The sequence below is a fragment of the Pezoporus wallicus genome, unplaced genomic scaffold (genome assembly GCF_028554395.1).
Source record: "Pezoporus wallicus isolate ANWC-B61680 ecotype Strahan unplaced genomic scaffold, APGP_CSIRO_Pwel_v1 contig_3710, whole genome shotgun sequence".
Lineage (NCBI taxonomy): Eukaryota > Metazoa > Chordata > Aves > Psittaciformes > Psittacidae > Pezoporus > Pezoporus wallicus.
In genome coordinates, this window is record NW_026640315.1 from 1,925,643 (window position 1) to 1,985,622 (window position 59,980).

At 44.1% G+C, this 59,980-nt stretch overlaps 2 protein-coding genes across 3 annotated transcripts; both read right to left on the reverse strand.

The window, feature by feature from the left end:
• Window positions 1-6,901: 6,901 nt before the first annotated feature.
• Window positions 6,902-22,063, reverse strand: MMD (monocyte to macrophage differentiation associated). Its single transcript, XM_057418391.1, has 7 exons — window positions 21,853-22,063; window positions 15,775-15,856; window positions 9,743-9,903; window positions 8,859-8,933; window positions 8,380-8,481; window positions 7,839-7,908; window positions 6,902-7,120 (listed from the first exon to the last, which is right to left on the reverse strand). Exons 1-7 carry the CDS (start codon window positions 21,879-21,881, stop codon window positions 6,920-6,922), a joined length of 720 nt encoding a protein of 239 aa, XP_057274374.1. The 5' UTR covers window positions 21,882-22,063; the 3' UTR covers window positions 6,902-6,919.
• A 22,208-nt stretch (window positions 22,064-44,271) lies between these two features.
• SMIM36 (small integral membrane protein 36) lies at window positions 44,272-46,878 on the reverse strand. Of its 2 annotated transcripts, none has more exons than XM_057418602.1 (2): window positions 45,979-46,878; window positions 44,272-45,015 (listed from the first exon to the last, which is right to left on the reverse strand). In XM_057418602.1, the coding sequence occupies exon 1, from the start codon at window positions 46,400-46,402 to the stop codon at window positions 46,073-46,075; it is 330 nt and encodes a 109-aa protein (XP_057274585.1). In that variant the 5' UTR covers window positions 46,403-46,878; the 3' UTR covers window positions 44,272-45,015; window positions 45,979-46,072. The 2 variants fall into 2 exon arrangements, with proteins under 2 accessions (XP_057274585.1, XP_057274584.1); XM_057418601.1 differs by having other exon boundaries at window positions 44,272-44,952; window positions 45,979-46,877.
• Window positions 46,879-59,980: the final 13,102 nt, after the last annotated feature.

Consider the following 59,980-nt stretch of genomic DNA (forward strand, 5'->3'; position numbering starts at 1 on the left):
AAACAAACCTGCAGGTCCCCTCAGCCACCCCCTAACCCAGACCAGGCTCAATCAAAGCAACTTTTGATTGTGTTTTTAATCAGCTGGTGCCTGCTGCCCTCTGGAGCTGCCCACAGGGAGACACAGCCCCAGACCCCCACTTTGAGCCCCTTTAGGTCTCTGTTAAACTCTCCCCTCTCCTTAAAGCAATTATTCAGGAGCAAAATAACCATGCAGCTGTACCCACAGCACGTCAGGCAGCAGCGCTGTCCTCACTAAGTCTGACCAGGGCAAAAAGAAGCCTGAAGGTGGTTTTTAGAGGTAACGAATAGGATTTGTCGCCATGCCTAAGACCGCTGCGTTTCTGCTACACCTTTTTACATGTAATCATCCCTTAACTGTAACTGTGCGCGATGGAAACGGGAGATACCCATGGGTGTGAATGCGGGGCCGTGTTTCATTTCAGCATTACCAGCTCCCTGCGGCAGCACCGACACAAGGGGTCACACAAGAGCCGTGCGCTGGGCTCTGCTCAAAACCATCGGTTTTTCCTCCTTATGTCTGGTAAATTCTCCTCCTCCTCCTCCCTTGTGCCTTTCTTCCTCCATGGCGCTGCAGCAGGTAAGAGACCCCGCAAAGCTGCAGCCCGTGGTGAGGGGCTGCGGGGCCAAAGACCAGGGATTAGGGGGCAAGTGCAGCATCACTCCATCAGCAGTCCCAGTTTTAGCTGGGAGACACGGAACCAGCCCCACCTCTAGGCAGCAATAACAGCGAAGTTTCACCTGGGATTGATGAAACCAGCCAGAGGTAATTTCTAATAAAGGCTTTGACCCAGGCACCTTGCTCCTCTCACCTGTGTTTCAGTCTCTGATCAACCTCTCCATCTCTGCAGCCTTCACTCAGAAGACACCTTCACCTGCTCAGCCCCGAGGCTTTGTCTCAGCCCTGGAACCTGCATCCATAGCGCAGATGAGCTGGTCCCCATTATCAAGGCCTTGCTCCCATTTCCTTTCCTGCCCAGTCCTTCAGGAACTCCCCTCCTTCGAGGATGATGCTGTGCCCACGAGGGGCTGATTTCTCCTCCATGAAGATTTCCCTCTTGGCTCTCCGCTGGTTTCAGGGGTATTGCCTGCGCCAGGTTCTCTGTCCCCCTCTCCTGGACCCAGGAATACAGCTCCTGCTCCCCGCTCTCCTCCCTTTTGCACTGTCACTAAATTTCCCAGGTCCCTGTGTCACATTATCAGCAGGGAAACAGTGCCTGAAGCCACTCTGGAACACCGTCTGGTTCTGTTAAATGAGGAGGCTGCAAGGAAAGATTGAAGGGACTGAGTCTGAATCCAGGGGAGAAAAAAAGCAAGGCAAGAAGTGAGTCTCCAGCTACATAAAAGCTGCCTATAAAGGGCTCTTCTCTGTGCCCACTGCAGACAGGACAAGGAGTAACGGGCTTGAATTACAGTGAAGAAAATACTGCTTGGACAGCAGAAAACCATCTCAGAGGGCAGAGGGTGGAACACTGAAATAAACTGCCTGGGAGGATTGTGAAATCCCCATTGTTAGAGGCTTTATACACTGCGTTGGACAAGCACATCAGGAATGACAGGCAGAGCTGGGCCTGCCTGCAGGCAGAGGATGGGCTAAAAATACCTCAGAGCCCCTCGAGCTTTATTTTCAGTGGTTTAGCAGAAGGTTGATTAAACCCCCCAGTGCCATCGTCTGCTTCAAGAAAAAAGGCATTTCCATTCAAGCATGCTCACATATGAAGAGGTATTTAAAAACATAAACCCCGTATTCCCTTCCTAAACTAATCCTCAGCTTCCCAAGTGCATGGGTTTTAATTTGAGAAGATGGCAGAGACTCCACAACAGTGATGTTCAAACCTTTATGATGCTCCTACACCATTGCTGTTTGAATCCAGATGTACTGTGGGTTCCCCAAGGTCAGGAGTGCTGTGGGTCGGGTTCCAGTGTTCTGACCTCCTGAGTAACAACAGCTCTGCATCCAAACATCCTGTGGTCCCTCTGAACGTCCTGTTGGAGACAAGGCTCGGTCAGCAGACAGAACTACACTCTGTGGCTGGTCACTGCTCACCACACCTCTGTGTCACTCCTGGAAGCAAACACACCAGAAAGCGAGGAGACAGCTGCTGGAGCGGACACCACTGACTCAATTGGTCTCTACCAATGGCTTTCCACCTACATGAAAATTTAAGGGAGACTTTCAAAGGCCCCTGAAGGATCTGGACACCCAAATCCACTGCCAGCAGGGCTCATGCTGCTAAGCAACAAAGACATCTGACTCTATCCTCCTGAGAGCACGCTAGCCTCATTAGAGTCAGTGATGTAACTTCTGTTACAAAACTGGTGCTGCCTTTCCTGCTAGACCTCTGCAAGAGGATTTTGGTTCCCCAGCTTATCCTTAGCAGCAAGCGCCCTGGTTCCTTGAAGGAAACAGGCATTGCCACCCTTACTGCTTGTGGTCAGGCTCACCACAGACAGGAGGAGGGTGCCTGGTGTGAAAGCAGACACCCAGCTTGGTAACAGAACATCGGCCCACTTCAAAATACCACCCAAAGAGGAATCTGAAAGCTCGTTTTTACAGAAGCCAGCACATTCCCGAGAGGTTGGACCTGTAAGAAGGAACTGCTCCATTGGCTCAGACTGTGTGTGTATGGATACTCTGAAAGTGCTCCACGTCAAACAGCTTTGTGCTGAATCCTCAAGACAGGCTGCAAAGAAGGTCCAACACCTGACACTGAGCAGCCTGGGAGCATTCAGCCCAAGGCACAGGGTTACCTCTACACTACTGGTGTGCCATGATTGACCAGCACCGCTTCCCCCAGCACCACTCTAACACCAAAGCATCCAAACACTTCTAAATAGCCACCAGTGAACACTTCAGGTGTCTCCTTTGCATTCCCTTTCCAGCCTGTGATAGTGAATTTATTCAGGCAAATGATGAATGAAACCTTTTCAAACAGCAGAATGACAGCAAGCGGCCTCTGGCTGTTGACTATCAACAGTCCAAGCCACAGGCCACCAACCTGCTCAGCTCTACAGGGAAGGCAAAAGGCTGGAAGCGCCCACAGTGGAGCCTTGCCATCCCCATCGTTCCTTTGTTAACTATTTTTAGCTGTAATCTTGTGACACCTATTGATGGTGAAAGCAATTAGCAGAGACTGACTAAAAATAGCAAAGCACAGAGAAAAGACTTAGTCAAGCACATGATGTGAACATGACAGCCTTATCCTCCAGAGGAATCACGGGGCTGAATACACCACACACCTAAATAAAGAATTGTGTAGGGGTCCTGAGCATGAGGGGCATTTAAGCAAGAGGTTTAATAGGAAAAAGTCTATGAAAAAGTTTAACTTGCTCATTCCAGCCCCTGATACACACACTGCACCAAGCAGCAGCTCGACAAATGCTACACCACCTGTATGATTTAAACAAGGCACATATCAGCGTGGAAGAGTTGTTACCAGCTGTGAAAGTCATGTAAAGTCCCATACTGCAATTCATGATCTGCCACAGCGATCACCCTGAGCCTCAGGAGCACATTACTCCATCCAGCCAACACTGTACAACTGCTGGTCTATAGAACAACCAGAACCCTGCATGCCTGACCCAGGCTTGGTGCTTCAGTTCAGGCAGAAAACCAATTAGAACAAACCTGTGTAACATGCACATTAAAAGGAAGTGCCTTGTCTGCCTGATCTGGAATTTAGCTTTTTTAAGTTTTGGTAAACCAACTGATGCAAAGAGTCCCTGAAGGACCCCATTTTCACACCACAGCTCACTGTGGTTTGGACACAGTAACCATGTTTGGACACTCAAGCCTCCTTTGAAAGGACTTCATTACTTCCCTTGAACTGGGAGACAGTAGTACAGTTTCTTACCATAATCACAAGCAATTCAGAGGGCTCTGGGGAAAGACAGCACTGGAAAAGCAGCCTGCTTATATGACTGCTTTTGCTAGCAGACAGAAAAGAGGCAATTATTTTCTTTGTGTATACCTGTATATTGATGCTGTTGAATAAGAAAATGAAAACAACTCGAAGTGCACTCTATAATAAACACTTAAATAAATCCCTTCAGATAATGGAATTATTTTTTTAGATGAACATAATAGATCATGTTAGAAAAATGCAGCCTAAAAGTGATGGGACTGAGAGCATGTGGTATTCAAAGTACCTGTTGTCTCCTAGACATCCTCCAGAAAAGTCCATCTGCAAAACACACGTTATCACTGCTTCAGACTCGGTGTTGTACTTCCAAATGTAGAGGCATAGAAAATACAGGAGCAAGCGCTTTAAAAACACTTGCTTCAGAAGGCAAAGAAATCCCATCTCTGCTATTGCAGCAAACATTGCTGGGAAAAGCACTGCTGCTACTCCTGGGAGCAATCTGACTGGAGAGCTGGAATTAGATGGAGGGGGGGGAATAAGTAAGTAAGTCTCTCTGACATACTTGTTTTCCACACAGAAATGCATTTTTAATTCAGCTTGCATGTATTTTATGCAATGATGCTGCTATAGGGATAGAAGCATAATTATGTATTTTAGTGCTATATCATTGAAAAAAACCAGAAGTATACAAAGTATAAGAAAAGTAATCCATATCAGCAAAAGAGAAAGCAGCAAGCTCCCAATATTGACCCAATTTAGACATATTTTTCCATACCACAAATTGAATAACTTGGGCTGTAACCTTTCCTACTGCTTTTATTCTGAAGAGCTGGCTGAGGGTCATTGGTTCACCTCTGGATCTCTCATGTCAGGAGTACCAAGCCAGTCCCTTACTTTCCTGCGTAAGTGTTGGAGGGGGATGGGGGGGGAAGAACAACCACCGAGGATACAAGAGTGTCCAAATTGCACAAAATGTTTATTGTTAGTCTGGTACATTCAGTATCGTATTGACTAGAACACAGTAATTCAAAATACTTTTGGCGAATTGAAATCTTTAAAAACCATTTCAAATACTCCAAAAAAGCAATGCCATGAAAAATTAACTTAAAACAAACATATTCAAGCAATAATTTCACTTCTGACTACAGAAACCCCTTACGTGTATTTTAGTGGTTTTAACAGTATTGCATTTAAACAAAATAGATGAACTCACAAAAAGTGGAAAGTATTAAAATAGACACAATGTTAAAAAACTGAGGCATCCAGATGTGCGAGTGTTGTACTAGGAATCACCTGCCCAGATGTTCCATCAGTTCTCTTTTGGGGCAGTCAATTAGTCTGCTGTGGTGGTGCAATTTCTCCTATCACCTGCCAGCACCATCCAGCAACTCTTCAATGCCTTGATTTTAAAGTTTGTCCCTCTTGTAAATTCTGTATACAAATGTGTGTGCTCTAAAATATGGAACCCACTGGCAAACCCAGGTGCAGTATTAAATGGTACCTTGAAAAACATCCCTATCTTGCTGTTCATTGTTTGCAGACAGGCAATATCCAGAACAAAATCTGAAAAAGGCAACACATTTTGGTTTTGCTTTTAAATACCGTCATGAAAAACTGAGTAAATTAGAAAAAGGATAAAGTCAATCTTAATATAAGACATTCATTATATAGTGGGACAGGATACAATTATTGGACAACCAGTATTACAGTGACTCTTCTACAGCTGGTCATTTAATGCATATGTTCTACAATCATGATTTGCTACCACATTTGCTTTTCCTGTACAGAAAGACATCAACACAATTAACGACCAGTTTTGCTCTGTGTAACATCTCAGAGTGACAAGTGACACCGCATCAGGTTCTTCAAGCTCTCCCCCTTGAAAGGCTGTGCTTGTGATGAACCAGTAACCATGACTCAAAGTGGTCAGCAATTGCTCTATAGCTGCTGCTCTGATCAGGATCTCCCAACAGAATAACCCCAGCAGAAGCTGGTGGGAATGGGTTCTGTTGGACAATATAAATCCCTTTGAAAATCCAAGCCTTACTATTACAGCACCAATACATGTATATCTATCCTGGAGAAATGACTGACTCTGGTTTGGCTGTTAGCCTTCCTTAATTCTGCCAACCCTTCCTAAGTCAGCTTTCATCCAAGCTGCTGCCTGGCTGGGCAGCATGGTGTGGAACTGGGAATCTGGAGAAGAAAAATCACATTAACTATTCCTTTGAAGCACTTCATTTCCATCACTAATAAAACCAAATTAAAGTGCTGTTCAAGTGGTACTATAGATGAGCAGGATGCTATCATGTTAAAAATCAGCAGAATCACATTTAGATTTTAGTTTGTAAAAGTGGTTATTACAATTACACCTGTAATACAACCTTTGGAAGAGGTACGTTTGCTTGTCAGTACAGTGTGCGGAATGTAACCATTTCTTGCAAGATTTTGCAACATGAGGAACTGCATAGATGACACTTGTGTGGTTTCAGTTCAAGAAGTGTAATTTCAAAGTTTACCAAAAACACAGAAAGTTTCTATAAAAGTCACATCATACCAAGAGAATGGGTGGTAAAAGTAGATTATCTGTCCGTGATTCGTGTTTAATACATGATTAGTGGAAAGGTGATAGAAACCAATTGCAAATCCAGAGAGTTACATTTTCACTCTTGCACTGACTTCACCTTTTGAATCACTAATTTAGAAAAATCCAAGTAGTTAAAAATTGTAAAATTAAACTAGAATACAAAATTTATTTGTAAACATCAGGTAGCCAGTTCTGCTAATGTGGAATGGACTCTTGGTACTGCAGTACAGTATCTTGGTTATTGACAGCACTTGCCATTTGATGGGCAATTGCAGGACACACACGACATCAGTTCACAGTAATTGTGTTCAGAGAACTACCAAAGTCAGTGCAGTTTTTCTGTGCAATTTTCCAATCTCCCCCCGAATTCCTTAAGTCAAATAATACTGTTACAGAGGCCAAATGCAGACTATTATATATATATATATATATATATATATATATATATCTCATAAGTGACGAATTATGTCTGCAGGACTTCTGTAAAGGTACTTCCAAATGGCATAGTAATGAACAGCAGCTGCTGTGGCCACAAATATGTGCCAGATGGCATGGGCAAATGGGATGACTCCATCGCTCTTGAAGAACACCACACCCAGACAATAGATCAAGCCTCCCCAGGCAACCTCCTGAAGTCCATCGGTGTTGCTCTGTCAATTGACAAGGAAAGATTAGGGATAGGGTATAGAGAAGGAAAAGGGTATTTTATATACAAAATACAAAGTGATTTCCTCCCCCAAGAGAAGAAAGCTGGCTGTTATAGCTCAGAACATCTTGGATATGACAGATGGACAAGTGAGAAAACAAGTATATTTAATTATATTTTGTGAAATATGTAATATATCAGTGCACTATAGAAGTAACAGTGGGGCAGCTTGAGAATTATGACAAGCTTGATGTTTTGCTTCATGCTCACTACCAGAGCAGTCACACACAGAGAAAGAAAACCACATTACTGTGTGTAAGGGTGCCTTTAATGCAATTCCTACTAGCTGGGGGAAGCATCCAGCAAGGTTTTGGCATACCAAAAGGTACTTCACATCCGCATTGTTTTTACTCAAATGGAAATAACTGAATTGTATGTCCAGTATCCTTTCAGAAGTGTCTCAAAAGTGAAGTCTGAAACCTAAACTCTTTATCTAGAACCCGCAGCCCAGATTGAAGCAAACAAGGTAGCATTTCAACTGAAATGTAAACTATAAACCCAAAATACAACGACTATATTTGGCTCTTCTGCAGAGAGAACATTCACAATTATGGGAGACTAAAATTAACATCTTTTCAGATAAAAGAGACCTGCAATGGAACTTAAGCTAGTTATAAAAGGAAAGTCTGTGTGTTTGTAATGTTAATAGTCACATTCCTTACCATGGATGTTACTACCAGAGCAGGAGAAAATCCCATCGCTAGATAGAAAAAGAGTTCAACGATCTTATACCTAAAAAGGAAGGATTGGAGTCATTTAAGGAGGTGTACAAGAGGAGGAACATAAACTTTATATTAGCATGGGTCCCTTTAACTATTCAAAAAGCTTTCTACGCAGATAGATAACCAAAAATAAAGCTAGTATTTATCTGTGCATTGTACAATTACAGCCAATACCTTCTTCTCTAAATACTGCCCAGATGCATTCAATTGCATTAAGTACTAGTGAGAATAAAGCATTGAAACAACTTGTATTTTTTTATTTGACAAGAACATGAATAGCTCATCTCCAAAACAAAAAAGCTGGGTCTTGCTCCCTGACGACAAGTACTGAAAGCAGCTCAAGAATTCGGATCTGAATTCAAGGACTCACCTCAAAACAAAATCAAGAAGGCTGGATAAGAACATTCATAAAGCAAGAAAGCCCACATCCTTCAATTTTTAAGCTTTCAGTTTAAGCTTAAATGCAAATAATAATTCTTACTTTTCATGGTAGAGAAATACATAAATGGTTCCTCCAGCAGCCATCAGCCAGATAAACCAACGCATGTGAGATGCTAGAGGTCCAAGTTCACGTAGATTTAACCTGGAGGTACAAAGATTTCAAGAGACAAAAGTGATGAACAAAGGGACCATATTGACAAAAGAAGGGTAGGGCTTGATAAAAATAAATAAATATTCACAGCTATAACATAGGCACAATGGGGGAGAAGACACTTGGACATTCTATACAGAGAGGATGAAGGTGCATCTGTATTAATGTGAGGGAAGCATGAATGTGGGATATAGATAAATTACTTTTTGTTCAGCAAAACCCAGGAAATTACATTATGTAGCATTTTGCAATGCAAAATGTAGTCAACTGTACCTGAGAAGATACCTCTAGATTTTGGAAAGCCACAACAATAAACTGTTTATATTGGAAAAAGCTTTAATTCTGAAGCTGCGCTTCAGGTTACTTACCATGGTGCATATGATGCTGCAATGAAGACATAGATCATCATTCTGTCACACATGTGAAAGCAATGCTCCATCGTCCTGGTAAGAGAGAACAAGTCATGAAGTTAGATTTTTGAAAGGTTTCTGTATTATATCACACACATGTACAATTTTGTATTATATCCCTGACACACTTTGGAATTTAGGGAAAATACCATCAGCTCCATAAGCTCCTAAAACCATTTGTTGGACTGTTCAGCTGACAGGAGGTTCTAAGTGGAAGATGCAAGGAGATGAGCACTCCTCCATTTCTCTTCCCTTCTCCACCCCAACATATATCCTGCTCTCTGGCAAGGAGGCAAAAAGCTGGCACATCAACTCTGCCTAATGCAGAAGCTGTTACTATTCAGTGATCACCGGTGAAATCCAATTTATGGCCCAGAATTATACAGGAATTTTAATGGGACCAAAAATATAAACATAAGTAATAATGAAAAAAAAACCCATCTTAGTTCTGCTGCCCTGCTCCCCAGGAGGCTTCCTGCCAGTTAGCTGCGTATGGTATTATAATTCTCTTGGCAAACTCTCTGTTCCTCAAAGTATTTGAGCATGCCATAGTCCCAGACAGTGTTCTCATTTCTGCAGTGGGATCATATTCACTGTGCACTTAGATAATGTTTTTCCCATCCAAATACTGGATTAAGAGCCACTAGGGCCTAGAAAAACAGCAGACATTGAAGCTCATTTGTGCAAGAGCTTGGCTCACTATTTCTTCCAACAGAATCAAGGGTGGTTTTTGCATGATTCAGTACACGGTACCACTCCAGCCTTCTTTAAAGCCATCAACACAGTGGAAAACCCCTCACAGGACATGAAAATAAAGCACCTCCTACATCTTACAGTGATACCTTAAGTGACTCTTTTTCCAGGAAACTATATGAAATACTGTGGAGACAATGAAGAGCGCACAGAGCCCCACGCCGTACATCCATGCTGTTATCTTTTCCCATCGATCATCAGAGAGCCGGTGGAGAAGGGCACTGCCCACAATTGCAGGAACAATGAGGAACTAAGGAAACAAAAGGCTACTGTTCAGTCTTTTCTGGCAGCCAGCGCAGTACCACCCACAGTACAGCACCAGCAGGGCAGTGACAACTGCAGCGTACCTGGTAAGACTGTACACATCCGACAATTGGTGACGTGCTCTGAACCAGAGCAAATTTCTCCTTCAGTTGGGTATTGACACATAAGCATCAAGACTTCACCAATGTCTCAGACATCCATGTTATACCCGTTTGTGACAAATTTCTCCTCACGTGGTATTAAGCTAGGTTGCTAGCTCCTCTAGCCATGAAAAACGAGACAAAAGAATCTGCCACATCTTAATAGTGGGTTTATTTTCACATTCTGCTTTGTGTTTTGACCTTACTCTAGGCTTGACCCTAAACCACCTCTTGTGCATAAAGGCAGAGCATGGGACAGACCAAAATAAACTTAAATCCCAAATGATGAAACAAATCATCTGCAAGTATGAGGTTAAGAGAATTAAGCAAAAGCTTTGCAGAACTTGGGGTTCAGATATCATAAATAAACTAACTGCTAACTTCTTTTATTAATAGAGTCTACAAAGATGTTCTTTTAATGCAGTGTATCCAAGTCTGCTCTCCTTACCAGCTCCCTCTCAAGCAGCTTTAATTCAGATCTTCCAAAGCAACCACTGTTAGAACATCATGATGGAATTAGCATGCTTATATGACATATCTAAGAAGTAAGCTTCAGGCTTCATATACATTTACAGAATAACTCCTTTCCAGAATAAATTGTATTAGGTACCTTTGCCTCATTCAGAGAAAAGCTAACTAGGAAAAAGGTGGGGGAAAAAGGCATGTCCAACAAGTATTTTAAGAGAAGAACCTGCTGGCTCAGCCATTTCTACCTGTTCCCTTCCACTACCAATGCATATCTTCATATCTTTGTCAGCCTTCTAAGTTAAAAACACCACACAAGCTCCCTTCCGGTCCTTATGGTGTATCTTAAGATGCTGAATTGTGAATAACCTTCATAGGTTAAATTCTTCATAGTTAAACCCAAGTCCCACATGCTAAACAATAATGCTCAGAACAAAAACTATTTAAACTAATCCGCAGCTCTGCTTTGCATTACAGGTTTGATAGCTCAGAGGGCAGAGTTCTGGTCTAGCCTGCACTGTCTTTGTCCTTTACCTGCTTAAGGACTAGAAACTGAGGTTCTGATCACAGCTACAGTGCAGAACACGCAGAGTACTTTGTTAATCCAGAGCTGTAAAAAAATCCCAAACAACCGAAAGGGGCTTTTACTTCTGGCTTTTGAAGCATATGAACTGTAGCTTCATTACTCTGTTTTCTTCCTTTTTGAAAAATTGAGTACATTTATACCAAAAGCTATAGAGCCATGCAAGTGAAAAGTATGGTATTCCTCTATCCACAGCACTTGGATCAGAGGAGAAAACACCTTCCGAGTTTCTGTAATGAGACTATGGAAGTTGACCTCATGCACTCTCAGGACAAAAATAGTCTGCCAGCCTGGCTTCTCGTTTATCACAAACCATAAATTTCCATCTACATATCCTGGACAGCCCCCAGATTCAGGAAAGGTTAAAGTGTTTCACTCCTCAAGGGATTAGTCACTCCTGGTTTCCACATATGACATACAGTTTAAAGCATGGCTGAAACCCTTGAGACAGCAAGGGACTGATTAGCTGTGGCAGTTGTTTCATTTAGGTTTTGCAGGAGACAGAAGGATACTGAGCTCCAGAAATAGCTTTTTAGCCATGATTCTTTAAGCTGTGCAGTCAGGCTGTATCCGTGTTCAGATTCCTTCCCAATTTCTAGTGCAAATTCCAGTTTTGACTAAACTAACTGAAAGGTTTCAGAGAGATTATGCACCCACAAGTATCATGAACACAAGTACTGGGTAAAATAGCAAATCCTTACTAATTCCCTATTAAAAGCCTGGGCGTAAGCTGCTCAAAGATTTTGCCTGGAGCTCAGACTGAGACCATTTTATAGGAAGGAAGGCCACTTTAGAAACTAGGTATTACACAGGACAACTTGCCTTTCTTACACAGGTATCCCAGCTTTTTCTAGTCTACCAAAGTAAGTATTTCACAACTTAAGCTATAATGTGTAATGCTCAAATGGGCCAACACAGGCTTTGATGTCAATCACTCCTTCCAGTAATTACTGTATATAAAGTTATAGGATTAAAACAATCAGTCTTCTTTGCATCTTCAGAATGAAGAATGCAGCTATAAATAAGTATGTGAATGAAGACCTGAATTAATCTCTTTTCTGCCATGTCTTCTCACAGGCAACAGCACTATACTACCATAAGAAGGATTTACTGTTTTTTCTAAGCATTCTATTTGGAAACACTTTTCCCTCTGTACCCACTATGCATCATGAGAGCAGTTAGACTAAACAAGAGATGGTTTATTACTCTTTTTCTGACTAAAAATAGCTAGATTAAAGACAAAATCCAGAAATGATACCCTGCTGTTCCAGCCAACTGGAAAAGAGTTCTTCAGATACTAACGTCATAACACATAACATACGCTACAATGGACTTCATTGTATCTAACATCAATCTTTCAAGATAAATGTAACACTTTAATCAACAAAATAAGGCAGATTTTTCCATGTTCATTTGAAAAAAATCAATCTCTAGTGCAAGAAGTGCATTTTGATCTTCACAAGAGAGGAGCAAGCAATCAGTCCCTTAAAATGAGAGGTATTCAATTAAAGAGTAAGAACTAATAGAATGTGAGTGCAATTGCAGCCACTGCAAAAAGCCTTAAGGCACAAAGAAAGATGCTGAAAGGTGCTACATCTTCCACCTATCTGGGGTTGCTTAGGATACTAGTATGTTGGTCCCTATTTTACTGTATTCTTTCTATATTTCTGCAGACAATCTCTCCCACTGAGAGGTTTAAAAATCTGTTAAACTTGTGCTTTTGTATATAATTTACTTTGTCATGAATGTTATTTTCTTTGCGCACAGGCTGTGCATGTCATGTAGCCAGCAACAACTTGCGATGCACAAGCCACCATTGCAAAGCGTGGTGTTCTTGTTGCAATGGTGTCATAGTTGTAATGGAGTTACTGTTGCAATCTCATGTGCCTTTCATTGAGAAACAGTAACATAGAGATGTTCTCCACACTTCCTCTTGGGAAAGACAATGGAATGATCAACAAGGGAGCCAAAAGCACACGTGACACTCAGAAGGAGCCATGAAGGACTGTGTCCATCTCAAGCTGCCCACTCCAGAGCGCAGTCCTGAAGCAAAGTTTCCCTACTCACCAGTTTTCTCTTCCCAAATCAGAAGATGCGCATGACAGAGTGGGAAACAAACCACCTACTTGTGTTGGTCAATACACAGACAGCAGGGAAACTGCTCGTATCAGTCAGGTAGAACAGAGACTTTTTCAACACAAGAGTCTTCCTGAAACCTGATGAGCCCTTCTCCCATGCTCAAATGGCCTGCTAAGTGCTCCAGGCCTCATTTTTGGAATATTTATACTTATTTCTTGTTTTTTCCATGCACTGCACAAACCAAGACTGGAATGTAGAGACTGTAACTTATGTTAAGAATAGTTCCTCCTTTTAAGGCAGTTGGAAGAAGCTTAGAGCAGTATAAAGCAAGCTGTGCCTGAATTCTGAGGGTTTAATACAGCAGAGCATATCTTTTGTCTGATAAGCCTTACATAAATGAGAATGTTTCACTGTGAAAGAGCTATCCCTCCCCTTAGATTTAGCTTACCTTACAACTCAAATTCTTAGAACTCCTGCTTCTCTCATACACTGTTTCCTTCCTGTTCTTCTAAACACAGCGAGCAGACTTTTCTCTCTCTGTATTCAACTGCTTAGCTGCCCTTCCCCTCTCCTCGTGTCTAAAGACAAGTCAGTGCTTCATTTAAAGCTAAAAAAGTCAAGACATTTTAAACAGCCTTACTAATTAGAAATTTGAAGTACCTTTACTATGCTACACAAAATTACCTTTCAAGCATTGTACCAAAAAGATATGCATGGGGTTATGTATCCCCATTTACTGTTCAGGAGGTTTTGGTTGGTTGGTTTTGGGGGTTTTGGTTTTTAAGCAGCTGCATAAACTGCATATTTTCAAGTCAAAACCCAGACAGGATAGCTACTGAGGATACAGCCACGCTCATAAAATGCAAGCTGTCTACTTCCTGAAGCATGACTAAAGCTTTAGCGGGGGTTCTCCATGTATTTTTCAAACTGTTCTGTAAAAATTACATCAATCTCAAACAGAAAACTCATGCTGTAATCTAGTGGCAAAGACTCAAAGACCACTTGACTATCTAACACTGAGTAAACCAATTTGCAACACGGAGGTGAAGCAAGCATGCCCCACAGCTTTTTCTGTATAATCCACTGTGCTTTCCCAGATCAGACTCCTATTTCAAGGGTTTAAATTTTGATTAAAAGTTATTTATGGCACACAATTGTATTTAAGGAGTAACAATCCCTCTTTTATACCACACTATCTTCTTCCAATGGGTATGCCAACATTGCATATCCCCAAGGCGTTAACAGCTCATGGGAGGTTTTAGCATGTAGCTTGGCTGTTCAGAAAGCAATGAGAGAGCTTCACCAGCAACTGGAGCATACCAGAAAACACCGAGAGAACCCCTTGGCTGCAAGATACTGCTAATAGGCAGGAATAAGACGTGCCTATTTTCCAACTAGATGAAGGCTACAATTGCTAAGGAGTTCAGCAACTTCTGCCAGGTATTTTGAAATCTAACTTTTGCCCAGAGTAAACAAGATTTGCACAAGGATTATGAGATAAACTACATATTTGTGCTAACTAACAGAATGTTGCTTCATTCCCTAGACAAATAAGCATATATTTACATAATGCTGTACATGAGACCCTTGGCTTACAAAACACTTAAGCTTCAATTACCTTTTCTATATGTAAACCAAGGTGATCTTGTTTTTACCAGCAACACTGAGCTGTATGTTGGTTATTTATACACAAGGGTCCTTAAGAGCAGAGCTCTTTCTAGAACTGAAGAGTCCTGTGCACTACCTTGAGCATTCCTATCTGTAGCTCACTCAGACACACTGGAGATAAGAGACTAAGGACAAAGTCAAACATACTTCAGATGTTTGGAGTTAAACAAGGGGCTGAGGAGAAGCACAAGTTGCTTTTATAAAAGGGCAAATGCTATCTTGAAGAACAAACAAACACATTTTTAAGTCTTGTTCAAAGTGCCAGACAGCAAATTAAACTTCCTAATTACTAAAGAAAAAAAAAAGTGGGGGGGAATCAACATGACTGCTTTCCTTATTCTGTCTATATCATATATTCAAATCTAGTATGGGTCCTTACAGTATGAAGATAAGGGCAGAGTAAGGTTTTTAGTAGGGCTGTCAGCATTATTAGTGTCTCTTTCAAAACAGCAGTTTTCTCAAGGAATCAGTTCACAGATACGAAGCGTAAGAACTAGGCTGTTCCTGATCTTCTAGCTAACATCCACATGGTAGTCTTTGGAAGCCTTCTACTTCTAACATGAATAAATCTTAGAGTTGCAGAACATGATTTGCACAGTATTATGTCAGCACAGTACTGGGAAATCTGCCTTGCAAGACTAACTTGCACAGGCCTGTATTCACTTTACCATAGTCACCCTTTGACTGTGACAGAGGAAAAACATCTACTTAAAGACATGCAACTTACTTGGGTGAAAAGGAGTTTTACGAAGCATCTGGAGCTCCTAGAGATTCAGAACAGGGACTAGTGATCACCAACCATCTAATTGGCATTATGGCTTCTGGACTGTTATACACCCAGGCAAAAGTAAGCATTTAGCCATCCAAACCCACAACAATTTACCAAAACAGCTGGTTTAAACAAGAAAGGAAATGTACTTACTGCATGTGTGTAACAGTTCGCAGCATGTTCATAGCAAGTGGGTTTGTAGCGGCTGTTTGCTGGAGCTGGGTGGTTCATGAACCTGGTGAATGAAGAGGAGGTATTTTTATGAAAGTTAATAAACCATCTCTTTGGAGTATCATGGAGGAATACTTCCAACCTAGTCATGTTAAAAATCATAAGTATAGACATGTTAAAAATAACTTATTTAAACTGTAAGATCTCTTAACAGAAACGTACATTAAATACATTTCTGTGACCGCCTCTCACAGGGGATCATTTTCTTTAACCAAGTCTTTGCATACAGAAGTCAGACCTCCTTTTTTCTGACAGCTTGGTTGAGGAATCAACTATTTCCTATTTAAATTACATAATACGGGTTCAAATTACTCTTGAAATATGGACTTTATAACTGCCAAGGGTTACTTTTTGTCCTGAGTTCAACCACAATACTCTTTAAAGAGGTTCCTGAAAGTAGAGCAGTATTCCTTGGAATAAACCAACTTGAACACTGACTTTTTGATTCCTACAGCAAGCAATATTCATGTTTGGAGCACTGGATGGTTCAATTTTTCTTTGAGGCTAATGCTATCTTCTGCTTCTAATAAGATCCAAGCTACACAGGGATGAAAGGAGACTCTAATGGTTAACTCCGAAGAGGAAAAGTTTCAAGAGGCTTACCATAAACTTCTACTTTTTTCTCTAAGAATTTTCAAATGTTACCCAACAATCACACCAAACACAGCCTATTCAAGCCAAAGGGAATATGATGAAACCTGAGAAAGCTTTGGAAGAGCTTGCCAACACAAACATCACATTTAACTATCCCAAAAAACCAAACACTTGTTTCCGTGAGACTACACAATTTAAAAACCTCTATAAGACCGCACACATACATACAACCAGACAGCCAAATCAAAGCCATGAGCTACTGCATCTACAGCACCATGTACGTTATCCCAGCACAGCCTACCATCATACAAAAGGGATTCTCTTCCACTAATAAATTCCAGTTTACTGCAGACTATTAGAAAACCATGCATTGACAATTAGTCAGGCATCAAACAAGCCAGGAACAGCTTCACAACAAATAGGGGATATGCCTGTGTGCTCAGCACTGAGAGCAGCTCTGCTAGCTAGCTGTATGGAAAGAGCTTGTTAGACAAACTTTGGCCTTCCCCCTTGTCCCTCCTGGTTTAAGTCAAACCCAGTCCTATTTTTATGACCCCCATAAAATATTGGCCAATCTCAAACCAGGATAAAACCAACCAAACCCAAAACAGCCAACCAGAATCTTACAGTTTGTGTCAGCAGTTCCAGATTTCTGGGATACCAAACACTTGGTTTTCTTGACTGATTTATTAAGTGATTTATTTGTAAACTTTTCTTTTCTAAACTGATATATGAAAATTTAACATCATTTATAAAACAACAGTGCCATGATAGCTCTTCAAATTGTGGCAATTTCAAAACCCAGTTTTAACTGTCATTAATACATAGGATAAGAAAAATGTGTATTTCATTCACAGCCCATGAGTATAAATGGCTGTCGGCAAGTGAACAATTTCATGAGAGTTAATATGTTGTTAAAAACTGGCAAGTCTTTGTCAGTGGCAATGACACCTTGCTCTCATCTCCAAGAGGATAATGCCATCACACTCACACCCATTTGGAAACTGATTTTGTTGCCCAGTGCATGCAGGTCTTCAACAGCTGCTGAAGCCCATCTCAGCATCCTCTAAACATGGAACATTCAGTTACTCAGCTCTGCTTCCAAGTTAGGAAATCACTGTGAAATAAAAGCATCTGTTGGCTCACTTGAGTGACCAGGATTAGGCTGCCTTTGTCCCACTCCATAAATCCAGAGTCATGGGAAACCTTTCCCTGATGACATCTATGATTTTATTATGTTTCTCCAAAGGCCATGGTGGTACTTTGGAAGTCTCACAAGAAGTAAAAAATAGTAATAAATAAACAACAAAAGGCATAAGCTTGTCCTCAGTATGAGCTTTACCATTTCTCTTGTTCCAAATTTCTACAGAAGATATTATTATTATCTAAAAATCTATAAATACTTGAAGGAAGCCTGCTGATGGGACCTTCCATTATCCACTAGAGGACTACTTCTGGCATTTTTTACTTTTCATTCATATTTATTTGGTAGAAAAAATACAACAGAGCCTGGGATAACGTTAGATTTTTAGATAGAATTATGAACAAACACTTCAGAAAAGTCCATTTATTATTAGGACCTCTTACCTTCACTGATTTAAAGACAGTGTTATTACAGTAAAACAGAACACAGACATGAACAAAGCTATACTTTCTCTGTTATCTACGGTCGGGGTTTTCCCCTTTTCTTTGTGCCAGCACAGGAATCATGCAAAGGGTCATTCACCTGTGTGGTAACTTCAGGCTGGAAAACAGACAAGGACCTGGCTTCAGAAGACTTCACACTTACAAAACATTTCAATTTTTTTTTCTTTTTAATTATTATATATTTCAATTCTGATTATTTAAAACAACAGCAACAAATGGTTGTTGAACAGAAAGTTCTAGTGGACTCCCACAGCAGCTGTAACTTGCTTTTCTTCCAGCAGAAAGAGTTCTAGCAGAACACCCCCATTAGCAATGCTTTACCCATCCCCTTCACCTACATGTTTATACTGACAACATCAGCACCAGTACTGTGTTTGATCTGGGCAGCAGAGGAAGTGTTAGACTTTACCTCTGCCTTAAAGAAAAGGATCTCGCAACACCCCAGGACCTAACTCTGATGGGCACTTGACATACCTGAACCTGTCCTTTCTGAAGGGCATCAACAAGACCCAGACTGCAAATGCTGGAGCACATGTGCTCAGGTCACTGCTCACAGCCGTTTTCAGTAAAGCAGTTACCGGAAACAACTTTAGAGGAAGGGTCATTTAAAAAGTAGCTGGATAGGGCAATAATTCCAGCCAATGCCTCTCTTGTGTTTGTTTCATTTCCAGTTTGACAGTTGGTGTTTAATGTCTCAAGGAACAGACTTGAAGTTTGAAAGTAGCTGCTTTGTGATACTACACTGAAGTAAGCATCAAACCCAGGAACAATTATTTCGACACATACTGTTAAAAGTCAGTCATACACTCCTGCATGCATGATATTGTAATATGAGGGCAGAAGAATTTGGTTGCAGACTTACAGTCTAGAGGCAAAAACTGTTCTGTTCTTTCTTAAAGATAAATAAATTAATAAACCTCACACCACCACCAACAATGGGTGCTTTTTGTTTTCTGCCACATGAATGCTGCAACACAGAGACATTGTTTTTCCTTCCTCTCTACAGGTCAACTTTGCCTCTTCTGGGAAAGATAATTGTGAGAAATATAATCTCACCTTCCTAAAAGCGGAAACTTGATATACAACCTTCAGATGCTGTTTACCCTTAAATAAATGCTCTCTATAACACAACCATTAAGTCTATTATCAAATGCAGGAGAAGATCCCATTGAACTAGACTACAGTTTACAGGAAACATCTTTAAGCGAAGCCTTTTGATTCTCTAACAAATCTCTAATGTATTCTTTAATAGGAGCTCCAGTGAAAACTGGAGTGATTTGATCAGGGGATATGCAGCATTACATCACAAGAACACAGAAATATGTCTCCATTTAAGATACTTAGAATCCAAGACCTCTAAGGATAAATTACTAACTCCTGCAATATCAGGATATGAAATTTCTGAATCAGACTAGTAACATGGGCGCAGAATGCTTTTGCACTGAACCGAGTTACAAGATCATTGTCACAATTTAAATGCACTCCTAAAGCTCAAGATCTACTTGAAGCCAAGGAGGCGAAAGCTTCATAATTTCAAAGCACGCAACAACCTCTGATGAGCACGTTCCCAATGTAAGTGGAAAAGGGGTACTGAGAAAGACATATGGCTATTTAAAACAAGAAAGAAAACCTCATACCTCTCCCTTTATACTACTTGAACATAGATCTTGAAACACTTCAGATATTTATGATGTTAAACATATGGACCAATCCATTCTTTGTGAGACCCCTGATCTCCAGTTCCTATTCATTTCCTAGGAGCAGATGCTGTATGTCTCATAGTGCTTCCCGCAAGCAGGAGGAAAATCTGAGGTTTCTTAATGCTTTGTCTTTACATGCAAACCAGCTTAGAAAAATAAATGATAAAATCCCAAATCTATTGCACGTATGTGTCTGGAATTTGTCTGGTATCACAGCTTATACCCCAAACTGCAGAAGAGAAAAGCCCTTTCAGATCTTGCCTTATTCTTGAGTCCCATCTGCTAAATTAGTTATTCTTTTAAGCATGTCAGTAAAAACAGCAAGCCACTGATAATAACCTCAAAGATCTGGATTTTCTAGACTTTTCAGGAAGTCCATTTCCTTTGTACAGTTCAAAAGGCCTCATACTTCCTTTTCCCGGCTTAAAAGCACATTACCCCTTTTTATAGCTCTTTTTCTTGTGCTTTCCAGCAGCAGGAGAGACCATTTAGATGTAATAAACCACAAATAACAGCATATGAGGAACTGCAACAAGGCGGTGATAACTCCACAAAACCGGCAGCAGCAGCATACATTAAATGGGGTTACATGTTTAGGCACTGAAGCAATTTTTATGTTACCTAGGCTTTTTTTTAGAGAGGAAAAAACAAAGCAAAAAAAAATCACAAGCATGTCAAATAGATCAGCACTACATTTTCATGATGACCATTTAGGTAAGATCTGGAAAAGAAACAAATAGGTTTATGAAAAGCTTGCTTTCTTTGACCAAGTTGGCAGATATTCCCTATTTACAACTTGGTTCCATTAAGTTAAAAACAGAGCCATATTCCTCAGGACTAGCACCTTCCTTCCGGGATTAGAAAACATCTAGTTGTGGTTTGTAACTGTTCACATAATCTTTGCTATCACCGAACAACTGAGTCACAGAAATAACTCAGATCTGCACAGCAGCAGACCACTTCTTTGGAAATATCAGTGAAACCACATGCTGCGTAAAGGTTCACGTACTTACAGCAGGATACTCAAGATAAAATGAAATCTGCAATACTACGAGAATCCATTAACAACTGTGGCATCATACATAGAGTAGGTCATGGAAAAAAGTGTCTGTGCATCCCGCTGACCTCCCCAAAGACTCCTCAGCCTTATGGTAAGTATGAAAGGCAAAATGTCAAGTGAAGAGTGTGGAGCAAACACAAGTCACACAAGGTGCTGCAGCACATCTGAGCTCAGGGCCAAGGTATCAGCCAGCACAGTAGCCTAGGTGTGGGCTAGTACCAGGTGTGACCACATTCACATCCTTCTCTCTTTCAATTTTATTTCCTTTTTAATACTTAGGCTTTGGCTTCTTGAGCAAGTTGGTGAAAGGAGAGCGGGGCAGCCCTACAGCAGCATACCTGGTCTGCTCTGGGAGCCAGCCTCAACAGTTACCGGCCTTGCACCTAGACTTCGAGCAGTTCAGTACCTAAAGCCCACATACATCCATGTTCACCCGAGAACCCGGATCCCACTGCGACCCAACCGACCCGCCGTGAAACCAGCAGCATCTTCAGCCCTCCCTGAGTGACACCTGAACGAAGAGCTCCAGCGCTGTGCCGAGGGGCGCGGAGGGGCCGGGGCAGCCCTGCTATGCCCAGCCCGGCCTGCCATGGCCAGCCCTGCCCGGGAGCCACAGGTCGGGCTCCGCGGGCGGCGCGGCGGGGCCGGGGATGTGACAGGGCCGGATGCGTGAACCTTCACCCATTTAAACTGGGGGAAGAAAGACAAAATCATAAACAAAGAGCAATCGCGCGGAGCCCCCATTCACACCCCGCACACCGCGCTGGGCCGGCCCCGCTCTTCCCACCCAGCGCCGGCGATGCTCCGGGGACCGGCGCCTCAGCGCGGTGTGGGGCGTGTGAACGAGACCTCGGATACCCACGGCCCAGCCCTCACACGACCCCGAGCCCCGGAGCGCCCGCCCGGCCGTGGAGGGAGCGCGGGGGGCTCCCATGGCCCAGAGCAGCCGCGGGGAGCGGGGCAGCACGGCCCCGCCGCCAAGGGAAGGGGGGACCTCACCTCCTGAACCTCTCCTGGAGCCGCCGCATGGGTCCGGGCCGCCCGCCCCGGCTGGGCGGCGGGCAGGGGGTCGGGACGGGAGGCTGCGGGCGGCTCCTGAGGCGGCGAGGGCCGGAGTCCGGGCCCTCATTGGCGTTCGAGCCGCCGCGGCGCGCAGCGACGGCCGCCGCCGTCCGTCGTGAGGTGCGGGAGCCGGGCGGGCGGGCGGCCGCTCGCTTTAACCGGCCTCTCGGCTCCCCTCAGCCCGCCCGGCCCGCGCTTCCCTCCGCCCCTGCCCGCCTACAGCGCCTGGGCCCGCCCCCGCCGCACCGCGGCAACGGCGGGAGGGCGCGGGGCGGAGGGAGGCACCCCGGAGCGGGGTCGCCCTGAGGGTCCCCCATTGAGCCGGTGTCCGGGCTCGGCCTGGAAGACAGCAGCAGCAGCAGCAGCAGCAGCATCAATGTCGGAGGCTCCGGGCTTCCCGAGCGCCGCGGCTGCAGCTCAACCCCGCAGCGCTGGGAGCGGCGGCCGCGATTTAGCAGCAGAGATTGACAGGAGGTGGTGTCCGCATTGCCATTGTCTCAACGCATTCACACACACAGGCACATAGATGAGGATTTAGAGATTTAAACATGCCTGATTTTTAAACTCTGGAAGCTGAAAGAGCCCTTCCTTTGGGAGGACAGCATCGGCTGAGGGAGGCCCTGGCCAACGGTGCCCTTACCCCCCAGCCTGTGCCTGGCAAAAGAGGCTCTGCTGTGGCATAAAGCTGCATGTGGAATAATTTACTTGCCTCTAAATCAAGATTACAGGGGCTAGACATCTTGTGATAAACTGGTTAGCTCTCCTCCTTGTTCCCCCAGCTGGAAACCATCATCTTATCTACTCAAACCAAACTTTTCCAAGCAAGGGTTACTTTACTAAGAGAAAAGGCCATGTCAAGCGTGCTTCTGAAAGACTAATGCTGTTTCCTCGATTGGTATAAATCAGAACATGAATTACAAGAATATTAAGTTCTATTCAAACGTCTGTTTTCTCATCTAAGGTCTTGTTTACAATGGGATTTCGAACGGTTTCAGCCCTCAATAGAAGTGATTAGCAGAGGCACACCAAAGCCAACCACTGGTTTAGACAAATAAACTATACTCACAATCAACATCTTTTATGGTAGGACAGAGACAGACAGTTAGGATCTGCTGACTGCTGCTGCCATGGTTTGTAAGTTATCTCCACAGACGAACTGTCACCTCAGGCAGCAGAAGGAAGTGTGAGCATCATGACTTGGCTGGCCGTCAGTCCAAATCTGCCTTTACTCAGCCCCTTTACTAATTCATCCTTCATGCCAGGAGTGAGGAATTGATTGGGTGGTAAAAGCTTTGTAAACTGTCCCTCAGTTTCCGTAATTTCAGGATAGAATAAGCTCTTCTGGTCCAAATTGCAGATTTTGGTCTCCAGCAAGGACAGCTGGGGCTGGGCCAGAGGACCACTGCAGACAGGAGGTTGCTCAGCTTTGCTTAAAGAGGAGGTAGAGCTTGTTGCTGAAAAGGAGAGCTCCCAAAATGCAAAGCCAAGCTAGTTCCCTGAGAAATACTTCCATTAATCTCAGTGAGGTATCACTGTTAATAAACTAGTTCAATCTGTCACCTGATTTAACAGTGTCACTGCTTATGAAGTTTCATATTGCTTATGTTATCTGTTAATCCAAAAGGAACAGAGTTTGAGGACACCACTGATGAACCCAGCCATGCGCGCATGGCTGCCTTTGAACATCTGAAGCTTCAGCAGCATCCCAATATACGGCTTTGAGGTTGAAGTTGTGGTGGCGCAGCTACCTTCCTGCTCAATACCACACACCCTTGCACTGCCCTGTGGCTGCCCCAGTCATTTGCTCTTTCAGGCTATAAAACTATTCCGGAATGGGCGATGCTGTGGACACCATGGCTGCAAGGCTGACTTCTGTGGGTTTCTGGTGAAAAGCTGGACTGACTTATAAAATGGATCTGCTGAGACCTTCAGAGGTGTGCACAGAGGCATTGCATTTTGTCTCCTCTCACTCCCTCTGCTCTTCTTTGACTCTTCTGTCTCTTTCCAAGCCACTTTCATTTTCATTTCCTTCCCTGCTGCCCTTACCATTTCAGCTGGACTCAACCAGCAAATGTTTCAGAGAGAGTTTTTCTCCTCACAGTTTTCAAAGCCTGTTTTTCCACCTTCATTCTGTGGTCACAGAATGGCGAGATCTTTAAAACAACAAATGCTGTGGCTTCCTGTTGCTGGAGCATCAAAGATTTACAGATTCAAGATACAGTTAAAAAAAAACAGTACTGTTCCCAGCTTGTTCATTTTGAATGAAAACAAGAACATTCAAATCATGAAGCTTAACCAAATGGAACCAGGATAAGACCAGCAACCATCATGACAGCAGTGACGAGACTGGAAGATTTTGACCTGAATGTCTATGTCTCTTAAGGAGACCACTAGATTACTCAGCATAGATATTGCTAAAGCCATCCTGACTAGTAACATGTAACTAGTGACTCTTGTTGAACTCATCTCTGTAATTGCTTTTTATGATGTAATGAATCAGAATGTCCTTAAAAACAATCACAGCAAAAGAACTCCCTTATTATGGGCCAAATGACTATCAAACTTAAATCCCCAAAACTGGCACTAAGCACTGGCATTAAGTATGCAAAATTAAGGAAGCAAAAACCTATTAGTTTGATTGCTCTTATTTACCAAGTAAGAAAGAATAAAAAGCCTTCAAATACCCAATGTCCATCTGATTTAAAAATGTTCTTAAGACTGGAACTATGTCATAGTGAGCTCAGCCAGAAATGTATTTTAATAAATGAGTCAGGGGTTATGAGAAGATGGAAGAACTTTCCTTACTGAATGCATCCTTGCTGTAGGGCACTATCACATGGTGCATTTGGAAGAAGCAGCAATGTATTGAAAATGAACAGCCAAGAATAATTCATTAATAAGAAATTTAACCTATTATTTTTTCACTGGGCAAAAAGAATTTGGTTCTGATCAGGCCTGTGAGGTATTTGTAAAATGGATTGCCCAAAATGAACTAGGCAATCCCAGTTTGACATCTAATAGACCCCCTCTGGCACCTAATAGAAGGTACTTGCATAGCAAATCTGTTAGTAATTGCAGTTCCTGACAGTCTCAGCAGTGAAGTCAATGAGTACATGAGCTATGTGGTTTGCCCTTATTATTTCTAGGTCAAATTTTCCCATGCTGAATCTCCTGCTGGTCCCTCACAGGCACTATCTGCTTGTCTAGGGATGGAGGAGTTTGTTCTCCTGGACTATTTATAAGCATTAAGTTGACACATACAGAGACATACTAATTCCTGAAGCGGACATCAAATGCTTTTATAGGATTATGCAAATAGGGACACTAAAGCGGGGTCTGTTGTTTTCCTGCACTGTAAAATTGTCTTGGGTTGCACAAATCTGTGAAACAAAAAGGCGGGATTGCTGAAAGCTTCCTTTTCCCCACCCAAGAGGATAATGAGATGTCAGTGGTGAATGACATTTGATCAGGAGGTTATACGAATAAAACTAAACACCTCACACAAAAGCTGGGTTTCTCCTGGCCATTTGGCACAGACAAGTTCTTACAATAAGCCTGCACAATATCCAGTCTCCTGATTTGTTAAACAGATAACAGAGAAACAAACATTTGTAAGCAGCACCGCAGCTGCCAAAACAGATGTATTGGTGACAAGACATTGCTAATGTTCCCAGGTACTTACTTTTTGGAGGTGCCAGTGGTGACAGACTGACTTTGGAGGGAGCAGAACAGCGTGCTATGGCTTGGGAAGCTCTTAGCCAGTTTAATGCAGCAGGGAGGCAAGCTAAGCAGCACGGGCACTAATGAGGCATGGGAAACAAGTTTGACAGGTGAAACTCCTCTCCACTCCCAGTATTCATGGGAGAATAAATGAAGCATTTGTGGCAAATGAGGGTGGAGAAAAATATCCTTCTGTTTCCTTTTGACTTCAAAACAAACAGAATGAGGACCTAGTCTCTTAGGGATATATGTGATAAGGCAAGAAGGTTAGATTTTGAAGCTTTAGAGGGAAAGCTCCTTCCCCTCCTTAGATTTAGAGAACAAATTCAGAAGTAAGTGGTTTGTAACTGAGTGCCTGCTACAGATGTGTGCATGGTTATTGTAGAAATATATTCTAGAACAGACCTTGGCTGTTAGAACATAACTTACTGGTGCAATTTTTGAAGGAAATTCTATTTCTTCTTCAGGTTTCTAATATAAAAATCAGTTTTTCAATAATGTGGACTGTAAGACCAGGGCAGCAATAGGTCTTAGGCAAGCCCAAGATAAAGCAGTGTGCTCCACTTCGGGCACAAGCTCATGCTTAAGTATGAGCAGTGGGATGCTCACCGGGGGAAATGCTTGAGGTTGTGCTCCCTCTGTATGCAGAGATGTGTCCTCAAACGCATCTCTGTGGTACAGATCAAGTGGGCAAACCAACACAGAGCCCTTCAGAGAAGGGCTTGGGCTTTCTTGCTGTGTCTGAGGACACGCAGCAGCAGAGCTGCCCTGCTAAAAGTTACGCTCTGAATCTGAACCAGGACAATGGTCCTGCAGACAGCTGGATGTAACTCACTTTTTTTCGTCTCTTGTTGCAAACTGACCCAGATTCAGCTTTATCTAAGTCTTTTCTGAGCGCAGTGTGAAGGAGAAGCATCTCTTGCTGAAACGCATGTCAATGGGCTTGTGAAACAAGCACCTCTCCCTCCCTCAGCCTTCCCCAATCTAATTAATAAGGTCATCCCACAGAAGGCAGGCTTATAAATAGCTTTCCAAACACTAATGGAATTAGTTCTGGCCTGGGCAACTTTTCCAGGGTGACACAAGTATCTAAGAAGGGCTGGCTCCTTGGCATATACAGCTGCTTGGGGTAGAAATGTTGAAACATAAACATGTACCTGATGTCACAGTGCTCTTGCTGCCAGCATTAAACCTGAAATTGGATTACAGCATTACCTAACAGAATAGAGAAGACTGACAGCAAGCAAAACAAGGGATTCTGGAGGGATGTGCCTTGTCTTAGATTACAGTAGGCTAGAAAATGAAATGTCAAATTCTGCTTGAAGTTTCTCTTTTGTCAGTAACTCTGATAAAAGTGTACTTTTCATGGCCTCAGACCTACAAGATGGAGAAACACCATTTCACAGCCACTTGGTCTATGTATCAAATAATAGTTGTACCATGTATTGCATTTCTGATAGGAAACAAAATTACACAGATTTGAAAATCCATATTGAGAAAACCAAAGATTAAATTTGATACTAATTTATCTTTCAAATAAAAGAAAATATGAAAAGGTCTCCTCTTTTGAAAGTTGCTAAGATCCCATGGCATTCTTGATCCTAAAAGCACATTTCTACTGTATCAGTTGTTAAGACTGTTTCACAAACACTGGTATTTTTATCTTGCTTAACAGAGTTGAGTTTATCTGGATTCATGATATACCCCAAACATCTTTCCATAAATAACAGTTTTCAGTGATTTATTTGTTACAAAGAGAAGTTTCTGTTGGAGTGAAAAATCAAGTTCCTTCCTGTTGAATGTTACGCATTAAACCTCCTGCTTAGATGAAGTTGATGCAAGGGCAGGAGGTGCTTTGTGTAACTGAGAAAAGATCACATCTTTAGAGGAGAAGGAGGAAGAGCAGCACTTGTCAGTCTCTGTACTGGCCTTGGACCAGCTGCACAAATTCTGAGTCATCAGATGAATCAAGTCTGTTAGTGACTGCAGATGACTTTTATTTCAAAAAACATGGAATATTCTGCTTTCAGACATTGATTCTGTAGTATTTCCTTTGGGAAGCTTTAGTCATAAAGGTGCCACAATTCAAGGCTTGTTTAGAAATAAAAAATGTCAGGTGTTTATAGCTTTTAGTAATTGCACCATAAAAAAATACGATGAAGGATTTTAACCTGTTGGTGACGGTTGTGTGGCACATAGCCCTCGGAACATCTATCAGTTCCTTCAAATGAAATTGGTATGTAACTTAAGCTAACAGGCAAAAATGTTCACACTTATACCCAAGCCACAATAAACCAGTTCCGTGTTTAAATCCTTTCCACAGGTAAAGTTGACCATCTTTAATCATTGCTTTAGACACTGACATGCAAAAACATTTCACCCTTCTCTTTTCTATCCACCACTGGGGCTTCACTCAGTGAACGTGTCTGCCATCCATAATCACTCTTAATACCTCATTTTCGACATCACAATCAATGAAGTGAAATAAGCTGTTACTTAATGGGTCTGACATAAAATCCATTTAAGTTAACAGAAAGGCTCTCATTGTTTCCTATCAGCTCTAGGTCAAGCCTAAAGTGAATGGAGGGGGTGGAATTTAGCCCATCATTTGTCATCTGAGAGGAAATGATTTCCACGTCCCATTTGGACTGCTTAGAGATTTTAAACATATTTAGCAAAAGAAAACAAATTGATTTCTTGTCAGTGGTTAAAGGGGTGAACTTCTACTCTGGATTATTTTGAGATTTTAAAGGCGAGTTTGCTTGAATTGTATTTTGATGATTGTATTTTAGCTTAAACCAGCAGCTCGTTTTCTCAATAGTTTAGAAAACACATAGAAGAGATAAAGATGAAGATGAATGAAGTCAGTTCAGCTGAAGAGGTGCGTGTGAGGGGCAGGCTGGTGCAGGAGCTTGGCCTCACTGGCAGGGGCTGGGTGGAGTCCAAGACCAGGCAGGCTCTGAACTCACTTTGTCCTTCCTGCCAGCACCGTATGGACTTCCTCACAGAGCACCTTGGTGACACCTTGTTAGCTTTCTGGGGTTTAGGTTTGGAAAGGGAGAAAACTTCTCTATTCCAACGCACAGCATTACCTCAGGCCTGCAAGGATTTGTAAATGGACTTAATAAAATATGAATCCATTGCTGGCAAATGTTTACCAACACAACTCACAAGCAAAATGAGTATGTTCTTCACTAGAGCCCAACAAACACTAGACACACTGTTCCTACCATATCTCCCAATCTAAATAATGCTTGTTAGCCTTGGAAAGAGGGAGCAGAAGGGCTGGCAAGGACAAGAAAAGCCAGAGATCGTCTGACTTGCAATTCCCCTGGTAGGTTGAGACACTTTGTTTTCCCTAGTGTTTCTGCAGAAATCACTTATGGTATTCAAGGACAAAAACCCAAACGCTTTTTCTCTTGGCTGTGGTCTGTTACACAGAGTAAAGGGAGTTCTGTTTCACAACATTCCTTTGGACAGCAGGAAATTCTTGGTATGTACCATTTAATTACTGGTGAACAGCCCAAGTTGCTGAGAGGTTAGAGGACATGCAAGAGACAGAGGCATCAAGAGGTTTGATTCCAGTGCAAATTTGTCTACTCAGCTCACAAATAGTGATTGCAAAACAGATGTAACTGCTGTTGGCAACCTTTGTGAGGCCTTGCTTCCGTTATCCAGCCAATTTTCACTCTTGAGATAGAAAAAGTGAAGATAGAGATATGTTACCTTTGGTGGAAGAGAGAAGTTTTCAGACAGACGCTGACCTGACCTTTCTGTTGTGGTGGATGAAAGTCTGGAGTGTTCCTGTGCTGTAACTGAGTGCTTGGATCTGCAGCGGTGAGGCTGATCCATTGCATAACTGTGGGAATGCCTACAGGGAAAAAACCCTACAGTTGGGAGGTTTTTAGGAGCCAGTTGAAGAGTGAATGGCTAAACAAGCATCCAGAGGGGCACAGGAGTCCCTCAAGCTGTTTTTCTGAGATTGGACCCTCAAACAGCAAATTCCTGTCCCCTGGACTCTTGTGGCACAATAGCAGTGTATACAAGGACAAAGATAAGTTGGTTCAGCAAAGTCAAGAAATAACAGACAGTGTCCTTGGTGAATGCTGCAACAGAGACGTATGTACAGAGCATGGCTCTTTAGAAACTGCTCCTTCCACAGGGCTGTCACTTCTGAGCTGCTTCTGGTTATCCAAAGAGCGGAGCAGGAATCCTCACCGGGGCTGACCTTGTTCTGCCGCACTGGACGTTACAACCCTCTTATCTGTAGCTTGTGGAGGCAAAATTGCAAGGCCACATATTTGGGAATGGAACCCAGGGCCTTGGAGGAAGGCCACGCTTTCAAAATGCGTTTCCTCAGTAGCTTCCCCAGCGGCCGGGATGTGGTGCTGGCACCAGATCAAAGCCCAGGAATTCCTGCGCTGTGCTTGGACCATTCCTCCTGGCTGAGATCACACCGCTCTCCTCCTTTCTGGTTGGTTTTGGCAGGCTCAGTTTTATAAATTACAGGGTGAGATACAGCCCCGGTGTGAGAGCGAGGATAGGGAAGGTGGGTGCTGCTCACCCAGTGTGACGCACAGCCAGCCACCATGGTGGCATCTGCCTGTGCCCTCAGCAGGCCCCTCACAGCTGTTATCAACTGCACGCAACTCATTTCAACCAGTCTCACATCTGACATAAATAGGAATGTTGGGGTTTGAATGGCTACCAATTAGTTGTTAATTTCAGTGAAGTTTTGTCCTAGTATTTTACTTAAATATTAGCTTTTAAACAAAAAGAAGCCCAAAGCCATCAGTTCCTTTGGCACTGGGAAACCCTTTGTGGAGGTTCCAGTGAAAATGATCAAAGTTTTCATCCAAACTTTCTAAAGGCACATTTCAGCAGAAACCCAAATTCCCTGTTGTGGCAGGAGGGCTCTGCTGGGTACATCTGGACTAACGTTAACTATTTAAAAGACCTTTAGTGTCCTTCAGGACTGAAAGGAGAGAATCTGCTGTGAGGAAAGACGCCCCTCAGCAGCGGACAGATGATAGTCTGGAGGAGCTCTTCTCTCTCCTCTCATTCTAGAGCTTTGGGGAGCAGAGGCCCAACCTTTGTGCAGTTACATTCATCTCATCCAAACTGAGGACTACACTATACCTCCACGGGTATGCCTGCGATGTAGAAGGTTAAAATAAATGGTTGATAAATGTCATTAGTTTGGGGATCATCTAACAGAGCTTGTTCAAACTTGTTTTTCTTACAGCTTCCCTGCAGGCACAGCAGAGCCCTGTGCTCTGCCACACAAGGGGTGGGTTAAAAATAAACATTTTTAAGCACAAAATCTCTCCACCTACAGCATAAAAGAATAGCACTAAAGTTGCAAATCAATGCAATTAATGTTAGAGAGCACCAGAATTAGTCAACTCTGGCTTAGTCTTTCTGTATACATCTAACATGGCACAGTACATAATGCCATAGCCAAACTATTTTTTCCTGTAGGAAATATCACGCACTGGATAGCCTATGTTCACTTTGGGCACAGCTATTCAATATTAAATTTTCTTTTTACTATTCTGTATGCCTTCTAAGGTTTAATCCAAACTGGGAGGGAGAGGTTTTAGAAACTGCAGTTGTGATAATCTGATCTGATCCTTGGTCGTTTGTAGGGCAGCCCTAATCTAATTTGAGCACTCAATCTGCATGCTAGATCTTTTCCTGTTGACTTCTTTTGTCTTTAGAAACACATTTTTCCCCTGTAGCGAGAACAGTATCTTCTGCTGCAGTGACTGCAGGAGAGCAAACTGCCTGGAGCAGCCCAGTCCCACTGGGTAAATAACCACCTGCATTGGTGTGCTGTTGGCGTGGATGCTTATGGCGCGATCCTGTGTTTCATGGGGTGCAGACAGATGCTTGTGATAACCAGATATAGGTGGAATTGTACAAGACAAAGTTGTCCTTTTTACAGCCGCTACCCAGACCCTGTGGAGGATTTCCATCATTTCCATCATTGCAGAATGGCTCTGTGAAGACTCTTGCCTCTGTACAGCGCTATGGAGCGGGGGCTGAGCTACACGTTACACAACCTACAAAATGAGCTGGAGATCTATAACAGAACCAAAATTGGACCAAGTCTTTTGTAACAAGTGAGTGGGACCTTAAATGGAGATGTTGTTTGTAGTCATCTCTGCTGCTAAGGAGCAGAGAACAAATATTTGTTCACCCGCCTTCACAAATCCTGTTCACATAAACCCTCTCCCCTCCCTGTAATAAAAAGCTGCCAAAAAGGTTGGCTCTCCATTAAACTTTGCTGCGGGTGATGGACGTGCCTGCCTCTAAAAGCCGTGCTGCACTCAACACCACACATGGCATGACAGGAATGAACCAGCCCTTCTGCTCAGTGTGAAGGGCAGATCCTCAGTCGGTGTCGAGAGCTGTGACTCCAGGGCAGCCGGTGCAAGCCAGGGCTGCTCTCTGCACCTTTATTCTGCCTGATTCTGCAGAGCTTTACATCTCAAATCCTGCTTTTTACCCTGAACTGTGAAACACAAACCAAGCGGTTCAGAGTCTCTATTTTGGTCACAGTTTACCCACTGCAAGTAGGGTTTGATGGTGGAGGGATGGAGAACAGCACCATGAAGACACCAGCTCTGCCCATCATCACTTCAGTCTTAGCACCCAAGAGGGACCAATCAGCCTATGTGGGACTGCATTCCAGTCATCTGCTACTGTTTTGTTTGTGAGGATGGGCTCCCAGTGGGGGTTCCCACTCTGACACCCCACAAACACTGTTCATCCGGCTGCCAGAAAAGGGCTGGTCATAGCATGGGCTAGGGGGTATCTACACCAGATGGAAATGTTTTCGCACTGGAGAGTGTTCCCGGCTGGAAGGAGAATGGGACAATGCCCATCTTTCCTCCAGTGTTCACACAGAGGAGGTGGTGGAGGCGGTTTTGTTGTCAAAAATGGGCATGATAGCAGGGGACAGCTTGAGCTAAGCACGTGGGAATGCAGGCAGCCACTCTGCATGCCTGCCCTGGGGAGCCCTGTCAGCTCACCTCCAGCCCTGACCTCACGTAGCCCCTGTTATTCCAGCTTTTGAGGCCAGCTCCGAGCAGCAGCTTTGTCCTCAGTGCAGGAGAATGGTTTGTTTTGACGGCAGGATAATGAATGTGCCTCAGCTCTAAAATCCCTGCGGAGATGAGGCGTGTCCAGTTTTTACTGCACCACAGCCAGGTGAGCAGAACACAATATTCCTACTCAGGGATGACCATGCTTAGCCACCTGGCTGCAGTAAAAACAGCAGCTGTTTTCCTCATTTTATAGTGGCAAAGCTGGTATCTATTAACCATCCCACTTGGAAATTAACACCCAGAGAGGCCACAGTCAGAAACTGTTAGCTATGGCTAACTTTTTTCATGTAATTTCATAAGAAAGCATGTTTCCTACTTTGGAACTTCAGGCAGCATTGAAAGAGTGAGCTCTGTCTTCTGCTGCTTGCAGGTGAGGCAGTGAAACTCTTCCTTTTTGTTACTAAAAGTGGGCTAAAACCATTTTAAGCCATTTTATATATGCACATTTATCCCTTCATATAACAACATTCACACTTACATATGGCTGCTCCACCCAGGTCTTACCCTGATTTCATAAACAGTAATCACTATCTTTTCTTCCCTGGCTCTCCTTGTAGCTGAACTATTCAGTCCTGTTTTGGGAATGCTCAGCACTGATGTTGGATAAAGGTGCTGAAGCAGCAGCAAGGAAAAGTTTACTGACACTGCTCCCATAGTCAGTATGGTTTATGTTCACTGTGGCTTATTTTTTGTCCCCCTCACCATTATTTGTGCTAATAAACTCTACAAATCTAAATATAGAGCCATTTTGTATGTGTTTTTCACACTGATAGAATGAAAATTAGCTTTCCTGCAGATTCTCCATTATATACTGGCTTCCCCTATGCGCTGTAAATTGACACGAGAAGGAAACCTTTGCCACTACAGCCCTTTGCAAACATGGTTCTCTTCCAAGCTGTCTTGCTACTAAGTAAATATGTATGTGAGATAGTCTGTGTATATTACTACAAAAGACTGTTATTTACACATCCAAACCTAATGTATAGCTCACAACAAACGTTTCCTAAGACACGGAGCTGCAATGGAACTTCTATACAGCTGTGCTCACACCACCTCCAAGACCTGAAACCCAAAATACACAGTAGAGACCAAACTGCCTTCTTCCCACCGAGTCTTGAGAATCCAAATGAAGTGCCTTGTCACCTGCAGCTTTCTATCAGAAGAAACAAAACCCAGCTAAGGGCTGAATTTCCTCTGGAGGTACCCATCCCTCTCCCTTGGCTGTGGAAGCACACTGGATTTCTAATCAGGCACTCAGGTCGATAGAAGAGAGGAGTGCTTCCACAGGCATGAGATTGGGCTTGAAATCTGATTGAGCCATAACACCAATTCTGGAAGAAATCATCTCACCTGCCAAAAAAGGTAAAATAAGGAAAATTGTCAATACCAGCCAGTGGGTACAGTCACAAACCATCACTCTTAGAAGAGCAGCAGTTGCCTGGCCCGAGCATGGGACTTCAGACTGGCAGCTCTTCAAGTGCTGGCCTCTGTGTTCACATCCCCTATGGTTCATCCCTGCACATGGGCACAGTCCAGAGCCCACGTGTCCAAGGAATGGACCCATGGGGAGGGAATTGAGTAGTTCCAGGATCCCTTTGTTTACCCTTGGGAAAACAAGGGTAAACCTGAAATCAGCACCTCCTGACCTCATTCTGTTCTTACTCTCATTTCCATTTAGCACATTATCTCCCATTTTGCATGGATGACTGCATTGTCAATTTAGACCCAGCTCTTGGAAGCCTTGCAAAGATGTATATGTGTATTGCAAATGAGTGTGTATTCATGTATATGTATATACATACCCACTCAGAGACGGGTCATCCATGGCTTGCCACCTAGATTTGACTGCAGAAGTGATAGAAAGGGGAACAAAGACTGATTTATACCAGCTGAGGTCTATATGTTGCAACAAAGCTCACACAAAGTAAACATGGCCTTGCATCATAAACCATAGGCTGGAGCCAAGAAATAGCTCAGCTGGAGAAGTCAAAGAATGAGGAGAGCACAAGCCTGTTCAGGTAAGAGCACTCTGTATCTAAAAACATGTCCTGACTTATACACAAGAGGTAGTTTTGAAGCTGATATTTTTTCTCTTGCAACTCCCCAATCCTCTGAGCTCATTAAGATGAAGACACTCTCATTTCCAGGAGTGGCCAAGAGGGAAAGGTCAAGGAAGGATTTCTTTGTAATGCTGATTCTCAAATTCCAGGGAGAACAGCATGGTTTTCATTAAGCCACTGTCAAATGATAAATTACTGCACTATCAAAAGAAAGTAGGACTGCTCTTACCCTCTGTGCAAAAGCTAGAGGAAGAAAGGACCTGATGATTTATAGCTTGTGTACAAGTCTGCCTTGTGTGATGCACAGGCCATTGTACAGGACTGCCAGAAATGAGATCTCAGGTTAACAAAAACAAGGCCTTGTTACCAGCAGCTGGCCCCAGCTGGGTGAGGAGCAGCCAGAGCTGCTATAATGGTACCATTACACACCCCCTTTGCACAGGAGGCTTTGTGGGGGTTATATCCATAGAAGCTCAGTTCTGAAGGTGCAAAGCTACTCAGAAAATGAGATGCGAAAAGTCTTCAAAAGAAGCCATTTTTAGCATTGCACCAAATCTCAACTGATGCCAGAAGGCCCTGGGAATGCAGTGAAATCTCTGCTGAACAGGACTCGGCCTCTCAGGGGGGTCATTTGCTGTTATTTGCCACTCTGTATTTCCATGGACTGATATCAGAGGAAGGTAGTCTGATGAGACAAATTAGTTTAGTTCAAACTGAATCAAATACTTGATTTCATTCATCTTCCACCCATCTCCACTTGAAAAGGGCCACATGTCCACTGAAGCATCCTAACTGACTTAAGAAAAAAACATTGCTTGAAGCCCTCAAAAGGCAAACAAAGCACAGTACTGTCCTGCAGGTGCACACCCTAATGACATGGCTTCAGGGTGTTCACAACAGTAACTGCCTTTGCCTCTCAGGAAAGCTTTCCTGGAGTCCATGGCTTGAGTCTGAGGACTAAGACAGTGTCTTTTTAACACTTAATTAGCTGGAGCAATTAGTGGTCATGTTGTTGTACAAAGAGCAATAAAAGGAGTGTGGAAACCAACAGGCTGAGAGCTGCTCATCCTGAAACCAGAGAGGGATGGCAGAAACAGGCCCAGCAGCCAAACTGTGCCTTGACACAGGCTCTGAAGCATGGCAGCTGAATGTCAGTTGTGGGTGTATTCATGCAAATTTGGACATTCTCTCCTGCACTGTACTTGCACTCACGTCACCCTTGGGTATTTCCACTGAAATCCCACTGAATTACCTCGAGTAACCTCCTGCCCACAATGGGGAAAGGAAGAGCAGAGCACAGCTGTGGCTTAGAAGCCTGTCCAGGTTCACAGCCGAGCCCCAGGCAGCAGAATCTGTCCCCTGCAAATCCAAAACCTGGAAAGAGCAATGGTTTGTGAAGAGAAACAGGATGCACTTGATGGGCTGTGCCTGTGTCCCAGAACATGTTTTGTGGAAAGATGATGCTTAGGACAGTAGCTGCTTGATGCAGTCGACTGTCAAATCATCTGCCCTGTCCCGTTAGCTCTGGAGAAGAGAAAGGGTGGTCCAAGGCAAGGTGAAGAATTAGAATGAAGTTGGGCTGACTTCTGAATTCAAGATACTGTAATACACAGTTAAACACAGAAACACCTGCAATCTTTATGCAGTCTGTAATTATGTGCACGAAGACATATGTCTCTGCATGTGTAGGTGTATGCATGCATTGTACATTAATATGGGCATAACAACCAAAGAAGCTGATATAGTTGCTTTTCTTTTGATATTATCTTTCATTAGGAGATAATGGATTATGATTGTTTCAATTTTTTGAATCCATGGCAAAACATTAAAGCATTTTCTGACTTCACCGCATGCCCCTTGCAGGAGCCTGCTCTGTGCCAGCAGCCAGGGCTGTACTTACAAACCTATTGCTCTTTCTCAAGTGCGGCAGCCTTGCCCTGCTCCAGTCAGCTTGGGCACTTGCTGTCCCCACCTCAGGTTAAAGTTGTGATCAGGCAAAGCAGCCCTTTGAACTCAGAGATGATCCAGACCCTCGTTGCCTTTTGGCAGGTTATTCTGTGAGTTTCAGATGGACGTGATCTGGCTGACAGGGGTTTATCTGTTAAGACAAGAAAGCTGGTGCCCTGTAGGAGCAGAGCTAATCTGATGGGTTAGCACTTAAAACAAGAGTGGTAAAACACGTCTGATCCACAAAGATGCTTTCAAGCCCTGCACTGGGCAGGATGCGGTGACAGGAAGCTGCACCACACTTACAGCATTGTCACACACTGCTCCGACTCAGAGCTATGCCACTGGCCCCACACGTCCTGCTTGGCCCTGCTCAGGACATGCATTGGTGCAATCTTGCTGAGGTCTGGGTGCTCACCCCACGGGGTCTGGCTTCTGTGCACATGCAGGTGGCTGCTGAGACCCATCTGCACGGAATGGGAGGTACTTGGAGATCAAAGGGTGCCCTCTGCATTGCAGATAGGCAGGAGTGCTGCTGTACACCTGCCTGGGAAGCAAGTAACAGCAAACAGCTGGACCTGGGCCAGCTCAGGTAAGAGAAAGACTTTGCAAAGCCTAGGAACAAAGAGAGGTGCTTCACCTTGTGTGCCAAGGGCACAGCCTGGCCTTAAGCTATTTTCCTTCATCCTTTTCATCCAGTAAGTATGCTTTGACTCCTGCTCTAAAACAAGTGGGAATGAACTGGCTTCTCTAGTGGCTGTTACTCCAGTTTACCCTGTGCACTTCCCAGCACAGAGGACACAGAAACACTGTGGTCACAACCCACCTCCTCCCAAGCAGCTGCTAAACAAAACAGGAAACAGCAGCCCTACAGTGTGACCATGCTTTGAAGCTCTGCCCTGTGGGACAGGCTTCAGTAACCTTTGGGGGGAAGCTTCAACAGCCCCACCACTGCTGGAACCTTTCTCTGCCCTCTTGCCACAAGCACTGCTGCCTGTTCCTCTTGGATTCTGCACACCAGGCTGTGGACTCTCTCTTCCACTGCATGCTAACAGGCAGTGAAATCACATCACATATTCACCTTAAGGAGATGAGAAGGGCTAAGCATTTTCTGCTTGCAGAAGGGGAAGAGCAGCAAGTCCATGTATAAAATCATTTCCCATTAACCATCCTGCAATAGTATCTTACACCCTGCTCATGGCCCTTTAACTGTCACCCCAAGCTGATGGACCTTTGAAACACTGAGAACACAAAATCACAAGAGCAGGGAACCCCGGGATCTGCCGCACTGCAAAGCTGGCAAGAGAGAATTAGTTGAAGGGAAAGAAAAAGGGCCCTTTGTCCTTTCAGCTCTATAGAGATAGTAACAGGAGAGCAGCATGTGTCCTCCAGACCAAATAACCCTGCCAAGACAGTTGCAAAACTACACAGACTTGACAATGATGAGCTGTATCTTCTCCTTCAGTTATGGCTTAAAGCTCCTACTTGTCCAAGCAGTTCTCTAACCCCTACCACAACAAGGTGGTAAAAACCTCCATCCTCCCAAGGAACACTAAAACACCAGTAAACAGCGTCCCAAGGACGCAGTGTTAACACTTCACAATTGTTTTTTCCATGCCAGAATGAGTTAAGGTAGGAGCCTCTGTCCTGGCTTCGAATTTCCTGGCTTTCCCTTGTCTGCGTCACGATATAATACTTTCCAGCCATCCTTTTCCTCAGATGTTCAGAGTTAGCATTGGGATCCCTGCCAGGTCTCCTTCCCAAAACAAACACGGCGCCTCCCGATGCCAAAGGTTTGCCTTCTATTCAATACCCCAGGGACAAACCACTTGGCTTCACAAGCACTGCCCCGATTTTCAATTCTGCAGATGTATATAAATAAAAATGCAGCTTTACAGAGCCTTGTCTGCACTAGAACAGACTTAATGGCATGCCCCTACAAGCTGTCTCTCTCCATCAACTGTAAATAGAGCTTCAATTAATTAAGGAGGTTATTTGCCAAGTTAGTGCACCGAGTTTCAGCAAACATAAGGATAAGGTTTATTGTCAACTTACTTTTTCCTGGTGTGATCATGCCTGCATCAGAGTTTTGCTAGTAGTAAAAACACCCACCCGTTATCAAACCACAGTGTAAACCTGCTGTAAAACTAAAGCCCTGAAAAGTGATCAAATACTATTCCCATCTAATTACAAAGCTTTTCTTGCCCTCCAGTGTCCCTGGGTTCATGCCTTATCTGCTGCTGTAACCTGTGTTTGTTGCCTGGAGGGCTGGAAATTGCAGAGCTGTTGGTGGCTGATGAGAAATGATTCAATGGAAATGTTGCTGTGAGCCCCGTAGATAGCAAACCACATCCCTGCACTGCTCTGAGCTCGGAACAGACTGAGATACGGATAGATCCTTTCTGTCTGGTAAGGGATGTGTCCTTCAGGCTCCAGCCAGGTGAAGTGTGTGTCCTTTAGCAAGCCAAGGCTGCTGCTGCCTTCTTTTCTTTTGGAAGGAAAACAAGGTGGTTTTCTCTCTTTGAGGAGAAAAGTATGTGACTTACGTACAAAAAGAACATTCAGAGAACAGAAACAAATCCCCTCCAAGAAGCATTATTAATATGCTTTCATCAAGTACTGTCTTTTTGTTGTTAGGGAAGGTAAGTGGTATAGTGGCTATACCCGATGACCATGGCACATGCAGACATTCAATCAAGCACTGCTACTCACAGATCTTTTTTCTACCAACCTTATTCTTATTAGATATGATTTATATATGCCCAGTTTCCAGCAAGAGACTTGAGATAACTACATTAATCCCGCAGAACTTCAGATCTCCATTGTGTCATTTGAAGAAGGCTCAGGTGAAGGATGTGCCCAATTCCTGCCTTCCCATCCCTTTCTTCAAAGGTTTAGACATAGAATTGGCCTGAATTTGTACATTTATTTTATTTAAAGGTGGTTGGGCTATTAAAATATATTGATAATTTAGGCAATCTTATTAATACAAATAGAGGTGGATGCTAAGCCTATATTCTTTGCTCATGCTGAAGTCAATAGCACTTAAGTTCAGTGTATTTTTAGGGTAATGAAGAGCCTAATAAGCTTCAATACTGAAGGAGTGTGAAATGTGGGTGTTTAAACAATATGTCCAAATCTCCTTGCACTCAGGAAGAGATGCAAATACATAATCATTCATAATTAACAACATCTCTGTAGCATCACCCGTGAAAGGATCGCATGTTCCTTCATAAATATTAAATCAACCCAACACCCAGCTGTGTAACAATTATTACTGCCATTGACAGATGGAGAAACTAGGACACAGTCTCATTGCCCACACAGAGCATCTGCTGCAGAGCTGGGAAGAGACTGACCTATCCAAGTTGAACAATCCAGTGCTGGATCTGGATGTCTCATGACAAGTATCTGCCTCCAAAAGCTGCACCCAAATTGTCACATCAGGGTGGAAATGCTTCTTTGAAAGGTTAATGTCAAACAGTGTCATTATTAGAGGGGGAAATGAAGCAGCAGCATCTCCAAGGAAACAGGAACATGTGAGATGGAGGGAGAGAGGCAGCAAAACCAGGAGTTGGAACTGCAGCTAGAGATGGCAGCCGTATCTATTGTCCCACATTTTATATTCCTGGTGTGACTTTCTACTAAGTTAGGCAGCTTCCTGCTGTGAATGTCAGAGCAATTTACTTATGAACAATTTAGCTTTCTGCCACGCAAGCATGAAGGATCAGGTCTCTACCCCAGAGCCCTGACAAATGCCCCAGGAGTCACCCTGCTTTCCTCCTGGACAGCAGCAGCCACCAAATAACCCCAGCATACATCCTCCCACCTTCCTCATGTGTTTATCCTCACTATGGCTCTGGCTGTCATTTCACCCCCCACTGAAATTCAGCTATTCTGGGTACAGGCTGCAGCAGTCCCTTAGGGACATCAGCAGTACTCATGTGTTTTCTTTCAACACCCAGACCCTGAAATTCAGCACAGGGAGTCAAACACTTGGGAGACTCACAAAGTCATTTGGGCTAGAGCAGGAGCAGGAGACACAGCTTGATGCTTTGCCTTATAAAAAGGACAAAGGTAGCTTGGGAGACAGGGCTTGGAGGTTTTAATCCATCTAAAAGATGGCATGCTGGGCTGTAAGGCTCCCCTAAGTACAAAGAGTATAGGTTTATGGCTGGGAGAACAGTATTTCCAATTAAACACCCAATATCAGTTCTTCTTTGGGCATTCCCACAAAAGCACCAGCATTACGCAAGCTGAATAGCTGATAACACAAGGCGATATGGTTCTAGGCAATAAAAACTATTCTTAAGCTCTTCTTAGAGCCAAGGGGTTTGACTTGGATGTGTTGCTGTGCTTCTATACTTAGCACTATCAGAGGATGAGCATTTGTACCACAAGAACAATGTGCTAAAAAAAAAAAAAGAAGAAGAGAAGATTTATCCCTTTTCCAATTAAAAAAGAATAAAATTATTGCAGGGGAAGGAATTTTCCCTTGTGGGTACGGGTTTAGTCTGTCTGGACTAATCCCCTACTCATATGCAGTGGCTTATTAGGGATTTAAAACCCCCTGAAGGCTTAGATGTATATTTACAGTGGAACAGGCTCACATGAAAGATGTCTTTTCAGTGAATTTAATGACACATTTGACTTGAATTCATGTCGGAGAAATCTAGAAATCTGGTTGGTTTGGGTTTTTTTTGCTGTTGTTTCTGTGAAACCCTTTAATAAAGGCTTTACAAGAAGCAGCAATACGTAACTTTAAAAGGGCTCTAAAGCCAATTGAAAGCGAGCCAGAGCAGACTGAATTCCTGCTTCCTGCAGAACAGCAATAAATCCTTCCACCACCAGTCAGTTCCCTTCAAGCCACAGTTACAGATCATCAGACTGCCACGATGACCAGAGCTCACCCAAAGCAAGTGTCCTGAGGCTCTATGCCCATTGTTTCCCTGGATTTACCATGGTTTGTTCTCCAGTTTTGCTGCTCCACCAGCTCCAGCCATTTTTTGTTGGAGTTTAATTTTGCTTTCTTTGAACTTACTGGAGTTAGTTCATAAAACACAATTCAAGTACAGCCCCTGCATGTCGGTTTAGTGGTAACCCCCTTAGGAACCACACTAATGTCTAAGAAGAAAGCAATCTCAGTACAGAGGACAGCAGAGCAGGAAAATTAACACAGAGCAGAGACACAAGGGGCAAGGTGGGAACTGAGCTGCCCAAGCCAGGGGCAGAATTGGGAACAGAGCATATTTCCTAAATCCTCATTCATCCAACACTCTCCAGATCATATTGCTTCTGAATAAATGTTAACACAATTCTTACCAACATCTTATTTGCACATGGCACGTACATCAGAACAGTATTTCTATGCTAGATACCCAAGCCTTAAAATACCACCTAATCCTCTCAGCAAAACACCTCTACATAGGCACAGACCCTGATCAACTGAACAGCAATGTAAGAGCTAGACAGAGTATGTGAAGAGCTCCAGGAGTGCTGTTTTACTGCAGTTGTAGATCTCAACAGCATTTCCATCCCAGTGCTTCCCCCGTGTTGCCAGCTGTGGACCAGAGCTTGCACGATGCTGCAGATACCTCAAAGGGATACCTCAGTCTCTGCACAACTCCCCTGCGTGGCTGGTTTGTTACAGCTATTAGCAGAGCCTTGCTTCAGGATGCTTTTTAGGCTGTGTGAATTCCAGCAGGGGACACACATTTTACATGGCACAATTTAGGGAAAAGAGCTGCACTGCTACAAGAATATTTGTGCCCAGTTTCTCACAATGATGCAAAGGACATGGCAGAGGACTGCAAATGCTGGAGGGAATGCAGCTTCACAGGTGATTTCCTCCAAGCTTGGCCTGATAAGAGGCCATTTGCATGCATTAATCCTGCCACAGTCATTAAGTAAAGCCTGGTAGCAGAGACCCACGTACTGCAAAGCAGTAATTTCACTCACAGCGACTTGATTACTTGCAATTCTCTGTACATACCCAAGGGCTCTCCAACTGCTTTCACATAGCAATATTATTCTAGTAGAGACAAAACTAAGAAAGCCATTTTATTCCCATTGGAAAGATGAAGTCCTGGTGCACTTTAGTGTCTCATTTTCTGGAAGGGGATTTTACCCACAGTAGAGATACTATCAGGAGGAAAGTGTCATGTACTACTTCTACCTCCATGTTTCAGGGCAGAGTGCACCAACTCTATCACAACTGATAAATTTCCACAGATGTGAACACTGTGCTCCTAGAAGCTGCACCCCTGCCTGCAGCCCCCCTGCGCACTCCAGCTGCTTGCTTAAAGCTTAAGCAAAGAAACTTGCCCACACTGAAAATCAATGACTTTGCCATTGAGTTGTTGGAGCCAGGAGTCTGTGGTTGGTGCACACAAAAGGTTTGCAGATCTGGAGAACTGCAGCTGTGTAAAAGTACTTACATAGCCTTGCAAGCCTCTATCGCTGCACTGTTACTTAGAAAAACAACAGGGTGGTAAAGATCCTTGGGCAGCTCAGTTCCCACTTCACCCCTTTTGTCTGCTCAGTGTTAAATCTTTCCTGCTCTGCAATGAGATTGCTTTCTTCTTAGACATTAGTGTGGTTCCTAAGGGGGTTACTACAATACCGGCGTGCCGGGGCTGCCCCTGAATTGCATTTTATGAACTAACCCCAGTAGGTTGAAAGGAAACAAAATGTGTCCTGGTATCATTACATTGTTTGCATAACCTTCGTCAAAGAACCGCACAGCTCGTCTCTGGCATTGTGGCATGTTATATGACATCTCACCATCAATGAAGAGAGCTGTGCCACACACTTTGTGATATTTTTGAGCTGGTTTTCATCCCCCAAGGTCTTCTTAGCAAAGATTATTATTCTGTTCCCTAACACCAAGAATCGCTTATCACCGAGAAGGCTCCTACCATGTTAGATGATATATGAACACACAAAAGGCTTTCAAGAGCTTACAAGCTAAAGATAAGGCAGATAGGAAAGCCCAAGAAAAGATAACACTGCCCTGCGTCGGTGACAGTGGCAATAACATACCAGCAGCTTAGTCACTGCCAAGTTTTGGCAAAGCAGCTACAACTTGTGGTTACTAATTGAACTTTTTCTCTGCTAAATAACCAAAACATGACATTCAACGTAATTATTGCAGTCTGTGTGGCAAAGGATCATGCCTCCGACTTCTGATTTATTACCAGTTTCATCACACCAAGGGTTTTAATCAAGCTTCCCAGAAGCCTTCCTTCCAGTTCAGGCTTCCTTCCAAAACCAGGGGTATATGTAACTCACAGGGGTGCAGAGGACAGACTGAATACAAAACTAGGCTCACCCTCAAGAATTTAGAAACCAAAATGAAAGCCACTGGCTGCTTTTTAAAATACAGATACATTAAAAGATACTTGAGATTTCTCTGCTTGTACCAGGATGCTCTGCTGGCTGATGCGTAAATCACCACTTCGGGATGTAGCGCAGGCAGATGGTTGCCACCTAGCTGAGGTACAAAGCATGCAACCCTGCTGAACAAGAGCTTCACTCGATTGCGGTTTGAATTCACTGCAGTTTATTTCTGGAAGTATTTAAAATGCCTGTGCTGAAGGCAGTAGGACCACTGCATCCAGTGAGTCATCCATGACACCTGATGTAGGCAGGTAATAAATCTCAGCATGTTTACTGAAGCTTTCTATAGGATTCTGAGGGTACTTCACATTAGGATGATGTAAAATAGCATAGGGGACAAAGATCTTGAACTGTGTGGGTCCAGCACTATTTTTCCCTTAATAACCAGTTAAAATTCAGCAGTTAAAGAGTACCACACACAGTAACTCTGTGTTAACCAAAGGGACACAGGAAGCTGGCATTATACATCTCTGGATTTCAGAAAAGAAATTTCAGATTTTTGCTTGATCACAGCATGTTTGGGTAGAAAAAACAATTTAAGCCACAAATTCCCTGTAGCCAGATAAGTTTTAAAATCTGGTTTGGCCACAAGTGACAAAGTGCCTCTGCCAGCATGGAACACAGCAGGAACCAAGCCAGGCAGCGTCTCCCCAGCTTCTCAGGTGAGTTTTGCAGCCCAGCCTGATGGGGACAGAGCAGGACCTGAGCTGGCTGTGCTTGGGAACAGCTAGATAACACTGCAGCCACTTCTGTGGCTACAGGATCAACAATCCTCTTGTCTCTGTCCGTTTGCGCTTTACCTGGAGGACAAAGAAAGCATTTTCCTTCCTTTCAAGAGATGCGAACTTTAGTCCATCAAACACCTACAGGGAGAAAACCAGCAAGACATGGAAGAAACATATTAGGCAAAAAGATGTCTAGCTTATAGCTCCCAAATGATGGGGAGAATAACAGGAGGTGACACAGATAAAGAGTAGATTTACTGGAGATATAATAAGAGCCTTCATGTGGCCCAGTGGAGCACAATACAGCTGAAAGAAGGCTTGGGGACAAGAGGCAGGGTCAGACACATGGAGGTGCACATTGAAAGCGAGGACGTAGGTCAGACTTGCTGCAAAGGGTCAGAGATTCCTGTTCCATGGGGCAGACAGCAGCAATGACTCACACATATTGCATTACTGGTACATTTACCCTGGTTCACACTTTCCCTTGGGCAGGAAGCATCGTACCCAGCTTTTCCAGGAAGCATATTGTATCCTATCAGGGGATTTGTGCAGGGCAAGGGGTACTCTGCCCGGTAAGAGCAGAGCTCATGTTCTCCGTATGGAAAATAAGTGCCAAGACAGGCTTGGCACTGCCCTCTGGGGACAATATGGAAAGTATTAAGTTCTGATGGGAGCAGCAGCTGGCTTCTATCAGACAGGCACTATCTCTATCCTTTTGAAATCCTTTGTGCTTCTTTTCTCACTGGAGAGATAAACAGCCTACCAAGGTCATTTGCTCTCTGCTGGCTGAAGAAGACGTGCTGAGGCTACAGGGCAGTGCTGTAGGTGGGATGCTTTGAACAACACCGTGTTCCTGCAAAACCAACAGTAGCAAGCACGGCTCCAGATTAAACCAAGGCCCTTTTTCAGTGCCTGAGTCGATACAGCATCACTGATTCTGACTGCTAGAGGGCTGCAAGGCAGCAGCAGTGCTAATGGAAATTAGTCTCTTCATGGATGGCAGGCAGGACTGCAAGCCTATATCAATGCAGAAAACAGCTAAATGTAAAATGACCCCCCTGACAATGGCACCGTATCAAATAAATCAGCATCTCATCTTACCTTGTGAACACGTTATCCTTCTGCACACGGAGAGTAAACATAGCAGAGCAGGCAAGCGGATCAGCAGAAACCCGAGCTCCGAGGCAAGGTCCCCTTACACAACAGTAGTCCTTTTCCCTGGCAGGTCAGAGGAATTCTCGTAGGCAGAGATGAGCCCCTTTGCCCAGCGGGTGCTGGGGGAGCCCTGCTGCATCACCACCAACCGGATCGGAGGCTGGGTGTCTGCAGGGACCTCGGGAGCATATTCCTTGCTGGGATCCTTCCCCCTGCAGTCATAGAGCACACAGGAGATCAGGAAAACCAGAAGCAAAATAACATAACTAGCTACCAGAATGATGAGATTCAAGGTAACAGGGTCAATCTCCAAATAAAACTCCATTTGGTCCCATGCTATTGAGTGCAAACCCGGAGAATGAAGTTTCATATGCTCGAGTGAGCAATCACTAACTGATCAGAATAGATGTATTGGCTTTGCGGTAAAAATACATTAATCCTCAGGTCTCCTGTAGCAATGGATTTCCCTGAACTGGATGATTAAAGCAGCTCAGTTTAATAACTTAAGCTCCTTCTTCTAATGCCACGTTGCCTACAGTGGCAGAAGCTAAATTTGAATGCTACATTGACAGGAAAACATCCTCCTTGCTCAGGGAATATCTCTTTCCTTACTGGGCTGGTATCAAACCAGCTTTCATCTAAGGGCATTTTGCAGAATCTCCCTTCCTCAAGTAGGTTTGGGACTGTGGGCTGAAGAGAACCGAGCTATGTAATTAATAAATGAATACAGAAACAAATCAGGGAGAAAGTAATTTGCAAGGTAATTTCTCACTGGTTCCGATTTCAACTAAGACCTTATTGTCCTGCACTAGTGCTACAGAAGGGCTTTTAAAGTGAACTAAAGACTTCTGTTATCAAGTTCCATATCAGGATTACAGGGACATGTCACACCATATCATATCACATGCTGCCCAGCCAGTCCTTGCATGAACTCAGCTCTAGGATCCTGCTTCCCACAAGCTGCTCTGTCCTCTTTCAGTCTCCCACATGCGAGAAGGTGCAACACGACTGCAGCACTTCTGTAGCCTGGGCACCACTCATTTCTTTTTCCTACGTGGACCCTCTGCTTGCTAAAACAAAAGGTGAAGTCTGTGATGAGACTGTTCCCTGCCTGGCAGCAGTGCCCCACTGCCCAGCCACAAAACCTGCAAGTACTTTCTGCATCTTCCAGATTTACACCTCTGAAGTTGATGAGCGAGTAGGAACACACACAGCAGCCACTCATTGCCTACACAGCACTTGCTTCAAGACTGTGCTAGAGAAGACCACCCTTCCTTCTCCTCCTCCATAAAACCCAGATGTATAAGATACCAGGAAGGCAGACACAAAGGGCAGGAGGTGATGCTGATGGGCACCACAGACCCTATGTCAACATGCTCACGCCTTCCACACAAAACTCCAAGGTTTTGGCCAGCATTACAGCCCAGGAGGGGTTTAGGAAAAGATTAGGCTGTCCCAGCTCTTAGCACTGCCGGAGCTGTGGAGAAGGGCTTTACGTGTCAGCAGGAATGCAATCTGGTGCATCTAAGCTGTAAGAAATATGTCATGGGGCCATCCTGCTGCCACGGACCTCAACACATGCTGCTTGTTTTAAGGCCAACATCAGCTGCATTCCCCACCATCTGCTGTCACGGCTTTTTAGCTGAGAAGTAGCTTGTATTGAGAAGTAATCCCAAGCCTGGCACTGCAAGAGGCATGCTTAGCAGGGAGCACAAAACACAAGAGGCACGTGTGTGACCCTCATGTTGTGCCTGTTACATTACCATGTACTACATCTGAAGCAGACCAGGCAGTTGGCTATTGGCTGTAGCTTTGATGAGGCTGAGATTTTTCAAGACAGGCTGAGGATTTTGATTACACACTTCCCCTCCACAGCAATGATGCTCAGAGCTGGGATTTCATTTCATGCTTGCTGGAAAACCAAGTCTTGTGAAAATCCCTCCAAAACACCCCAGAAGCACAGGCGCCTTTGAAAGGCAATAGAGTTTATGGTCTTAGGTTTCAATCACGTTGCACTACAAAAACTTAGTACCTAAATACTGTATAGTTCTTATGCTGAGAGAGACATGGGATTTTACATTCCTTTAAGTCTTTTAAACTTGTCCTCAAATGGCAACACTGCTCTCACAAAAGACAGTTTGTGAGATTTTTCCCCTTTGCATTTATTTAGTACCAGCAAGTTTGTCAAATCTGAATTGTTTCCTTTAAAGTCCTCCAGGCTGGTTTCAGGTGTCTGTCCAATATTGCAGCTGGAAGATACATGCCATTAAGTGTTTAATTTAGATAGGCATCGAGCCGGCTCCTAGGGGACTTTTCAAACTGTCAAATCTGGTACTAGATTACTGCACCACCTTCCATGCTGCTGCAGACACAATCTCTTGGAGAGAGAAAAGTCTCCATGTTCCTACATCTCTGCAGCTTCTCAGAGAAAAGAAATAGAGTGAAAATAGACGATACTTTCATAACACCCCAAGAAGGCTGTATCCAGGGCCTGTTTGCAGCAAGACCTCACATTAATGCTGTTGTATTCCCAGGTCCCTGTCCTTGAGCCAGACCTGCTCACAGCAGCCCATGTCTGAGGTCAGCATGCTGAAAACTGAAGTCTACGAGGGGACTTGGCTTTGATACCATTATTTCTTCCCTCCTCCCAGCTCATTTCACTGTTTAATATTCCTGTGCCAAAGGATTGCCAGGGTCTAATTCCACCTGCCAGCACCCCTGCCCAGAAGAAGGAGCATCACTCCACCTTGGGAACCTCGTCTGCACACACACTGGGGCTTTTTATAGCAGAGGCTCGCTCCAGCACTGGCACTATTCCCAGGGCTGGTATCCCAGAGCCCTCCGCTGCCCAACACTGCTCCCTCCTGCCCATCCTGTAGCTACAGCTCCATAGCTGAAATCAGTCTGTGAGAAACTCCAGCATCTTCTCATCTAACACAAGAGTTCAACAGTGGGTGTCTGCTGTGCCAGCTCTCTTTGATTACAGCAGATCAGGGCTGATCACGCCAGCATTCTGGCTGGTGGATCCCAGCTGCAGCAGCTCAGAAGGGGGACCCATCACACAATGCATCGGGATGGATGTACATAGCTGACCATCCAAAAGGGAGCAAGCTCTGCTGGACTGAGCCATAAGAAAGCAAAAAGCAGTTTCCAGTCCTGGTGCTTCCTAGATGAAGCCCGAGTGCCTGATGTGCTGCAGAACACGCTGCTCAACATGCCTGACCTGGTCCCAGCGGCTGCACCTCGGAGCTGCAACCCAGTGAGGGAGCCATCACTGCCAGGCTCGTTTGGCTTAACTGCAGTGCCATGGCTAAAAATAGCCCCTAGGAAATAAATCTCCTCAGTAGTGCAGTGTGAAAGAGGGGAATATGGATGAGAACAATCCCAGCATATTTCAAACAGAATAACAAATGGTCTGAGACCATTTGTACCTTTCTGAGGTATCAGAAAGGACTGGCCTACCTCCTGTATAACACCTTGTCCTGCCTTTTCTTTTCCATGTGCCTCCTTGCAAAAAGGGAGTCTCCTCCTTCTTTGTAGCCACTCTTTAAACACTGGAACACTGTGTTAAGGTCTCCCCTAAACCTTCTTTTCTCAAGGCTGAATAAACCCATCTCAGCCTTTCCTCATATGGCTTCTCAGTCCTTGGATCATCTCTGTGGTCCTTCTCTGGGCCCTCTCCATCGTGTCCACATCTTTTTTTGTACAGCAGGGATCAAAACTGACCCGCGGTATCCCGATTTTATGACTCGGGTTTTCCCTAGAGATCTCCTTCAGCTCAGGTTTGTAGGATCATGCCGTGTTACAAACGCCGCGCTCGGGCTGGCCACACGTAGGTGCTGTTGCTTTCCCTATGAAAGCACCGGAGCGGCTTTCACCGGGAGCGGCTGAGCGCGGCGCTGGGAGACCACGGGCAGTGTCCGCACCGCTCCGTACCAAGCAAACTCCTCTGTGCGAGATACAGCACCGCTTCCTAGGAAGGAGAGCTCTACTTTCATAAGCCCTTTTGGTCAGTGGTGTCAAGCCTCCGTCAGCATCTGACAAGAGAAAAAGAGCTTCCACCGTTATTGTGCAGGGTTTATACTGTCCTCATTCTCAGGAGGCACTTGAGTGCAGTGGTTAAACTATTTCCTGCTTTAGGGGGGCATTTGTTACCTATTTGACCTTGACAGCATTAGAAAACAGCTACTAAAATGCTGCTTTTGAGAAAGAAATAGAAATTCAAGTAGGAAGATGAAAAGGAAAAATACAAAATAGCCATCGTGATACAGAATTAGTCTACTTTGTTATTTGCATTGCAGCTCCCTCCTTGGACACTAAACCTGCAATACACAAGCCAGTAAAGAGTCTGACTTTGAGATGCTGAATAGTCCTACACAAGTGAAAGAGAAGCTGAATCACACTGAGAAAAGCCAGAAGCTCAAAACAAAGGCTGAAGTCTTATCACATTAAACATCACACACAAACATTACCTGCATGTCTTTAGCGCCTCACCTTAAACACCACTGCTACCACACTCATAAACAACAATTCTCCCCCACAACCCCTTGTACCCAGCAGACAAACACACAGACTTAAATCCAATTTCGCTTATCTGCAAATCACCTTACTAGAAAAGCCTCAGCTGGAGAGGATCTGGTGCTCGGTAAAAGAAAGGCAGTTGCCATAAGGTGGCAGCTGTTGATCAGCTATTTTTCTGATTGCTTTTTCTTCATCTCAGGGCTCCAGGTGAGATGCATGCTTCAAACCCGTGGCCCAGCTGAGATACATCAAACAGACATGGGGTGCTGATGCTTACTCCTATCCCAGCTCCCTGCAAGAGCTCTGCTGGTGTCAGAACTGGGTCTATTTGGTGCTGCAAGAAGCAAAACCCAAAGGGATCTGATTTTGTGCTGTGATGGTTTCACTTTGGATAGGGATTATGCAGACAAAAAGATAATTTTCCTAAGAGAGTGTGTACAAGTCCAGGGTGATGCGTGACACTGGAGTTAGGTGACCTTAGCCAGGAGCTTCACAAGGTGTGACAGTCCGACTGCAATCCTTTTCATAGTCCCTGTAGGATGTAATTCAAATGATGGTGAATGTTCATTAAAAATAGTTTAAAATTCAATCGACTTTTTCTGTTAACCAAGAAGACAGAGTGGATATGAGAGGTAAAACCCATCACTTGATTTTAGAACAGTGACCCAAACCTTCATGTGAGACAAATTTCTCTGTATAACTTTACAAACATAACTGGGCTGATATCAGTGGAGCATGAGTGCATTTTAGTCAGTGCTGCTTGTAGGGAGAGAGTCTATAGAGGGTTAGTACCTGAAGAAAGGCAACATTATTTTTCGTCTCTAGGTAACTTTCCAGTGAGAGCTCAAATAAGTCATCCTGTAGCAGATCTAGTTTGATGTGCTGTGAAATATGTGGTCAGTCCACTTGTCCTCAGCTGCTTGAGAAGCATATGCAATTTGAATGCCTTTGTTATTATTAATGGTAGACTGACTTAAAACAGGAGGAAGAAAATGAAGATGTTTGATATTGAATGCAAGTCTCCTGAAATGGGTCACGCATGGGTAAAGCAGATTCCAGTTGGGTCTCAATTTTGCTGGAGCTGGGCTGCATGCTTGGTTTGTCTTCTGCCCCATAATATATCGTCTGCAAGAGCTAATGCACACAATGCAGATCTAAAATCAAAGTGTATAAATGTGGTTGCATCAAATTCAATGAATCTTCTTTTGCTTACCCCACTGGAGTTCACTGAGTTCAAACTCAAAATTACAGCGCATAAACTATCCCCTCCTTCCCACTGTTCTGACTCGGTGATGCACAAACGGCTTTAGCCAAGACTTCAAAGATGCACTTCCCTGATTTCCCTGGCACTGTACTATATGCTCATATGCTTTGCCAAACTGGGATGGATTTAGGCACACACAGCACTTAGCTCAGGCGTGTGTGTTCAGCTGAACTTGGGCTATTAACTACACTGTGGCTGCCAGGAATACAAGTATTATTGTAGGTAGTCAAGCACTTAATATGAGAAATCACTAATGAGAGCTATAGCTTCTTGGTTTAGAGCACTACAACTTCTTGGTTTATTGCTTATGAAGATTAAGGGCTATATTCTTTCCTTCCTCATTCCCAGTAAATCAGGATTTTGCTGATCTGGCTCACTGGGACTGGAGCTGCTGGAGCGTGTTAGCAAGAGGCACTTGATGCACTGAGAGCCAGGCTGTGCAGGGGATGGTAACCTCTTCACCAGCGCAACTGCAGCCTGCAAGAGGAAAATAGGTGCTGGCACCCTTAGGTGACCTTCCTGAAAAGCCTGGTGCTAAAGACATGCAAGAGAAGCTCCAGGGCCCAAGCTGGGAGAGGGAAGGTCAGGAATGGAAGGTTCCAACTCCTGGCAGTGCTGCTCACACATTTTTGCCATTGCAGACGGGCTGCAGAGCAGTTCCCTGGTCCTGACTGGCACATACCCTGTACATCTATCCTTAGGGTGACATATGTGACATATCAATCTTTAAGATCCCTTCCAACACAAACCATTCCATGATTCTATGATTTATGATCTATGTGCGTTTGCCTCTCTGTTTACCTTGAATAAACCTCTGTGAGGCAGGATGTAAGGAATACATCAGTGTTCCTGGGGCACGTTTGAGTGCTGGGGTGATCATCTTACGGATTGCAGGCAATAAATCAGTTTTGCTTCTGAATTCAATCTGCTTCTCCTTGATTTGCTTTCAAGACTCTGCTACCTTGGGACAACTGGCAACACACAGCTACTTTTCAAGGAACCAGAGGATTTCTATAGAGGCTCTTTGCCCAAGCGTGCAGGAGGCACCGTGGTTGTGAACAGCCACAGCTGACATGTCTGCAGAACCAGTGGTCTCTAGATCTGACCACGGCTTTGTTGAATGTGATGTTGGGTGAAGGAGGCAGAGAGGAGTTGGATGATGAGAAGAGGAAGATTCACTAAAAATAACTTGGCAAAATCAGCCTGAGAAGGTCTTGCAGAGCTCTCTGCTTTATTCAGCTGGGGTGCATCTGGAGAGGAAAAACCCTGAGGTTTCCTGAAGCAGCTTTTCTGGTTTGTTTTGATTTTCAGGCTCCTTGCTAGGATCCCTGCAGATCTGTGTTACATCATGTACAAAGGCAGCAAATAAAGTGACCTCTGAATTTTGCCTTTTTAGGGTTATTCAGGGAATACAGACCTCCCTCAAAAGAGGATACTTGAATACCAGTCAGACACCTGGTGAACAAACCAGCTGTTCACAGCTGTTCTTTCCATCTCTCTTTTTCATTGTTTGCAGAAACAATGAAGTGATCGAGGACTAAGAGAGTTGAATGATGAAAAAAAATAGAGACCCAAGTGCCAAGCTCTTTAGTGCTCTTTGTAAAACCCAAATAAATGGAAAAATAAATCAAGCTTAGACATCAACAGGAAATTGAAAAGTTACATCAATGGAAGGACAGAAATGTATACGTCAATCATTTGGCTGGAGATGTTGTGGTATAAACAGATTTTTATCACTTATAGCTCTCTATTCAAACAATTCTGTCCTACATTTCTTTTGCAAAAGTACACAGAGTACAATTTTGCCAACAAGCCTCTGGGAACAAATATGAAAACTAGAGCAAGACTGGCTTTGCTGTCCCTGATTTCGAGTTCTCAGTGTTTTTAAAGCAACAGTTTAATTTAGAAAAACAGAACAGGCTTAAACCTAATCCTCAATCAAGACTGCAGGACTTGTTCGATGCCTCCAGCTAGGCACATGTGGACATCTTTGCTCAGCAGAGATGGATGCTTGAACTGTGCCATTCCCACCATGTTCAAACCTAAGCAGCCACGTCACCTCTCTTGTCCCTCCTTCACAGCAACCTGCATTTCTTATAGTTAGTTCATTTGCCTGCAAGGGAAGGTTAAATGTGACCATCCCAGCACCCCAAGCCCCTGTTCCCATCACTGCGCCTCTCAGCTGACGCACAAGGCCGGCCTGGCGCCACCTCCATCCAGGGATGTGGTCCCTTGCCACCGGAACCCCGCTGCTGCCAGCCGCCCTCGGGTGCAGATAACCGGCCCTTGAGGACAAAGCCTTTGCCTTCCTTTTGAGATGGAAGATATGGGGATACAAACAGTAATAAATAACTGATGTGTCAGTCTGAACTGAATCCTGTTCCCCTGCCTCACCCACTTCCACTCTGTTCTCCACCAAGCTTCTGGGTTTTGCTCTCTCTGCTTCTTCCACACCCACCTTTTAATTTTGTATTCCCTTGGACAAAAGCAGGACTCCTGTCTGCAGCAAGGGACTTTTCCTGGGAGCTTTTCATCTCTGATGAAAAGGAAACCACGTCCCCATGCTGTTGAGAGGTTTGGGCCTCTAATCTCCTCCTTCCAGCCTTGCTCCTGACACTTGGGCTTGACTTCTTGTCTAGACCCATCAGTTATACTGCTATCAGTCCTGCTGTGTTCCTTGGGTTTCTTTCTTGGCACCAGGCTTGGTTTTCTGCTGCACATTTAGCCCCAATCATTTCTGCATTGTTCTCTCCCAGCTGCTGTCTTATCATTGCTGTGTTGCTCTCTCTTGGCTTCCTCTGCGGTTCCTATCTGTCTTCTGGCTCTCTGTGTACCACTGTAGGCTTAGCTTTAGTCAAGTTTTGATGTCATTCATCAGACACCTTGTTAGTGCTAATTCATAACATTCTGGTTTCTCTTTGTTCCTGCTAATGTATTTTAACCTCCCTGAGTGAAAACTCAGCTGAACTCAAGTTAAATGTGTCCTTTGATTGAAAGTGGAACTCAAAGTGGTGGGAAGGTGACCATGAAAATGTTCACAAGCACAAGATGAAATGAAGATTTCTTTGCCCTGAGCTTTCCCCAGAGCCATGGAGCTGAGCCCAGTTGGCTAAAACCCCTGTGATGCTCCACAGATCCATTTGTGTGAACTCCTACTAAAATACAGCTCATGCTTTCAAGTAATTCACTATCCAGTAGCACTTAACTGTGTATTGGGTCATTCAGTGGAGACAAATCAGACAAATACATGATATTCTGAGAACAGTTACAACATTTTGAGCCAACTGCTTCGCAACTTCTTCTGATTAGTAGCACACTTAATCTTCATGTAGCAAAGGTGGCCAAAGAGGAAATTATGAGAGCTTAAGCTTTAAATCCTCCAGGCATTAAATCCACCACTTGTGTCAGAGGCAGGTCCTCCTGTGAAAAGGGAAGATGATACAACAATTTATGCTCTTGTCACACTATATAGGGATATCTATTTTCAATGTAATATATCAAACCTGTCTTTTGTCTGATGTTTAATAGTCTTTGGTCACAATTATACTCAGATAATCAGTAGTTATTTGGGACAGAGATGCTGTAGTCAAATCGTTTAGCTATGTGCCATCTTTGTGAGTCAATGATGCATTCCAGCAGCTGCAGCCCACATGAACCCAATCAGTGCAGAGACATAACCAAACCAAAGGAAAACACTGTGTAATGTGAGACTGGTAAATGCCATCCTCCTCTCTGGTGTCACCACACTTCAGTGAACCTGAGGGCTACATCTGGGCTGAACCTCCTGATAGTGACAAGTCTGAACTCCACCACCAGTATTGTCCTAGTTGAGGCAGTACCTTAATTAAGTGCAGCCAAGTGTTGTTTTCACTCTTACTCTGACAGATCAACTAAATCGAGTGCAAAATCACATTCTCATGCTTGGCAAATCCTTTGGACTTTGAAAGATTTTGTATTTTTTATTCCCAGACAACATGGAGACTCAGTGCTCAACTACACAAAACAAATATCCAATTTCAAACACTTGGCTCCGGGCTGAAGCACTTCAGTGGACTGTCGTGATTCAAAGGAGAAAAACTATTTCATTTTGAACACTGTAATGCTTTTCAAACAGCACATTGGCTGACCCATCCCGGATCATGACCTCGAGAGCTCCACATACATGTTTGTGAAAACAAGGTTTGTGATTTGCCTCATTAAATGGATGAAGACGCTTCACAGCTGTAGAAAGGTGAGAGGAGTTGCCCCTCTCCCCCTTGACACTGTTTCAAAGGACACAGAGGTCTCAAATGATTCACACTGGTTTGTTATCAACCCCAGCCTCATCCCCAACTGCATGACCCTGAACCACAAAGCAGTCTACAAGAAGCCATGGACAGTTCTTCAGTGTTGAAGGGAATGGCTCACTTGTATGAATGTGTGTCTGTAAGAGTATGGATTTAAAGGTCAGATTCATGTGGAAAAAGCAAGGAGGATGTATCTTTTTCTCAGAAAAGGCAATTTTGCTCTGGCTCTTTCCATTCACCCCACCACTTTCTAGAGATACCTCAGGTGGAAATCAGTAGCCATCCCCCAGTACTTGTCCTTCAGCTTCACAAAGGGCACAATTTTACAGCAGCAGCACATGGCTTTAGTAAAAGCCTTGGGATGTAACAGGAGGCAAACGAGATGCCTGATCCTGCAGAGGAGATGTTTGTGCTCAGAGGTGTGTTAAGTTTCACAAGACTCAGCACAGCACTCCTGTTCCATGTAGACCACCCAGTTGCATGGCAAGAAACCCATTTTTCTCATGGTTTCAGCCGTGTCTTTGCTGGACTGCTGCTTTTACAGCAACCTTGTTTTCCCAGCTGGTTCATGTGCCTGAGCTGAGGTCACTGAAAGCAAAGGGCTTGCTTAGAAGTTAAACAAAAGCTCTTTCAAGGTTAAAAAGAAGGAAAAAAGAGTCCACCTGCAGGGAGCCCCCTTCTCCCAGAAAGAAGAGTTTGCTTTGGAGGCCTTGCTGCAAGACATCCAAGGCTGAACTGGCCCATGACAACCATTGCCAAGGTGTGTGCAGTGGCTGAGATGTGATTGCCTCTTTAAAGTAAGAGAACTTCAGGAAGACTTCAGCAATAGAAATATTGTAATCAAGTCATTTAATAGGAGCTTTTTTCCTCTCTCCTGCAGCACACAAATCAAGGCCCTTTCTTGCCTGGCAGGAACCAAACAGGCTTTGAATGAATCAAAATTACTGGAGAAAAATGTAAGGACTTTAATGCTTTACACAGAAGACCAACAGCTATACGTGCTTTGTGAGCACACCGGGGCGTCACACATCGATCCCTGCTATTCTAGGTCCATGCAGACATACTGTCTTGAGTTTTAAACAACTGCAAGAGCAGGAATTTTGTTCCCATGGAAGCTATTTTTTTTAATTACACTCCTAAACCTAATCTTAATTCTTCCAAGTGTACTTTGGACCGTGGCCAACCTGTGCACGTGTGGTAGGAAGCTGCCTCGCACGGTTCCCTGCAAAACGGGACAACTGAGAGTGGCTCCACAAGCTCTCATGGCACCCAAGTCCAGGAGAAGCAGAAGCTGTCTTGCCAGCAGCTTGGCTGGCAGGAGATGGCAAGTGGCACCCTGCAGCAGCCAGGGAAGATGCTGGTGTGATGGCAATGGGGTGGAAAAGCAACATGTAGAGATTAAACAAACAAAAAAAGGAGAGCGAGCTCCTTTGATAGCTTTAATATCACAATCAGGAGAAACTTCCTGGCCTCATATTTTCCATATAAACACTCTCCACTGGATGAAGTTAATGGTTCCCTCACTGCAACGCAGAAGGGCTTGATCAGTTCAATTGACGTCACAGATCGAGTATTTTAATGAAATGTGCTGTGCTTCCCCCATTTATATGTTTGACCCTAACCTTTACCAGATGTTCAATTCATGCTCCCTCGCAGGCACTGCAGCACTGTGCTTTGGAGGCTCTCAGAAATCTAAAATGCTGAAGTGGAAATAAAACCCTCTGACACGAACTCTTTTGTTTGAGCTGCTCCACACCATGGGCTGCACGGAGGGCTCAGCTCTGCTCACCCAGGAGAGTGCCTCGGGAGAGATCAGCTAAAAAGAGTCAAAAGGGTTATACTGTGTACTGCCTGCCTATGTAGGAGAATAAAGGATCCCCCTGCCAGGGCTAAAATCACAACAGTCCCCTGTATTCTCCACAAGCAGTGGTCCTGAGACCAGCAGGGAAAGGGGATCCTGTGTCAGAGGGAGCAGAAGAGCTAGAAACCTGAATTCAGCATTCTGCTCTGCCACATATCCTTGGGCAAACTGTTTCTGCCTTTCAGACTTGTTTTTCAGCTGTAAGACAGGACAATGTCCCTTTGCCAGTGACATCCTGGGCTTATCAGGGGCAGAGCTGGGGAGAGGTTTCATGGCTGGGGCTGCAAGGGCGCACTCATGGCCCCTGAGAGAGCCTGGGCTCTTCCCTGGGTGTGAGCAAGCTGGTATCAGCACTGCAGTCCCACCACCCCATGGTGCAAATCTGCTCCATGCTGAGACTCCAGCCCCCCAGAGCAGTGTGTTGCTGAGCTCTGCAGAAAGTGAAACCAGCTGGAAATAAGTCACCATCAGGAAAAAAGCATGTCATCAAAAAAGATGCCATCAAAGGTTTTCTGGTGTTTGATGCTCATTTAGAAAGTCTCCTCATTTTTTTTTCTGCAAAGAAGATAAAATGATGGAGCAAGAGCGGGTTAAAAGGAGATGCATGTCCCCAGACCTCAGCTTTGGTTTTCAATCACTTCATTTTAGATAAATTTTAGATAAATAGAAGGCTGGACCCAAGCCACCCGTTAGTTCTGGGTTTGGATTAGCAAATTAAAAGTCACTGATGAGGTTTTGCAAAACCAAACCCATATCCTCCTTGGCCTGCTCCTACTGAAACCGAGCTAGCCCTGAGCAAAAATAAGTGAATCATTCCTTAAAACACACACACCAAAAATGCTGAACTCAACAACCACAAACTGAGAGAAGGAGCCTGTGAAAGCCTGTGCAAGACACTCATTCCTTTTAACCCAGGAGAGGCCAAACTTGCAGCACCAGCACTTTGCAACACATTAAACAGTAAAAATGTTTGGAAATGTTAAAAAATGAAAACTGATGGGTTTGTCTGTGGGAATTCCATGCACACATATAAAAAAAACTGTATTCTGCAGCCAAACCCTTTGCATTTGTCCTCGAGTAGATGGCAGTGGCTGTTAGTGTGGCAACCTCTGACCTGCTCACGTTTCACTTTGACATCAGTCCTGCAAACACAGTTCAGTGGATTGAAAGAAACTGGGGCCAAGGTCCTTTTGATCCCAGGATAAGACCAGCACTGCATCAAGCACACACCCTGCTGTAACCCAAAACAGTGTCCATGTTAGGTAAGTCTAACGTGTTATGTTCTTGAAAGTCACACCTGCTCCTTATCCCCATCAAATTGCAAAGGAAATCTCCCACCTGCCTGGTGTGTCCAGAGGATGAAGAGATGCTCTTGAAGGACAAGCCCTCCACTGTGCCACAGGGCAAAATATGGGGACAGGATCATTTGGCTGGGTGCAGGCTATGTGCATTGATGCAGAAACTCAAGCTCTGGCCACAGGATGGTTGCCATGTGCCAGTGGAGATGCAGCAACACCATGAGACCTGTGAAGATGGTTTGGGCAAGAGCTGCCCACCACCACAGTGACGACACTGCAGCACTGCCCACAGCACCACCAGCCTGGGGTTTTCTTCCCAGAAGTTGCAAAAAGAAGTGGGTAACTCAAACCACGCTGTAGAAAGCGGATGCTCTGTCTGCAGGTTTGCAGCCAAGGTGCTCAGAGCTTGCTGTGGGGTGTGCACAGTGTCCCAGACCTGCACTGCAGCAATGCTCCCTTAATCCCATCTCCTGATCACTGGCCCATTTACACCACCACGTTTATTAGGGGGAAATGCTAAATCCAGCCATCAAGATGTTAATATAACTGCAAACCGATAAATCAGTGGGTTGGGCCCCTCTTGGCCCCATGGTGTGCAGAGGAGCCTCTCTGAGTTCCCAGATTCACAGTAAATACAACCTGAGCATCAACGGTTAAGAGTATTCTATCAGTGGCAACAAGAGGGATTCAAGCAGAGCAGGAAATAACAACATCTTCA

Coding starts and splice junctions, on each gene's coding strand:
- MMD (XM_057418391.1), bottom strand. CDS start 21,881: ATGCGGCGGCTCCAGGAGAGGTTCAGGAG. Junction 8,482..8,858: donor GCAGCATCATATGCACCATG/GTAAGTAACCTG, acceptor TTGTACCTCCAG/GTTAAATCTACGTGAACTTG. Junction 7,909..8,379: donor GTATTTCTCTACCATGAAAA/GTAAGAATTATT, acceptor CTTCCTTTTTAG/GTATAAGATCGTTGAACTCT.
- SMIM36 (XM_057418602.1), bottom strand. CDS start 46,402: ATGAAACTTCATTCTCCGGGTTTGCACTCAATAGCATGGGACCAAATG.